This window comes from Dromaius novaehollandiae, chromosome 5, assembly GCF_036370855.1.
Source record: "Dromaius novaehollandiae isolate bDroNov1 chromosome 5, bDroNov1.hap1, whole genome shotgun sequence".
In the NCBI taxonomy this organism is placed as follows: Eukaryota; Metazoa; Chordata; class Aves; order Casuariiformes; family Dromaiidae; genus Dromaius; species Dromaius novaehollandiae.
Window position 1 is genome coordinate 13,774,343 of NC_088102.1, and position 72,089 is coordinate 13,846,431.

Sequence of the window (72,089 nt, forward strand, 5' to 3'; positions counted from 1 at the left end):
GTACTCTAGAGCACTGCTATAGTGGCCACAACTCCACTGTTATGCTTGAGATAACTATGCTCTCTCAGAAAATAATACAGAATATGGTTATTGCACCACTTTTGAATATGTTATGATCAGCATATTGTGTCCCGTGCAACCATATACATATGTCATAAGGTTTTGCTCTGGCAATACTATTGTATACTGATTCAGCTTTGGCTAGTTTAAAGACCTAGTGGGTTGAGATCCACTGTGGGAAGACGAGGTGATATTCCATCCTCCAATCCCCTTTTAATCCTGGTAAAAGATTGCCAGGCATTAATCTTCTTCAGTTTCTCTCCTCAGATATGGAAAAGACTGGGAGACATGCTAGTGAATGGAACAAAATTATATTTAAGAATAACTGCCTCAAAGAAGAAATGGGGGTTCAAATCACTGCAGAAGGTGAAGAAGAAAAATTAATTACAGTTGGCAGGTGAAAAGCACAAGATCTATACCTGGTGAGCAAGTGAAGAACAGAAAAAAGGACAGGGGCTTATATATCACCAAACAATATCGTTAGGCTGGGGGGGGAACCCTTAATCACTCGCTGGAGTCCAGCAGTCCAACAGTAACCTTACTTCCATCATAGACAAGGAAAAAATTACCTTAGGGGTAATTGCACCTCCTGAAGGGACACCCTGCTGCAGGGGGGGAAGGGACCAGCCCTCTCAGTATCACACTGATGATATCACCTCTGGAACATCTGTGCAGATGTGGCACTGTTGAACTCAGTGCCAAAGACAAGTACAACTGGTTATTCAGACAAGAGCTCTTAAAAAAGATTGAGGCAGTTTATGCAGGAGATGTCCCTGCATGTCAGAAAGGCATTCTGGAGATGTTACATTTTCTCACTATAGTGCATACATTGCCTTGCTGAATGTTGTTGTTCATTCAAAGCTACCTCTATAGATTTTATGAATTAACATCACTTTCCATTTGAAACATTCCTTTAGGAAAAATAAATGAGGATATGAAAGGAAATAATTAGAACAAGGACTAAAATCAAGAACCTACGGTTGTACTCTACAGTTACCTTAAGCAGATTATTAAAACCCTGTTCCTTAATTTACTGATATTCTACAATGAGGATAATCTTTATCCACAGGATTTTGTGAATGGAATTTGTAAAGTGCTTTGAGGGCTTCTCCATGGAAGCCCTATAATCTGGAGTTTCAAAGCTTCATCAAAAGGTATTAGCATAGTGTGCCTAAGAAGCAGGTAAAGCAAACATAAAAGTAACTGTGTTATGATCTAAAACATTTATGCTCATTTGTTAATATAGTGAAGCAGTGATTACAATAAGCTAAGGTGCACAGCTATAAGATTTCCAGAAAGTCATAACCAGCCCCAGCACTCAAAAACACAGAACTTTCTAATTTTTTAATACATACATTACAAAGTATGTTAAATAACAATGTACTCCACGGTATTCACTGAATACCTTTTCTGATGTTTACTATCTCATTTCTAGTATTCTTCTACTACAGTATCATCATACTGTCAAACATCACACTGTCAAAATTTAACTTGAAATTATCTTGAAAGATAGAAAAAAATGAGTATTCTGAAGGATTCCTGTTGTTTGAAGAATCCATGTTATTCATTTTATAAAATTTTAATTGCAAAATAAGATACTACTAGTTTTTATTATTTCGTGCTCCTACTTTACATTAGAGATAGGCCATTATCATCCAGGATCCTTTGTGTACAATATATATCAATTATGTGTTAGCTAGGTTGCTGAAAAGCAAAATTAATTTGTTCTTGTGCAGAGCTCCTCTTTTTGTGTCTTACTATAAACAAATACAAACAAATCAACAATTTATAGTCTCCCTTTAACCAGATATCTAACCTTTGTTTGAAGAATTAAAGGGAGAAACAATCCATTTCAACGCTAGGAGCATTGCTTTAAAGATTATTTGCTGTATTTACAAAAAAGAAAACAGATTCACATGTGTTCAGCTGGCTGCTTCTTACAACTTTTGAACTGAATTATGCCTTTTTCTGTCAGGTCTGCTACCAAACCCTCCATGAAGGTACTCACTGAGCATGATCGTGCCACTTAACCCTCTCTGAGATACCCCTGTCTTCCCAGAATTTCAAGTCACCATGTGCCTACTCTGCCACATGCATGTGAGCCAGTTTCTGAAGCTATATAACCATGGGAGTGCATGTAAGCCTGGACAAATAAGCCCTTTGGGGTAGGGGATATATTCACATGGATTCAGCATCTTACTAACTTAGTTACCTACCTGCAAGCGTGAACCAACTTCTACCTGTCATGTTGTGAAAGAAGATGAAAAGCTTCCTTTTCTGGGTACACATGCTCTACCTCACCTCTGGAGGAGGCCCAGGGAGTTCTTGTGAATTTTAGGGGAAAACAGAATTGATGCAGAAAAATGTTTGCTCCTTTTAACACAAATTTTCTGGCATAGACAAGAATTTGGCTGCAAGCTTTTACAGTGCTCTACAGATGGTGTGTGAGACTCTAAATGGTTATTGTTGTTGGATATAATCAATAGTGTAGTTAAGAACCCTTCCAAATCAATACACACTCAAACTAAGAACTGGCCTAAACTGCACTTGGGAGGAGGAAGGAAAGAAACTCAGCAAACAATCAATTCAGACATGTTAATGAGGGGAGCACAGGTTTATCAAAGCTGGGCTGAACTTTTTGATGACCTCCTTCAACAGCCTCTTCTACTTCTATTAAATCAGATTTTAAATGAACAAGGAATAGAAATCTACCACAATACTCATTCTAAAATTAGAAACAAGGCTTTAGAACATGCTTCCACATCCAGTACACAGCTAGAGTATTTCATTATAGCAATCACAATGCATTTGAAGAGAGACTCATTTAAGCCAGTATTGAGCTGATGGAGGGGGAGAACAGGACTTAAAAAATGCTTCCTATTCCTTCTATTAAAATTAGAAGAGACTGGCATACTTTCAGGCCACAGTCTGCTTGTGTCTTTGTTAGGTTTCTAAGCAGAGTGCACTGTTGTACTGATATAAAAACAGCAAGAGTGAGAGAAGAATCCAACCTTAAAGGGAGAGATGGACCAAAGACACAATATTGAAATCATTTTCAAACACAAACACAAACATTTCAAACATTCTCAGAGCAAGCCTCTTGTGCTTAGGTTTGGATGAGAGGTAGGCAACAATTTTCTGTCAAAGTAACCTGAAATTTCTTCTGGACAGATAATTCTGCAAGAATAGTTGATGCTGCCTGAAAATAATGATGATAAAATATTTTATTTACCCAAACTGAACTGTTTTCTCCTCCTCCCCCATCTCTCTTCAAACTAGCCTGTAATATTTAATTTCAAAAAAAAAAGTTAGATTTCGTTTCCCTCTTGGCCATTGACCCATAAACATTGTAGCCCTGTTTTCCCCTTCTGACATATGAATCAACTACTTTGCTACAGCATGATTCCCTCTTCCTAAAATGCAGCTGGGACCTACTGTCCTGGCTTCTATTTCTTCTGTGTTCTGCAAGTTCAAGAATTTTTTTCTTTGGCAATATACTGATTTACTTCTGAGCCTTGTGGCATGATATTGAAGTTACATGGCCGGTGCATGGCTGGTAATTGGTCCCAAGGAATCTGGACACTGGCTTCCAGACCTTCAAGCCAACAAAATCTCTCGCAAAACACAATTTGAATTTTAAGTGAATTTAAATGACCAAGAGTTTAAAGAAAATAAAAATGGTTATTTCCAATGTAAGCATTTTTTTAATTTCAGCTTTTCAAATAATGATTGGGACAATTTCCCATGGAGCTGGATTTCCTGCTTTTGCTCAGTTCCTATTTGACTATGTCTGTCCCCAGGAAAAAAAAAAAAAAGAATATCTTTTCCTGGGTATCTTTTCCCTGTGCTGGTTCTAGAGCATGCACAGCTAGCACAGGAGTGTGTCAGTAGGTGGGAACATGGCTAGATGGCTTCTTGGTCTGCTCAAGCTAGCTCATAAGGTGGCCTGTTTGCACTGAGTCCCAGGATGCCTCAGGTCTGTGGCAATGCTCAGCATTTTTCACCTTGCTGGTGCTCCATACAACTCAGGCTAAAGCTGAAAATGGTACCGCAAAATAGAAAGTCTGTTTAACAGAGTCGGGGCTCTGATCCCATCCCCCTACCTTTGCTGCAACTATTTCCTTGGAATGAAAGTTTTTTGAGGTAACAAGTAGTAATGCAAGGGAAAGTACCAGCAAGCTATACCCCAAGACAAAAAGGAAAAGTCTGTGTGCCAAGCCTGCGTTTCCTGTGGTTTCTCAACGGGAGGGGAAAATAATCTCCTACAGACCACCCCAAATCATCAAAACAGTATGAACTGTACTTGCTATGCCAAGAACCAGGCATCAAAGCTCTAGTGCTTACATATTCTATTAAGTGTTTTAATATTACAGTAGGGAGACCAAGAAAACTGCAACCTTTTGGCTCCCTGAGGTCTCCTAAAGAAGGCCACGGGGGACAAAACACTGTATTTTTTCTGTTCTTCTCTACAATATTAAACCACTTAATAGAATATGTAAGCTCTTGAGCTTTGATGCCTGGTTCTTGGCATGCCAGAGGCTTTGTTACATGTTTTTACAGTAATTGAAAGAAATATCCATCTGCAGCAATTTCATTTTTTAGCAAGTTGAACAGATTCTTGGGAGGTAGGAGCCGCAAACATATGAAACAGAATAAAATAGTTTCTATCAACTGAATTCTTTTAGTCCTGCTTTTGAGGAAACAATCACAGAAAGTTCGAAAGAGGCCAAGACCTCTGATAGATAGATGCCTGTTGTGGAGGAGTCCTGAGATCAGTGCTGGCACGTTCGCAGTGCTGGGTCAAACAGTGCTGCACGCAGCCAGCCCTGGGATGCTTACAAACCTATCATGCCTCGTTAGCGGATAAGGCTGGGGTTATGGCACCAGACTCCGGGTGTAAGATAGCAGCTCTTATTTTCCAGCACTGACATGTTTTCTGAGTGATGACTGTCTGTTAACCCAGTCTGATCTACCCTGTAAGAGATCTTCCCACTTTCTTACCTTTCACTGTCTCATGGGTTGTTTATATGCTTTTTGGGACAGTGATTTCTCTCTGCTCTGTTTCCACACAGGATGTGGCAACAGGACCCTGATGCTGGTTGAGTGATACACATAATATTATGTGACAACCAAGTGGCAATATTCAGGGAACAGCTACTTGGAAAGCAGGTAACAATGGAAAAATGGCAAATACTATGAGCAGGGGTGAGCTGGTATCTTAGAGGAAAACAGTAAAATGGAACCAAGAAAGAACCCAGAGAAATCTGTAAAGCAAGAACCTTGCAGACATTTGGCAAGGTGCAGAACAGGGAAAATTTCTCTGAATAGTGGAGAATCAAGTTTCCACAGTGAGGTTTGTTATGGCCTTTGAGAGCTCAGAATTTTTACAGCTTCAGCAGATGGACTTCGCCCAGGTAATATGTTATTTTTTTGGAACGTAAGATGTGTGGTTAGCAGCACCCCCACCAACATCTTTCATTTCTGAAGCTGGCACCGTTGTGGGGATTGGCAACCAATTGCCTACGATGCGTGCTCACAGCACTGTGACATCCTGATGCAGAAAATCTCTGGAGTGCTCCGTGAACACTAGTTCCAATCTTAAAGCACAAAACTCAAAAAGTAAGGTTTGTACAATGCCTTACCTTTTCTGCTGAGGAGAAGCAAGGATTTATTTGCTACTGTTAGTCCTACGCTATTCTTGTCTGAAATGTGTAGCTGCAGAGAAGAATTGCGGTGAGATCCCTCTTTTTCTGTTAGATATCAGACTAAGCTGAGTTTTGCATTGATTTGGGCCCTCCAAGTAGCTGAGTAGCTCATGGCAAAGACCTGTAAAGGCCATTCTCTATTTGTGAAATACATGAGATTTGAACTTGTGTTATGAACATCAGAAGCCTTTAACATTACAGCTGTCTCCAGGGAGCAGAACCAGGGCTTTTTTGATAGGCAGAGACAATCCCAGCAATGAAATGTCAGTTCAGAGCATGTTGTTGTGTGCAGCTCCTCATGCTTCATTTTTTTATTGCCATACAGAAATGCTGGCACGTTCCACAAAGCTGACATCCAGCCTGCAACCGTCAATGCCATCAGAGAAATCGCTTCTTTCCTTCTTATCCTTGTGCTGCAAAGCAGGACCATGCCCACAACTCCTGGAGCTGTAAGTTAGGTATATCTAGACTTTTTCCCATAGCATGAATCTCACAATGACCAAAAAAAAAAAAAAAAAAAAAAAAAAAAAAAAAAAAAGGCTTTTAACCCCCCAAACCCAGCTTTTTAATGCCCAACTTTTAGACATACAGTAATCTAGTTACTGCACAACACATTAGAGGGAAAAAAAGTCATTTATAAACCAACCTGCCCTTGCTCATTGTCTTCTTTTGGGAGCATCCTTGTTCCCAGGCTTGGCTTCAGCCAGCTCAGACTCTGGTCTCTAGCGAGTGTTTCTCTCCCTCATCGTGGATGTCTGGCCATGATCTGCTCACTGCTTTTGTGGCAGTCTCTATGTCTGTTTGCAGGGCAGGTTCCCAGCTACTTGCAGTGACCGTCCCTGCCTGCTGCCTGCCTTACCCTGTTGTCCCCAAGCCTCTCCCACTGTGCTGCCCTCCAGACAAGGCACCACTTCTCCTCATGCTTCGGGGGAAGATCCTGCCTGACCCAGCACCTCTCTTCTTTGCAGGACATAACATAAACAGAGAACAAGCAGATTAATCACTTCATGTCACAGGTGGCTTACAGCAAAGCGTCAGTGCTGACTAAAAAAGATTTGAGAATAGCTGTAAATGTTCTGGCAAAAATAAAAAAAGAGAATGTTATCTTTGATCAAAATGATGGAGGTCAATAAACTGTAGCTAAAAATGGAGATAGCTACAAGATAAACACCAGCTGTTTTCTAAATCCTTTCAAAGAAGCATATGAGGTGAATTTCAGGTATTTAAGAGGACATATGCAATGTTCTTGGAAGAGGCGCTGCCACAGAGGAATAATAGGAGGAGGAGGAATATATGATTGTTGCTGAGCAGGGTAAGTCGTAATTAATGTTTGCAATGGTTGCCCAGATAGCAGGCACCAGAACAGTGCAATGGTTTGGCCTTAAAAAGCCTCTAGACACCAACTTTTTTCACGTAGTGAGATGTAAAAGGTCCAGTTTCTGTGTTTTGCATTAGTAGGGGGGAAGTGAACAGAGAAAGCTGACAGCTGCCAGATGGCACAAATAGCTCCACATTACCAAGTACATTTCTAGTCTAAGTTTATGACAGAAGATTTGCAGTTTTGCAAGAGCTCAGCCTTCAGAAGTTACACCTAGAATTTCTTATTGTAAGAAACAGTGTGACTGAACAAGCTGAAGGATTCCTGGCTTTCTCTGGAATATTCCTCAGCCTTATCTTTGGGGCTTCTGGTCACCGGCTATAAATCGAACCCTTGCTTCAGTGAATCCAAATCAGAATTATTCAGTCCCTTCTCACAGCCCTCCTCTCTCTTCTCACAGCACCTCTTCAGAAAGTGTTAGTGTTGCCTAGTTTTTAACCTGGCTGCTGTTTCTCCGTCTATCCTTCGCTGGCTGGCCTGAGTTCCTGCAATCAGCTGGGCAATGCTGCAGAGAAGGGGGCAATACTGCAGAGAAGGGTGCTGTCTGCAGGTGCTGTGCAGGAGAACGGACAGGGCCACGGCAGAGAGCACACGCAAGAGTACAGAGTTCTTTGAAACAAAAACCAAACAACCCCCCCCCCCCCCCAACCCTTGCTATCAGTTTAGGGGCTTCAAACCCTCAAACAGATTCAGGAGACAAAGAGGAATTTTTAACCCGGGACCTTAATGAACTTTGTGTCCGCCTTCTTACAGTGAGCTAATCTTAAAGAAAAACGAGAGAGTTCAGACTGAAAACTTCAGGGACATCTGCATGCATCTTCCTTTCTGGGGGTCTCTGCGTGTAATTCTACTGAGCCGGGCCAGCTGTTTTGCTGTAAGCCAGGCTCTTTCCTGTGGAGCAAGACAGAAGTAAATAAACTCTATATTCTGTTCAGTACTGAGGGAGCACCAGAAAACTGTTCTTCATACAAAAATTGATATGCATGCTCTAATAAAATAAAGACTGCAATCTGGATACTTGCACAAGACCCCCTTTTTGCTCTAGCTGAGTTTGTTCTGCCCGTTCATAGGTATGTACCAATGGGAAAAGAGGCTCAGCTCTGAGTGGTTTCTGAAGTTTCAACAACAAAAACATGAAAATCTGTTCTGTGTCATCAGTATTAGGCACTGAGTTTGCATGTCTGCAATAACTGCCAAAAGAGTTCTCACCCCAGCTTTGTTGTGATTCTGATGTTCAGTAAATGTCAGTAAAATCAGATAACTGCCCCTTCCCTAAATAATGTCTGTCCTCTCCCTCTGTCCAGAGGAAGAACATATTGCCAGGGAGCTTTAAATAGAATGAGAGATGGAGAGTGCTGAAACAGCCATGTGTACTTCCAAATTCTCCTGATAAGAGTGGTTGCCATTAGCATAGATTATTTTTGTCCATTGCATATGTACAGTTTCTAAATACAATTCCCAGTGTGCTATTGCCCCCTTCTCCAAAAATGCCAGGCAGTCAAGCCCAGACTTTTAGCAAAAGTAATTCTTCAGCTCATCAGAAGGTGAAATAAGTCATTCAGTAGGAGCAGAGCCAATTTGAGAATTACTGCACATAAAAAAAAATACACAACAAATCTCTTTCTTTGGATCAGTGGCACCTGTTTTCAGGTAGACTCAGTATAACTGGTATGTGTGCATATATACACATACGCTTTTATTTATAGTAGGGTGCACAAGCAATTAGAAATCACCTTGTAAAAGAGCAGACTTTAAAGTCTCTGAAGGTGCTGCTTGGATACTCAGCCAAATCTCTGGTCTACAAGAGCAGGATGGAGATCTATAAAAAAACAGGTTGTGTTTTTAATTTTCTTCTACAACGTCTCTTGTGCTTTGCACCAAAACAAAATATAGTGACAAAAGAAAACCAAAAGTCAGTCTAAGTTCAAATGCAAGGTTCAGCTCAGTTCATGGATGTCCGAACTGGCACCCTCTCTCCACAGGTGGTGAATGCAACTGGTGTCCCTCATGACCTTCTCTGTAACACCAGCACAAAGGTTTGCAAAACCAGCTCCAAAAAGAACAAATATATCTCTTCTCATCTGAATGAATGGGATATCATTATCGATCTTCCTTTTTTTTAGTGTCTTTAAAAACTTGATCTATTAGTAAATTTAATCTATTTTTATGTGTCATTTTAAAATCCATTCTAGGAGAAATCAAACACTAACATAAGGCTTGATCCCATAGCCTTCATAAAGAGCTGAAATGAATGTTTGGACTAAAGAGCGATGCAGAACTTAGTTCTGACTGTGCAATGTTCATGTGAACATCCAGATATGCATTAGTATCTCCATTGATATGCATTAGTATCTCCATTGTACTTGCATCCATTTACTATTCACCCTCGTTACGTATTTTCATACAGACACTGTATCCCAGTGCACCTCCACTTTCCCCCCACCACAGACCTTCTGCCATTCTTCTGCATATCTGTTATGGAGTCCTTTTCTTCAACAGTGCTCTGTTTCACCAACATTTGCTGCTTCCACACACTGAGAGCTATGCTCTCCTCCCAGCTTGCTGAATTTAAGTCTTATCACGTAGGTAAAGGCAGTCTACTGGCAGCCAAAACACACATGTCTTACTTTGCATTTTTCATGATACCAGTACCTGTGAACAGATTTTTTCACAGATTTTCAGATTTAATTTCTACTGGCTTAGCTTGCTTTAAATGATAGTGTTGTGGAAGAAGAGACAAGGGCAACTAAACATGGACACGAGAAAGTACATAGGTATAATATGTTTTCTCCTTGCCCTTTGCTGATTCTCCCTTAGGTTCAACAGAGCAGCTTTTAGAATGGGATTTTCAGGAAAGACCAGTGCCTCGGGAATCCTGGGTCGGCCAAGACATGCTCCTCAGGCTGGGAAAATCCACAGTACGCGGTGGAGGGGGATGACTGCTCGTGCTGACCAAGCTGGCTCTGGAAGCCGGATGCGAGCAGCTCTATCGGCGTGGTACTGCCCTGCCTAAAAATCCCAGCGGAGGAAATGAGTTTATAAGCTCAAGGGCAGCGCTGGGCTAACACGGCTGCCCTACTCTCATGGTCCAGCCAAATGCCTGCTCCACGCTCTCCTGAGTGTGCAGGTTTACGATCAGCCTGGCATTACTTGGTGGATTTTTTGGTTTTTTACTGTACTCTGAGTCTATGGAGTCTCAGCTCTACGTAGGATTTAACACATACAGCAAGGCACTAGAACAAAGGGCCATGCCCAAAAAAGTAATGAACACTTGCTGTCATAACATGACAGTTAAAGTAACCTCCCTGCCCCTATGAAACCTTTTATTTCTGCAGCCTCCTCAGCACATATGTTTTACCAGCTCAAACTCTCTCCTGCACTGGTAACTATATATCATCAACTACCCTTTGACTATTTTATGCTAATGGAGTCTACATCCCTGCTGGAAAACAACGCCATTGCATTTGATTTAGTAAGCTTACTGAGGATTTACTCAGCTGCAAGCAATACCACTGGTTGTTGCGTGGTGTGTTTTACCATCTGACCACAGACACAAAACTAGTACACGATGGGAAAAAACAGGAATTACACTTCTGAAATTCCTTTTCAAATTTTTGCTCTGGGACAGGCATCTTTCAACAATCATGAAGCACAGAGAAAAGAAGCAATTTTAAGCTAGCAGACAGAGTGGTCAAAATTGGTTTTTTTCCATAGAGGACAGTATGTAGTTGCCTTACAACTGCTGTATCATCCATGGAGCAAACGAAGACCGTAGAAAACATGAGTCCCAAGGCTGAGGACCTAGAAGTAAAGTGGTCTGACTGCAGAAATTAGAGCAAGAACTCATACCCTGGCAAGGAATCAGTTCTTTGATTTTGAGGAAAATGATAATACTTACCTGTTGCAGGAGGGCCAAAAGGATTAGGTAATATTTTTGTAATAGAAGTGCTTATTCTAAACATATGTCAGTGTCACTGATTAAAAAGGAGCTCGGACCAGAACGTTGAATGAGAATCAAAACCATTACACACTAATATGGAGTTTATATAAATCAGTCTCATGCTTAGACTGGGCATGTTTCTATTTGGTACAAATCAAAACAAGATTTACATCTGTGTTTTTCATAGGAAAACAGACTTCAAAACCTACACCCATTCTAGCATCTAGCCTTTGCTGTAATTTTGGTGATATATCTTTCTGAAATACTTGCACACAAGAAAAAACTTCAGCCCTTCTCTACCACTGTCAAGCGACAGTGACTTTGCAGTCCTGGAGAGGATCCAGTATGATCCTGAGACACTGAGAACCTTTCGGAAATGCTATTTTAAATAAAGTTGGTACACACTTTCTTCTTCTTTTTTTTTAAGCAATTCACTGTTACACTTTCAGCATGAACAAGAGTGTAATTCACAGCTCCTCTTTTGTTCCCTTATGTCAATATGCCATCTTACACATAGAACCTGACTCCTCTGAGTGCATTTGTTGGGGAGGGAGGAGGTCTGACCATTCAGCAGAATGAGAGAATTGCAGGAGCCTTCCTCAGGCTGAACCTTTTGGGCTGCACTGCTAGATCCATGTCAAGGCAAAACAAGTTGGCTATATACACGATTCTTGCTGGTTTGCTGAAGTGCTAAACTTACATATCCCAGCAGTCATATGATATTCTCACTGAACTTTGAGGAGTATGCAGTCATGTCAAATGAGAATACAACCCTAAGGCCCTCTGTGCCTCAGGTTTCAGTTCTGGTTTCAGGCTAGGAACTTTATCCTGAAATCTTTATTCAGACAAAAAAAAAAAAAAAAATCTAATCTCAGTGGAAGTCTACTTTTTTCCCACTTCCCCTTTTCATGAGCATGGATTGCAGATAGGCTCTGAATAGACATTGTGAAGCTCTTCAGTCTAATATCATCAACACGCATGTCTCTGCCACTGGGAAGAATTCAGTGCAAGAAGCCTGGGTTCATCTCACACCAGGCACAGAGACCTAGGCAGCCCAGCAGGATAACATATCACTGTGGCCAGCTGCGTCTTGTAACTGTGTATACAACTCTCAGCTCACAGCAAACGCAAGGCATCATGAGTTCACTGAAACTCAAAGACAAAACGACTCAAATTGCTTTTTATTTGCTGCAGGATAGGCAGATTTGTGCAGCCTGTAATCAGAGACAGTTAAGGCACAATAACTTGTTATCTGTGAGAAAACGAATTTCATCCAGAAGCTCTGAGAGTTCAGAAGAATTGATCTCTGACCTGCAGGAGATGCATTTCTACTTTTAAAAGGCTCAGAATTTATCTGGATCGGTTGTTTCCAATGAACCTGGCATTTGCTCCCCTCACACTTGTTGTTTTAACTATTGCATTAATACAAAGAAATCCTTGGCACCTCAAAAAAACTCCTGTTAAAAGAACATGACGTTTGTATGGGCAGACCTCAGCACAGTAGTTATGTTTCAACATGACTGTCAAATTATTATTTTTCAATAGCCAGCAGAAGAGACTTAATCTATTCTCATCCTTGGAAACCAAGCTGTTTTTTCACTGAGACATAAAACAACAATAGCCTGAGCCAGACACTGAGCATGGGAAACCTGAGTGTAGATGATTCGCATCAGGCTATTGCAGCCCCAGCCCAGGCTCCGAGAAAGAGGATTGTCAGGCAAGTTTACGCACACGCAGACTTACCTTAGCTAAGCGTATTTACAGTAAAATTGCAACCCAGACAATACAAATAATAGTCCATAAGACTTGCTGGACAGATGGACAGAAATACTGCCCTGTTTTTCCACATTTATTGTGTGGAATATATATTCTTTAACTGTTTTACAGCAGTTTGAAAAAAACAGAGTCCCCACTTATCCCATGGCTGAAATCTTCCTTCCCCAAAGATGAAGCCAGAGATGCACACAGTCAACACTACCTGAGCCTTAACCACTACCTGTGTAAGGAACAGCTGTCACCACTATTTGGACTTTCTACATGCCATGTGCCAAGTGCACCATCTAGTCACAGCATTACTCACTACCGCAGCCACGGTGCACTAAAGCACATCAAGCACAAGCTGCTCATGTTTTTAGCTGCTCATTGACAGCTAGATAAAATTTAGAAATAGGCAAGAGGAGGCAAGTCTTATACATAATCAGCTGGATATACTGAAGCCTTATGGCAAATGTGGTTCTGTAGGAGAAACATGAATATCAGTTGGGTGGAGCTTTGTGGGCAACCTTAGCTGGAACAGTTTCAACGGGAACCAGCTCAGTTACAGACTCAGCACTGCCCACAAGGGACAGAACATATGTAAGTGTTTAGTACAACTCCATCTGAAGACCTATTTAAGCTGATAGTTTAATGCTCCAATATTTGTACCACAGGCTTAAATAACACTTTGTCCTCTTCTAAACCAAGTTCTCCCAAAGACTGGAGGGAAAGATGAACAGCAATGAATCCTCTCATGTTACCTCTCATGGTTTTTAAAAAAATTACATCATGGTTTTACTCAAAGGAACAGCACTTTTTTGCCCAACTACAGTTTTGCCAAACTACAGGCTGCAGAAAGCCCACCAACACCCCAAGCATTAGGTTCTTCCTTGCTGAACTAACACACTGGCTCCTATCAGCCTGGTTTCAGTCTTCTCTCTTCCGTCCCCTCTTTAAACTGTGAGGGTCACTGTAGGCACTCACCCATAACAGGATGGCCAATTACCAGTCATCTTGTAGTAGTCACATATACCCTGCAGCTTGTAAGCAATAGGGTATCACAAACCTGACCAGCACATACAAGGAGAGCAGAAGAAAAAAAAGCCCAAATTCCTTGCTTCTTCTAGCTATGCCACCTACTTAGATTTCCTCCCTTGCTTCCAGCTAGTCGTGCCTACTAGTCTGACAAGGCCTTTGCGTTTCATTGTTTCTAGGTTAACTGGGTGGCCTTCATTCCTCTTCTGTCTTGGGGCTCTGTGGAGGCTGTCCCACCACAGTATTTTACTTCACATCCTCAAAGGAAATGCTTAGACTCGCCATTCTTTTGTCTCTCTAAACTAGGCTATTTCTCCTTTTTCTTCTCCCTTTTTGCCTGCAAAAAAGTAAGCCACATGAAACTATTTTCTAAAGCTGCTACTGGATCATGGCTCAGTTAACTTGGACATGTTCTTCCATTCCTAAGTGCTCTACCACTTCATTTGATTGCTTTTATTTATGCTTGATATATCTTGGCATGTAGTTAGTCCCAAAAATAGATGGATTTGAGACACTAATCTATAGCATGAAACAAGTCACTTTACTCCCAATATGCCTGCAAAACAGTATCTGTAGACATGATGACCCTGGATCTTCCTACTTATAAATTGGAGGGAGCTACTGAATTGCCATTTGCTCTTTGCACTCCTAAATTTTATGTCTTGACCAACAAAGTTGTTAATCTTCTCTATATTTTTTTTGTTAGCTTCTCTGGAGAAGAAAGGTTGAGGCTGGGGACTATCCTGATTTTTTCCCACCCTTTTTCATTGATCAGTACTTTATTTTTTTGAAAACTGTCATTGCAGGGTAGAAAAAAGAAAACTGATATCTGCGATATCAGTGCAGAATCTGGGGAGTAATGAACAAAATATCAAACAACAAATGATCATTTCATTGATGCTCAAAAAGAATAATACACTCCTAGGTAATAGTGACAGTCTAATCAAAAGTGTTGGACAACCCCAGTTTTCTTGGGGGGGGGGGGGGGCGGAGAGAGAGCAGGACTTGTGAGTGCTGAACCCTCTTCAGATGAGTGCCTGTGGAGAGCAAATCTTGCCAAACTGCAACTTCTCCCTCCTAGTTCCTCTCTTCAGCTTCACATGTACCATATAAGAAAGTGCAAAATAAGATCTCCCCAATGAGCTTATTCATTAGCGGTATAACAGCCCTGCAATGTTTTAAAGAGAGACCTCGCTTATTAAAGAGAGACCTGGCTTACCCCAGCCAGGTCCCCTACATCAGACTTGGTCCCATTACAGGTCTCTCCTACCAAGTAAGCCCTTGTTCAATTCCTTACACTTTCATCTTAGGCTTCCAGGCAATCCTGGTTCTCCCCAGCAAAGAGCCATCACTAATGCTTTCTCAGGCTCAAAACTACAGGGATGGCTCCAACACTCCCCAAAAACAAGCTGCCTCTTATATCTCCCAGCAATCCAGGCTCCCAGCCATCTGCTCTCACTCATATATCCTTAGTCCTCCAAGGCCCATTATTTAGGAAGAAAACCAGGCACAGGTGAGAGCTGAGGCTTGAATCCCTGAAAAGCTTACACTTGCCCCATGATAAAATGCAGGACTCTTGAAATATTTCCAGTAATTTAAACTCTGGAAGGTAGAGCGGAATAACTCCAAAGAACTCCACATTTATTTGGCCTGTGGAAATGTTAACCATTCCTTGCTGGAAATGTTTTAGGTGTACAACTCTCACCAACTTATGTCTCACTGGGATGTCTCCCAGTGCTCTGGAAGACTGGGTGAAGTTCTGTCTTTGACTTCAGTAAAAAAAATAAATAAATAGAAGTTAAAATACTTGTTTTCCCCTTTCCAATTTGGACACATTTGTAAGCCAGTAAGACAGAGGCAGGCAAACCAAAATTTCACCATATGGCCCAGGGAGCATGATAATGAATATGGGGTTACTGATAAAGTGTCTATGCACATCCTTTTGGGCTACAAAACTTATTTAAGGTAAAGGGGGGAGGCTGGGAATGTAGTAGTATACTACAACTACTAAAAACTTTTTTATTCCAGGATTAGTATAAATTATTTTCTTTGTTTTCCTTTCATTGTTCTACATTTCAACTCAGTGACGGTACATTTAAGCTATCTTCATTCATGTAGTTTTGCTTATAAAGTGCACATAGCTTGTGTTCAGTCTATCAAAATCCAGCTACAAGTTAGATGAATGCGTAAATTTTGCATACCACAGGGTAGTACAGCAAAATCCAGCATTAGTTATGAATATGTAGACATGCATGTGTTCATGTAGGGTGGCAGAAGATCCACACTGGGTATTCGTGTTGTGGTAACCTTTCCAGAAGTATTATTAACTCCATGACTTTGTAGCGGTCAGGTCTCCACTCTCTGATTTAATTTGAAAGGAGCCTTGTAACCCTGTTGGGGTGTGACTGCAGCCTTCCCATGCAGATGTGGCTTGGATTTTGCTGCATCTCACAGGTAACTCCTGCTCATGACCTGGTAGGTGAAGAACCACAGGCAGGTTCTCATTCTCCTTTTTCGCCCTTTTTCCATTACTGATCACTGTGGATGGCTTGCAAACTTCCTAACGCAAACGTGGAAGAAGATGCACAGTTTAAAGGCTTGCAAACGATTCTCCGATCAAATACTGCCATCAAGTGGACATGCACAGTAGAAGCCTACAATTAATAGAAAGGATATTGTTTTGAAAGCAGAAGGTGGAGAGAGGAAGAATAAAGCAGTATTTTATTGTAAGTTACATGCACCAAAATATTATAAAAAAACATGGTTTGGTCTAGCCCAAACTTCTGATTAAGCCTGGTTTAGTCTCTCTGTTTTGTGTTATACCATCTTCATATTCTTGCATCTTTTAAGTTGCCTAGACTTGCATATGTGAGTCAATCGACTGTAAGAGCAGTGCTCTCTGCCTGCAAACTACCTCTGGCTTACTAAGGACTAGAAGATTGCATCGTGTTTCCATGGACATGTCCAGGACCCTGTCTTAGATATGATCTTCGGGAAAGATATTTCCTGTCCAGAGAACCTATACAGGAGTGAGATGGAACAAAAAAACCCATAACCAAAAAACCACACAAACCACACAAAACAACCCCCCCCAAACAACCCCCCCAAACAAAAAAACAAAAAACCCAATAATTCTGAGCTTTAGAGCTAATGATCAAAATTAACTTTATTGTTTTCTTCTACTCCCAGAGCAGCAGCTCCACCTGTAATAGACTGAAATAATCGTCTTTATATGAAGTCTTATTTCCCCTCCTGCGAAGTTTTAAAAGAACTATCTATCCCTCATATAATTTGGTAAAGATAAATTTAAGAAGAAAGGTCAAATGCATATACACATAATTCTGCCAGGAAAATCCTGGATAAAAAATGGGAGCCCCATATCTGCACCAAATTTTTAGGCCTTTAAGGTTATGATGGGAAATAAAGTTTCCAAGGCACGGGCAAATTGGAGGGCTTGGGGAGGGAAGGGCACAGTTATGCTGACTATCTTACCCAAGCAGTATGGTGTGCACCATTGTGTTCAGTGATGGTTTGCACATATTCCAGGGAGCCTGCAGCCAGGCTGTTAACACTACTTGACCCTCAAAAGCTAAAGGTTTGTTTTAGCTTTTAGGAATACCGTGGTCCAGCTGGACCTAAATTTCATTTTGCAAAGAGCCCATAGATTATCAGCCTAGAAGAATGGATCAGCCAGGCTGCTCAGCAGATGGTTTAGCACTTGCAGACAGCATCCTTATTAATCAAAAGCAATACACACAGTACTGAAATATGCACAGATACCAAGAACTACAGTAAAAAAAAAACAAAAAACAAAACTGTGCACAGATTTTTCTATTCAGACATGCTTATCTAAAGTTTGTTTTTTATAATAAAATTAATACAGTAGGATAAATGAAGAAAAGATTACTAAAGCCCTGTAAATAGCATGTTGATGGGGACAGTGTTATCAGCATTTAATATTTCCTTGGTGCCATGTTTGAAATGAGCCACTGGTATCTGACCAGAAATTCTCTATGACATTCTTTAGTCAGGCATAAGTCTTTAGTCACTACAAGAAAACCTGAATTGAACTCCAGGGCCTCTTCTAGAGCATTTAGGTTCCATGGTCTAATGGCCCATTTTATTCTTTAAATCTATTAATATAAATAAAACAACTTACAATTATTGCTTATGTTCATAATGATCATAAAATTTTTAAGGTTTTTCTCAATGAAATCAATAATGTATATGCATATATAGTGATGGCCATTTCACAGCAGCCAGGCATCTTCCCCACCACTGCCCTGAAAAAATTTGTCTCTAAAAATGCTATCTTTGTGGAATGTCTGTGGGTCTTTTCTATTAATATAGCAGACACAGGTTAAGGTGTCTCAAAGAGAGATGGATAAAATAAAGACCCTTTAGCATATTCTTCTACTGCTTGGGGGAAGAGGGAGTTCATTAGCTGACAAGTGCAAGCCATCCCAACCTGCACCTCAGCCTAGTTGTCTCCCCCCCCCCCCCCCCCCCCCCCCGGCAACATGGCAGAGGTGGGGGCTGAGGAAGGCTCAGAGAAGTTTGCTTGACTAAGGGAGAGCATTAAGAAAGCAAAAAGGTGAGACAGCAATATAGCTGATCAAGGCCCGCACCTCTGGCATTGGATACAGTAGATATCTTGTTTTCTGTTCTCTGTCTCATTAATAGCAAATATGTTATTTGCTGAAAAAAATTGAAATTGTATCAGTGCTCCTTGTGTCCTCTTTGCCACTATATCAGTGTTTCTGTACAAAGTAGATTTAAGAATTCTTGCTTTTGAGACCTGTTGTGGGAGACTGCTTCAAATACTGTAGCTTTCCTCAAGTTAAGTCTTTCTTATTATTCCAGTTCTCTATCATTTATGTGGTTTTGGAACTATTCACTACAGTAACACCACAAATATGACAAACTCCCATACATATGTTTAGCTCTGTTCCAGAGAAGAATTAAAGATAGATTTTTTTTTTTTCCTTTCATGCTTAAGATAAGACTTTTTCCCCTTCTGAGAGTATAGTGAGACTATATGAGCCTCCTAAGCTTCTTCACTGCACCGCAAAAGATAGGAAGGATGCCGGGAGCCAAAAATCATTGCTCTTTCAATGCTGAGTCACTGACCTTCTCTTCAAAGAGGATCTCCTGTCTATATATGAGGAAATACAGTATCTGTGATGGAGGAGCTGCCAACAGGGTTACCATAGCCAAAAATCATGTGTGGCAGTTCATAAATATGAATTTAAATCCTTGCATTTTGTATTTTAAACACAAGCTTGTAACTCAAAGCCTTTCTCTAGTCTGAAGCAGAGCTCTGAGCTGCAAGGGCTGATGGCACCTCTGTCAAAAGGAGAGGGAAGCAGTGCAGCTGCTAGGGTGACAGCCATGGGAATGCTGCTCAGAGCAAGGGAGGAGGTGAGAATCCCATTAACCGCCACGGTAAAGCTGAACCCAGGCTAGATGGACTTAATGAGGAAAAGTAAAGTATTCCCATAGTATTTTGAGTTACTGTCCCCATACCTCAGTGTGACTTCTTCATACAAACGTGCCAGTTTGCTCTGCTTAGAATCTGATCCCTTGGGTGTCTCTGCCTGTAAGCCCATTTTGGCCCGAGCTGGTTTCAAGCCACCTCCTTCCTCAGACTCTGGTGTACTCCTCCAGCACACAAGCTCAGCCCTGGCAGCTCTGTACTGAAATCGGCACCAGCCTCTCCTTACCTAAGACAGCCACAGCTCTGCAAGCTTTCTAGGTTCGCAGGTCACCTTTTCTGGGACATTCTGAAGTAAGCAGATGCACAAGGCAGGATTGGACTTGTGCTAGGGCTCCCACATTATAACTCTCACATTACAGGAAAAGGAGACATAGCTAACATAGTCTTGGCACTTAGAGAACTGCTTGTCTCATGCTACAGTAGACACCAGGCCTTTGGGTGCCATGCATAGCTGCCTAGAGACCCTTGTGTATTTAAGATGTCCAGACCAGACTGACAGATATGACAAGACCTAATGGGGAAACATCCAGCTGGAGGCAAGGTGGATTACCTGAAGGCATCTCAAATGGCACTAGAGACTTATACGTGGGCAAGCACGTGCAGTTAGGTAACTGCACATTGAATCACAGCCTACTCACTGGTCAGTGGAATAGTTCCCTAGGCTTCAAGGGTAGCCAATGACTAGTTCTCCAATAGATATAATTGGAGCCTAGATATTTAGCTGACACAAACACCAAAATTTAGATGTCTTAACCTTGATCTGAATCTCACCAATAGAATTACCGATTTGAAGGATATTTCTGAGGCACAATAATTCCCGCTATTTTTCAGTAGTGAAGTTTGCACTTCCCACCACTAACTTGAGCTCTTCCTCCCCCCAGTTGTAGTGAATTCTGGTCAGTTACATACATGATGGAATTTGCCACAGACACCAAATTGCTAGCAGAAAAAAAAGTTTGAAAGGTAAATATATCAGTGAACTGACATGAAAAGGAAGAATTTTTTCCATAATCAACTGCTTTAACAAGAACGTACCTCCAAAGCTAGTATCTGCCTACATCCCATTTGCAATTTTAAATATTTGCAATGCACTTCACTTTTGGTACAGTAGCACTGGTAATTATTTTGATTAAGTATGATGAGATCTTTTTTGTTTTAGTACTTTATTTCAGACAAAAGTACTTTTTTTTTTTTTTTCCATACTGCATTTTCAGTAAGAACATCATCAGCTCCCTCAAATGTACTTGGTATTTTATGGTAAACTATGTTAAGTAGCTAATATTTTTCACTAACTGATGACCTCAGAGGATTACTGAAAGCTGGTGTTGGAGGGTCATCATGCTACTCCGGAAGAAATGACTGGGCCAGTTTCCATAGACCAGCAAAGCTGGGTGAGTCACCGCAGATTTAACCATCCTTAAGGAGGTGCTGTTGTCCATATATTTTCTTTGCCTACATAGTCAGGCAGGACAATTTGCCCAAGAAAACGCTGCAATTGCTGCTGCTTTATTTTATCTTTCCCTGTTCTGCTTTCAAAATAAGTATCTCAAGATTTAAGAGGATATATAAAAACTAAGTCAAATTACAGCTGAGATAAGGACCAGATCTGTTCCACCTCAAAAAAATGATTCCAGTTAAGTCACCACAGTATTCACTAATGTTTAGTGTGGAAAAAGAAGAGAAACAAGTTTCCTGATATCTCAGATTCAGTTCTTCAGTTAATACCCCAAAGGGTCCTGAATAAAATATTTCATTCCGTTGAACAAAAAATTCCAGTGCAAATTGTGAAGTATTCTAAAAGCTCTTTGTTCACCTTCCCCTGCATAGCTTGTTGTTTTGAGTGGCAAGGAAAGAACTTTTAAATGATTAAAAAAAAAAAAAAAAAAATCCACAAACCAAAACTTGACTGCCTTAACAGAGGGCTCTGAAATCAGAAGTAGTGTGAGAGAAAGCTGAAGTGAAACTGTACGCACACAGCTCTCTGTACCTGCTAGAGGATAGCAAAGGACAGCTGTACTTCAACTACACATTTGTTACTGACTCATTAGACGAGGCCATTGGATTTAAAGGGGTGGCTGAAGCAGAAAGCTTTCCTATTTTGACCCGAGTCTGGAATGTGATGACTGAATCTTAGTTTATATCTAATGTTGTAACTGGTTTTGAATCAAAGCTGTGTGGTTTGATTAGAGTTGTGCAATGTTTTTGATTGTCTCCAAGTTTATCCTAACATACTTCTGCCACATAACAGTTCATTAGAACTCACAATACTGGATTATATGCCAAAAAAAAAAAAAAAAAAAAAAAAAAAAAAAGTGAGTTAACTCCCCTAGTTCATGTTTTAAAGGCTACTAAACACTGCTTACCTGGGTTTACTTTCATCTGGACTTCCAGGTTAGTTATCTTTGTTTGAAAGACCAGTTAAAAAGTTTCTGGTTTTGATGAACAGCAGTCTTCTCAACAAAAGTTCTGAGAGGAAGCATCTACTTGCCTTGAAATTTTCATCCTGTTATCTAGAAGTTAACACTTTCCACAGAAGTACCTCTACACGCACTTTTTTCTGTTAGTTATAGTCTTTGCACTACATTGTAATGCTATGACATGTATGAACATTATCAGCAATACAGCTAACTTGCTATGTACTCATAGCAATTCAGAGACATGTCAGCAGAAAAGATTCCAGGATAATGAACTGAATATGCTTTAAAGCTTTTTATTTTTGAGCAGCTGTTAATAGATTTGGGGGTAGCATAGTTATCAGACAGCACAGAAGAAACTGCTAAATATTTCTATCTGGGGTGGCTGGGGCAGTAAATTGTTAATTAACAGCATCTAAAGACACCTTTAGGAACCACAGTTCAGATCAAATTTTTTCAGGGAGCGGTGAGAGCAAGGTTACTCAATGAGGATGAAGAACTGGGAGCCTAGGTGATGCCAGTGCAGGCCGAGCCCTTGCCATGGGGATGCAGTCTTGCAGGGGCTGAGCGTGGCAGGCAGAGACAGCACTATTAACAGGGTCCATTGATGGTCCCAGATGTGGTAAATGATGACCAAGGTCCAGGGACCAGCCAGGGGCTCCAATCAGGAGCAGAAGGAGATGGGGCTAGATATAGGGCTGGAGACAACAGCCATGACTCCAAAGTCCACCCAGGAGGGAAAGCTGGAAACAGGACTGCAGACAAACTACAATATCTGGAGTCCATCCAGGAAACAAGCTACTTACAGCATGGTTCCAAGGTTCCTCCAGAAGGCAGGGCTGGAGACCAGCACTCCTATAGCAGAGCTCAGGAGGGACTGAAGGTCTCAGGCTGAGCTGAAATGGAGTCTGGGGCCCACTGGCAGGGATGCAGGTGGAGGCCCCAGGTGAGGCTGGTCAGGGCCATTAGGGCCTATTTGTGCCCTCAGGGCCCCAAAGATTTTGTGGTTTCTGTGAGCCTTTACCTGTATGCCAATGCTGCTTTTGATTCTTGCAAACTTTGCCCACTCCCTGAAATATGACAGAGAAGAAGCAGAAATTAAGATTTTGAAGCAGCTGTACACTTTGAGTATGTACTCTCATTTTTCACTGCGACACAGGTGAAGAACACTTCTCTTTGCAGAGCTCCTTAAAGAAAAGTCAGAATCAGATCCTCTACATTTTGATTTGGTCTCTGTATAGAAAGTTTGACCAAGGACACTGAACACCTTTTTGGTATTTTTGTTGATAGCCGAAACAATTTTGGAGGCAGCATCCAAAGCAAGAGAGATCTTTAACTTGAAATTAATATCACAAATACCTATTAGATCCTATAGAAGAAGTAATCTATCTAATAACCATGCAAAAATAGTAAAACTGACTGGACAGGTGAGACATCAGTCCAGATTTGCTCCTATTTGTCCCACTCTCTAAATTCTTTATCACAGATAGAATAAGCATCAGGCAGAGACACTTGTGAAAGGTTTGCTGTAGCATAACAATGTTTTCAAATGAATAAATAAACCAGTATAGCCCTTAACTTGCTATTTATTCAAAAATAAGCATCAGTGAGTAATTTACAAGTACCATGTTTGCCAAACAAACTATGCACAAGACAAGAAAGCTGAAAGACAGTTTCAGTAGTAAATTACCTTTTAAATAGCTGCCTTAAAAATAAATCAAATTACCATTCCCTGCTCTTCAATTCTTTTTTTTTAACTTTTATTATGGGGAATGAAAAAAATCACGTAGCAATACAGACATATTGTATTTCTTTTTTACAACTCAGCACAAGTTACAGCAATTGTACCCACGAATACTGAAGCCAGTCACAGGTAATAAATTCAATCTATTTTACATATTGCTATGAAAACTTGCAAATTGCTGCTAGGCTTTTGAGGTCCTAGATGGCAGTATAGTTCTTAGTGTAATTAGTCAATTTGATCTTCTCTGGGAAGATAATATTAACAGAGAGGTTTTCCCCATTGCTAGATTTCAGAAGAAAGTTCTTTTTCTTGCGTAGGAGATGACTATATTTGGCATTAGCAAGCCACATTTCGCATTTTGAAAAAAATACAATCCCAGTTGTACCCAAGACAACAAGACATGTAAGTAAGCCCAGGACAATGAAACATATCACCTGACTTTTACTGAGCAAGGCGTCTGCATTTTGGATTGTTTCTTTCATTGTTATTTTCAGGACTTGATGTTCTTGATGCACTGATTTGTGATGAGCTTTTGGGGGTGGGTTGTAATTCTGTGTATTTGTCTCTGTATTCACTCCAGAGAGACTTGTGTTTTTGCTGGGATGCTTGCAGGTTGCACCAACAAATTCTGGCTTACAGATGCATTCGTATCCTCCCTGGGGAAGTTCACTGCATGTTCCTCCATTCTCACATGGGCCACTTACGCAGAATATGACGCGGCTGCTACAGAGTTTTCCTGTATAGCCATGGGGGCAAAAACAGCTGAAACCCACACCAATATCTGTACACGTTCCTCCATTTTCACACGGGCTGGATTCACAGTCATCTATATCTATTTCGCAGAAATTGCCAGCAAAACCAGCAGGGCACAGACAGGAAGCGTGCGGTGCAAAACCATTGTCGTCGACGCATGTTCCTCCGTTCTGACAGGGAGAGCTAGAACAGAGAACAAATACATATACACAGAGTTGAATCAAAGTCCGCTGAAAGAAACCATTATGAAACACTTCGTATAATAAAAAGAGCTGGTTTTCTTCAGAAGAGCCAATTCCTAATGCAAATCCAGTGAAGTCAATGAAGTTCAATCAAGAATGAATTTGTTAACAGCTTTGTCAATACAGATTATAATATCTTCTGCTGACCCTTCAGGCAGGATTAATACACCAGTATATAAATCCTACCTGAAGAGTTGTGAAAGGAATTTAAATTATTTCAAACATTTATTCAAATTAAGCTTTCCATTCTTTTCATATGCTTAGAGCTATGTAGCTGAATGACTGTTTAGACAAGACTGAACAAAGACACTAGCAGCGTGGCTTCGTTTTCCACCTCATTATTCATAAAATAATCTATGTATTGTATTGGCAAAGCAAAACACTCTACCATGGCAGCCAGATGTGAAGGTGATTGTTTTTATTCTGCCTCTATAGCTCTCTGTGATACACTGAAAATTTCAAGGTGAACAGATGCTTTTGTGCAAACTGCTATTTGGCCAAAAAAAGTTTGATAATTATAATAAATAAATATAAATGGGATGGTGTCAGCCCTAGCAAAGGCAGCTGTAACATGAGTACAGGACCAAAGGAAATCAGGTATTTCTGAAAACCCTTGAAGAACTTAATTATTAGTAGCCTGGTATTCTAAGTGACATAAATTCACTGAAAGACCTTTTTTTTTCCAACTTGGCAGTACAACATTGCCTTATGCAGTATAAGGCCAAAAGACTGGCTCTGTTGGCCAAAAAGGGGCCTTGAGTCACAGGTCTACAGATAAAGCTCAAAGCCACTTTCATGGCAGTTTATAATGTAAGAACAAAGTTTTTACTGCTTACATTCTAAAAAATGAATTTCAGACATGAAAAAGGCAACATAAACCTTGGCGAGGCTCATAGTATACCTGTCAGCAATGGTTCTCCTAATACTTATAAATCCTTAAAGCCACACAGCTTAGTATCAGGACATAGTTGAAAAGATCAAGCTGTTAAGTGTTACATTTTCAGAGGAAAGCCCCACGGTACTGAACATCACAGCTTCATGAACGTTGGCATTTCACATATGCAATGGTCAGTGGCAACTAGCTGTTATGGATTTCCACGGTGGGACTTTGAGTGGATTTAAGAGAACTGTTGCTGCCCAAGTGAGGTGGCTGCAGAAGAGAAATAAGCTGCTGACTACAAATGGTCCCTGGCCACTGGTGGGATAATGGCTGAGCCTTTCAAATGCCCAGTCATTGTACTGGGAGTAGCTATGCTAGAGACTACCCTGAGCATCCTCTGGCTCTATTGGGGACTGAAATACTTGCTGGCCCCTCATCCGAAAAGCCTGAGTATTGTGTAGAGGAGTAGTCTGCCTGTTTGCTACTAACACATAAAACAATCTGCTCTGCCCTCTCATGTAGCCCTTCAGTGCAGCTGTTGGCTGGAAAAAGGCTACTGCAGGAACAAATTGGAAATCTGGAAGCAGTTATCAGAGGGAGCCTGGTGACGATTTGAGGTGATCATGCAACCAAGGAATTTTGCCGTGAGCACTGCTTTAAGAAAAATAAGGAAGCTGTAGTTGTCATATGGTCCTTGAGTAACTGAATGGTTACTGTCGGCCTGTGAGGGGTCTGGCACCTTCTCCTGACCTTAGGTGTCCCATGGAAAATCAGACAAGCTTGTTGGGTATGGCAATGTGCAGAAGATGGAGCCTCATGTCTGGATTGGATTACCTTATCAAATTTTTGGGGAAGTAGGAAGAAATTGTTAGAGAATTTAAGAGTAAAATGATTCTTTCTCAATGTTTTTTACATGTACAAATTTTTAGTAAAAACAGTTAAGAGAAAACGTAGAATTTTGGATATGTATTCTTTATTTTTTACTCTCACTAAGTTGCATTTGCTTAATTTTTGATATGTTTAAATAAATAACGTATTAGAGTTAATCTCCTTTAATGTACATGGATTAAATTATTTTAAACAATTGGCATTTAAGACATGTTCAGCAGGGTGTGGTACATAAAAGAATAGCTGCAGAAACATGGATATACTGCTCAGTTGCTTTCCAAATACTCCACTTCCATTTTAAGAAGTGTACCACTTGCTACTCTGCTTCAGAGCAAAACTTCAAAACATCACATGGATGTCACTAATGCAGATACATCTGCCTGATTTTGTAAACAGACTAGAACAATTACTTTCATTCCTGAGTTGTCTTCACTCCATCTATGAAAATTAACTAAGGAGCCAGGGGCAATACTTAGTAATATCAATTCTGTTAACTGTACCACTGTGGTAGCGAGGAAGAAGTGATATGGGAGTGACATGACCTCACAAGATGGTTTCTTTCCAGGGTGTGAGGTGCACTTTCTGGTAGACTGTAAAGTAGTATCAGATACTGAATGCTTATGCTGGGAACACTTGTCTTTTTCACCTAAAAGGAGATCTGCAGAGAATGCTGCTTATTTTCCTGAAAAAGACACAGCTTCCCAGGGAAAGGGAACTGTTGTTTTGAGAACCATTATAAAAATTTGTTCAAGATTTCCTGACTAGCTCATAAGCATTCAACTTGGACATAGAGTAGTGTCACAAAAATGTAGTTTCAGCAGCTAAAAACACGATGATTTAAATGAAAAACATGGAACTAATCTGTACTGTTTATCTCCCCTGTTCTTTGGGATAGTTAATATATGTCCATATTGAATTACTGAAATATTTGCTATACAGATGAAAAGCAGCAGAAGAAAGTTATTCACACTACCTATGTAAGGCAAATAGCCTGGATGTCATTCAAGGCACTTGTGAGGAACCTAAGTTGATGCTGATGAAGAGAAATAGGCAAGTCAGAGAAGTTATCTCAGATGCTGAAAGTAAGTCCAAATGGGCCTGTGTGACTATTCCCCATTAAAAGCAATGGCAAAAAATTTCCACTGGCATACAGATGCAAGAATGGCAATTCTTGCGAGAGACAGTGAAAGAAGTTAATGACAACATATTTTCTTTAAATAAGGATGTACAAATATCCAGAGACATTTATCCATAAGGAAGATCTAAAGATTTGTAATTATCTATTGCTGAGCTAAAGCAGAACTAGAGAGTACTAGTATGGAGCTGTAGAGCCACAAGGCAATCTTAGAAGAAAAAATGTGTCAGATTAAGATAATAATTTTACTAAGCTTGTACTCACCAGAAAGGCATTTCATATGGTTATGGGATCAGGTTATTGATGAACTAGAAGACAACAGGTACCTCCAGATTTCCAAAATTAGACTCAATTCCAATTAATATTAAAAAGACATCCTTTTTTTGAAAAGTTCTATCAGTGATACTGCTGAAAGTTAATATCCTTGAAGCTGTGAGCAAAATATGCAGTCAATATATCACAACAAAGCCATATGTGTGTCTACTAAAGGTGTTTTGCTAAAAGCCTATTTTCTCCACAGTAACTTCAGTTCATCCACTAATACAATACTAAAGGATGATCTGTATTGTCAGAATGTTTCCATCATTCCCAAACTGTATTCCTTCAAATTCCCTTATGGATCTTTCACCATCTGAATGCTTTCTTGATCAGTCTTTTGTTACATGCTTCATTAACACACGTATTTATATTTAAGTACTGATTTGGATTGGACATTATAGACATACTTTACATATCAGATCTGAACATTATTTAAAATCTAATACAAATATGTACAAAGACTTTTGTATGGGCATATGGCTACTCTTATGCAAATGCATGTGCGCCTAATCTGCACATTCAGATACTGTAATAGTGTACAGTTACAACAGATGAGCAGATGAAGGGCTAATCAAATACATAACTGTCCAGCTCTTACAGATCCTTAATACATATGTATGAGAAAAAAAAACTGCTGAAGCATTAGTCTAATGGGTATCTCACACAGAATGAGGTCCATATCAGTCAGGCATTGAAGTAATTTAATTTCACTGGGCTTTTGAGGAGGACCATCAAACAGGAAGCAGTTTTACAAATGTAGACAACTGAATAAATAAATGGTCATCTGGATTCCCCAAACCTGAACTGTCCCAGCTGGGAACAAGGAAGATGCTCAAGAGAAGGAAGCTTTGGCACAAAGGGAAAGAACTGCAGGAAGCTTGTTCTGAACAGAAAGCTTCAGCACTGGAGAATCCAATTCTCCAAACCAAACAGATCACGCTTTTTAAGGTTTAGAGCCTGCTGAAAGCTCACCTTGTTGGACTGGCTTTTTAGGAGGGTGGAGGGTACATGGATTTAGTTAAGCACAGAGTTAGGGGTTCAGGCAAGGAGTGAGAAAATCTGGAAGAAAAGGGATCATAGAATTGTTAAGGTTGGTAGAGAGCTCTGGAAATCATCTGGTCCAACCCCCCTGCTCAAGCAGGGCCAGCAAAAGTAGGTTGCCCAGGACTCTGTCCAGTCAGGTTTTGAATATCTCCACGGATATTCAAAAGGAGAGACTCCACAACCTCCCTGGGCAACCTGGTCCATTGTTCAATCACCCTCACAGTAAAAACATTTCTTCCTATGTTTAAATGGAATTTTCTGTATTTAAATTCTTTCCTATTTCACTGGTCAGGGAGAAGAGTCTGGCTCCATCTTCTTTACACCCTCCCATTTGGTATTTATGCACATCAATAAGATTCCCCCTGAGCCTTCTCTTCTCCAGGCTAAACCGTCCCAGAGGCTCTCTCAGCCTCTCCTCCTATCATAGACACTCTGATCCCTCAGTCACCTTCGTGGTCCTCTGCTGGACTCCGTCCTGTATGTTCATGTCTTTCTTGTACGGTGGAGCCCAAAACTGGGCAGAGCAGAGGGGATGGATCACCTCACTTGACCTACTGGCAATGCTGGTCCTAATAACCCATTTCTCTTTTAGACTGGAAAGCAATGCCCTCCCACCCTTGTTTCAGTTAAAATGAAATTATCTCCTTGAGTTAACCATAATGGACACACCATTATATGTCAGTTAAAAAATGACAAGCTGGTGGACTAGGTATCTTTGTGCAGAGAGTTTATGGGCTGGCTGCTGTTCTTATTACTTTACCTGGATTGTATATATCTGTCACTAGAGACGAGAAAAAAGGAGAGGAGGTACCTTGAAGTCTGTTTACTAAAATCATGGGAAGGCATAAATTTACTGCAACAAAATGTGCCATTTATCACTTATAGTACTCAAATTATGCCCACAAACTCATGTTGATAATCTGTAAATCTTTACAATATGAACAGATCAGATTTGTAAAGTTTGATAAAAATATCAACAAAAAATCACCATCATAGCAGAAGTATTATATATTCTAGCATAGAGATATTTCCACTTTACAAAGAAATCTGAGGAACAGTCAGTTGAAGTGAGGATTTTAAATTCACATCAGAAATCAATATTTACCCATTAATAATGCAGGGTCCTTTCCTGAGATGGCAGTTTTTTCCTGTAAATCCCTGGGTACACAAACAAATATATCCTCCATCACCAGTCTCTATGCAGGTTGAGTTATTGGTGCAGGGCTTTGCAGAACATGGGTGAATATCTGTTTAAAAACATATGTATTTTTTCTATTAACATTGCAGTGCAATGCTAAACAGGCAGCAGATGAGTAAAACCAGGACTCAATTAATCAAATGAGAAAGAGTCATTAAACAGTAAACAATACATTAAATAAAATATGGCTTCAGTGGTCCTTCATCATGCATTTATATATTGTGATTTACTTCTCCTTCTGTTAAAATGGAATACAGATTATTATTATTATTGCAAGCACTTCCAGCTTGGTTCTTTCCTCCTAGCTCCCTGTTGTAAAATAGGCTTGTTCTAGTCTATAAATAAGTAATATTATCAATAAAATATTAGTAGAAGAGAAAGAGCTTCTCAGTAATATAGCCATCCTTTCATATCCTCAGCGTCTCCATGCACAGAATTCTGATAAAGCAATAGACAACCGGGAATTCACCCCCCTCCATGCCTGAGAGCCTAACATTATGTGCTCATGTACAGATATTTCATAATAACAGACATCAGCAAGTTACAAAGTCTCTTAAAATTTCGTCTTTTGGCTGGGTTGCATCTAACTCTTACGTAACTGTAGCAGAAGAGAGAGCTGTATGACATATTTTGACCCAAAAGTCACCCATCATATTTCCTTTACAATTTCCCTGCTGCTCCCCTCCATCCCGAACAATTACTGAACTTTTACAATAATTCTAAATAAATAAATAAAAAGAGCATATTTGAACCAACTAATGGAGCAGCTGCAGTGACGTATTGACTGCAAGTTATCTGACACACCTTACGTGCTCACATGCACACCTACACTTTCTAAAAAGATGAAAGAGGATTTAAGGGCATTTATATTCTACTTCCCACAATACAATATGAAACTTAGATGATATCATTAGGTACTGCAAAATTTTAACCATAGCAAAACATTTCAACAGCTTTAGTTTTCAAATATAATCTTCCCTTCTAATATATTAGGCTGTTCTCATTGCAACACAACCACTTTGCATGCACTTTGAGTGCAAGCTCCAATAATCAAAAGAACCAGAACAACCTCGAAAGCTTTTTTGGAGCATTGCTGTTCACCACCTAATTTGGTAGTTATAGCCTGTTCTCACTGAAACACAACCACTTTACATGTACTTGGAGTGCTAGCTCCAATGTTCAAAAGAACCAAAACAACCTTGAATACTTCTTTGAAGCACAGTTGTTCACCACCTAACCTGGCAGGCTTTAAAGGCAGCTAAGCAAACATGAATGCTGATGCATGAGCAAGGAAGCTCACTGGAAAAAAAAAAAATATATATATATATACACACACACACACATACACATGTATACATATAAAGGCACTGTCAATAATATGAAAAATAATGTCAAAGATGTATAAAAGTTCCTCAGGAAGGAATTTAAATTTAAAACAACTTAAACATTTATAGGAACAGATCTTTATTAAAACATAAATAAATAAGTAGCCAAGTAGCCCACTTTACTCTGTTTTCTCTACTTTTCTTCTCAAAAGCCAAAAATCAAGTAATTTACTCCCTGCAAGTAATAAAAGTCTGAGAGATGAGAGTTCAAAAAATGAATCTACATATACACATGACATAAATAATATTTATATACTATAAAAAAGAATAGCCACAACCACATTACCATCAAATTAATTAATATTTACATGAAAATGAATTCTCTGCTTCAGTGCATGACACAGTCACTGAGTGGTTTTGTGAGGAAGGTTTATGTCCATTGCAGAATTTCTAGACTCTTTCTCTTGCATGCCTAGCATGGGCACATAGTAAGAGGCTACACCTGTATTTGCTTTGGTGGCAGTCTCTGAGCTTACCAAGTGCCCTTGCCAAAGGAGTCAAGTGACATATATCACAGTATACCCTGAGGTCACACTACATGTTGACTTTTTGGCCAGCTTGAGGCTAGGGCTCAAGTGGGAGGTCAGGAGCACACAAACATGACTGTACAGGCACAGCCAGAGGTGACAAGGTGACAGAGATGACTGATCTGATTTAGTGTGGTGGCTCTTTTACTCCAAATGGACTGTCATTTTTTCATGGAAATAAACTGATGAAACTGGTTTTCCCTTTGTTATGTCCACTGTTTGACACAGTACTGGTTCCTGTACTGTGATAACGTATCTGTCTGAAGAGCGTTGCAGATAGGGAAACCCTGCTCTGTGCAGCCATGTTCTAGATGTTTGTATACCTGATTTCAAGGATGTGGTTTTTTGGAGGGTTAAAAGATGGCATGGCATTCAGTTACGCAGGCTGGCACACTCCATCACAAAGAAGTTGATCAGCAGTGTAATTACTAATGCAACCTTACAGATTTCTCTTAAGTGCCAAGTCCATTTATGTGACTGCAATAAGAGCCATAAATGATACCACTGATCCTGGCCTACTTGTTTACAACCGATCAAGCCCAGCCTATAATCTGCATGCCTCTAAATTACAAAGATCACCATTCTGGACATGAGCTGAGGACCAGGCTGCGCATTGTAAAAATAACAGCTACACAACCAGAGGCATTAGCAAACCACTTCATGATCTAAAACTACTCAAAGCAGGAACTTCCATGGTTCATGCTAAGGAGCTCACTATACTAACTTTCCTAAGAAATGGAAAATGATAGAACGCCACTGTTCCAAATCACTTCTTTTTCCTTCTATGCTTAATGAGCAATTAGGTGCCGAGACTCTATCCATATTTTACAAGTATTTCAAAAATTTACAGTAGTGGTCAAGTGAACTTCAGATCCTGTCATATTTTTCCACTCCACATTTTGCCAGCCTTGTGAGTTGGCATTCACTCAGTTGGCAACACCAAAATAGCGGCTGTGCCAGAAATTCCCTGACAAATATACACATTTTCTATAGCAGCAAAAAAGGATTAATTTCGAAACAATGCCAAAACTGCATTACTCATGATCCTTCTTGCATCTCTACAGAAACAATAGAAATATAGCTTTCTAACATGGCTTGTCTCATCATAAGCTTGAAGCTAAAAATTAACTCCAGAAGCTGAAAAATGCCACTTAATGTCATTTGCATGTGAAAATAAAACAATTGTGGCTTCTTCTTTTCAGACATAAAACTTCAATATTAGAAGAGAGAGGCAAGACTCTGGTATTTTATAGTAAGAAACTGACAGGTTTGTAATTCCACATTGAAAAGTCAGTTATACATATATGTATGTCAATGATCCCAAATAGAGCAGAAGCCTTCAAACTGTCCTTTTTCCTAATCTGATAAAGTTTTATTTAGTGGTTTCTGTTAATGAGTGAGTTACAGCAGTCGGTAACAACTTTACAGACCCAAGAGACTGACACCAACATTTCAGCAGAGGGTGATCAGATCAGTGGCTGAGCAGTTAACCCCATTTAAGGTTACAGTGCTTTATCGGGTCAGGATAACAATTTTTAACAACCATCCCATCGCAGGAAAGGAGGACCCTTCCCTTAATCCCTTGTGGCAAAACAACACATTTAGAGTAGGTAAATCCACGGAGGCTAAAGACTTTCAACAAAACATGCCTGTGCAGATGAAAACATGGTTAGTTCTTTGTGACTGAGTATTCTTGGCACCTCTGCCTGGGGATCTAGACTCAAACTGGCAAAGAAAACTCTGAGCTGACTCTGAGGGTTGAGAGAAATAATACTTTCTAGATTTAAACAAAGGATACCTGTTTTGTAATTACAGAACTGTTTTAATGAATACCTTTTAAAATAATATTTTTCCGTAAAGATATGGGTATAATTTGCAAAACAGAGTTTTGCAGATTAAGCAGCAGTTGCAAGAGTGGAAAGCTGCAAGGTTCAGAATTGCAAAGGTATTTAAGCATCTAGAAACTCAGCTAGGCACTTAATATGGCTTTTAAAAGTATGCCCAGCTTGAAAACATAGTACACTTAGATATCTTTAGATGCTTACATTGCACCTTTAAAAATCTGGGCCTTTGGAGTCATTGACAGGTAACAGAAATGAGCCTCCTGAAGTGGTGGTGTGGAAGGAGGAGGTCATTCTATTTAATTTTAGGAATCTATGCTTGTACACCTTGACATCTTGAACTATTTGTCTCACATTTTCTGAGCTGGCTCTAATTAAGCGCAGTGACCTATTTCTAGGCTAGGATGAGATGCATCGGACCACAGAGGGACCCATTTCTCCTCAATAATTGTGATGAGAATCTAGATGGCTGTCTCAGGAATAAACATATCTGTCAGAGGTGTCTAGAACTACATAATGAATGCAATCATCTCTGAGAGCCTATAGTCATATCTACACTGGTGCTACTGCAGCTCTTATAAACGTACCTGAACTAGCCTTAAACTAAGTAGCTTGGACATGCCTATGTGTGCAAAACCTGATGAGAAGCTGAGTGAGTACTTCAGTACCTTGCGCCAAGCTCCATGACACTGTGAAGACATGAGCTAGCTGAAATCTTAAGTCTTTTGGTTGTCTTGAAAATTTTATCCCATTCAAACCGTGTTGCCATTAATTACTGGTTTGGGTGTTAAGTGGCAGAACATGCTCTATAAATTTAAAGTCCTACAACGACCGAAGTCCTAACGACAATAAAACAAACTGAGGCCCCAGAAACCTGTCCTCTTCCAGCTGCAGCTATGCTGGCTGAAAAGACGATCGTGTCTAAGATGCTCGTGCGGTTTCTGTCCCCTTGTATCTGTTGACTGATCACTCGTTTGCCCTTGTCAGCCAAAATAAACCAGCTCAGCAGAGGCTGATTCTTCAAATTGCTTACGCTAAGCTGGCTCATTTTGACTGGGGAGAGGTCAGTGAGTGCACACAAGAGCTGTGCTTACCCCCCAGATGCGAGAGGGAGGTGGTAGCCGGTTCAGACAGACCTTCTTCTCAGTTATGCTAATGCTACTCCACTGAATCATCACAGGGTTAAGTAAACAAAGAGATGAGCGCGGTATTTTCCTTTGCAAGAAGAAATTTGCTTGAGTATTACACTCATATTTGTCTGTACAGAAATTAGTATACATAATGTGTCAGACAAATAATCCAATTGATTTAATATGTAAGAGAAGACGTAGTTTTGGAAAAGAAGACTTATATATGACGAGAAGTTAGCAAGTAATTTGCTACCTTTCTCTACAATGATTGGTGTTTAAAATAGAATGATGAGTTTACGCCTTGCTTGCACACATGCCCAGTGCCAAAAGATACTACATGCTTTTGCCTAAATTATAAAAGCTCCAGGCTGCTGTGCCGCTGCCCTGAAACATCTTACTACGTTTTGGCTCTAACGTTCATTTTTTAAAAAAACCCAAGTAGGTAGAAGGACTTTTGCATGCTTCCAGCACCAGAGGGAGCTGTTTCACCTCACTTGCTCAAGGACAGGAAAGTCTGTGCAAACCTATGTCACAGAGGCTGCCGATCCAGCCCTCCTCGCAGAGGCACTGCCAGGGCTTGGCACAGCCGCCGTGCACGCAGCCAGGGAAGGGCACGCACTGATTGCACAGAGCGCCCTGCCAGCCAGGTTGACACCTGAAACAGATAAAAGACAAGATAGAGGCACAGTTTACTTTCAATAAACGCAATTACAAGGAAGTTCCCCTTTTCGAGGCACAATAAATAAACTTTCAGATACAAAATTGGACAATGCAGCGCATTTGAGCACAAAGATGCTGCCAATGCTTCCAGGATACTGGAGATTAGTACTAGAAACAGATTAAAGAAAACTGTTTCATTCAGTGAGAATAAATAAATAAATCCTAGTCAATGTAAAGACTTTTCTTACTGGAATATGTAGACTATTTGAAAATTAAGACTTAATTCCTCTGTGCTGTATGACTCAAGTTACTGTATGTTAATAGAGTGCTGTTTTGTTACAGTACCATATTTGCAGAGTGCAAATTGTTTCAGCTTCTGTCTATTTTACAAGGACAATGGGTTATTAAAGCAGGCTGTTCCTGGGTTAATAGCCTTATCTGATAGATCTTTTTACCTGCATTCACTGGGAAACTCACAAAATCCATTCACTGGGTGGCAGCCAGTTTTACAATTCATGCCTGGAAGAAGAAATTTGTAATATCATTGTAGAAAAATCAGCACTCAGAAAAATCATATCATGCCTTATGCACATTAATGACATTTTAAAAGCTACTAGACTGCATTATATTCTGATTTTTTTCCAAGTACATGTTTTTGTAACATACGATTTCAAATGAACTTAATTTGTAGCATGATACCTAGTGTTGCTATAGGACGAGTGAAATGACATAAAGAATTAACTGCAGAATAGTACAAGGTGCGTCACTTTAACTGCAAAATTGTACAAAGTTAATCACTTTAGCATATGCAAAGTGCATATAATATCACTATGCATTAGTTTTAAAAGGAAATTTTAGAACATATCCATACATGTCATTTCACAACATGCTACTCCAATGGCATTCTTTTTAGAACTACCTGAAATACAAAAATACCTGTAGTCAGAAACAATTTCCATTTAGAATAACTTGTTATGAGGGTTGAATTCACTTCAACCCTATGCAGGATGAAAAAAAAAATCGTTTGGCTTTTGCATGAATAACTGAAGCTAAAGAGAAGATGTGTCAGTCACTTTTTGTGCGTGTGCATGTCAAGTATTTACATTAAACACTCTAAGCAATACTAACCTGAAACACCGTCATCCACCACTTACATCCTGTGCAAACCACACGGCAAACACGGGAGGCGGGAGGAAAGCGACGTCTCCCCAGACCCCACCGAAACCTCCAGCCGGGCCGAGGAGTCGGGAGGGGTCTGCCCGCAGGAGGCCCCCGCCGCGGCGTCGCACCCAGCCGCAGCGACTCCGCAAACTTTCCCAAGTGCTCTCCCGGCGCGGCGCGGTGCGGCCGCCCCTCGCCGCGCTCCGGCTGCGGCTCTGCCGGCGGGCACGCTCGGACACACGCACGCGGACGGACGGACACACGGACGGGGCTCTTACCTGGGGCGGCGGGGAGGACGAGGGGCAGCAGGCAGCAGCAGCCGACGAGCGCGGCGGCGCGCAGCCCCATGGCCGGGGGCCCGGCGGAGCGCCCGGCGTCCTGCCCTGGCGGCGGAGGGGAAGGCGGGACGCCCCTTCCCCCGCCGCGGGGGCGCCGCGCAACGCGGAGGCGGCGGCAGGGGGGAGGGAGAGGACCGCCCGCCCCCGCGGCCGCGCTCCGCGGGGTGCGTGCGCCGCCCCCGCCAGCCCCTGGCCCCGCGGCCGCGCTCGGCCCTGCGGCGGCCGCTGCGCGGAGGGGAGCTGCGGTCCTTGCGCACCCGCGCCAGTGCCGTCGCGGGGAGTCTGGAGCGCCCGGGAGCAGCGGAGCCCTAGCGGAGGTGTTCTAAACACGCCCGCTGCCTTCTCGCATGTGACCTTCTTAAAACTTACTCCGGCTGTCCCCAAAGAGCGGATCCCGTGCTCGCCTGCAGAAAGCTGAAAACCTCCCCCTGCTCGTTCACATCAGAGCAGAGAGCTCCAGCTTTCTCCGGAAAGACCCCAGAAAAAAGCAAGGAAGGTAAACACCGTGTGTTTCTAAGCGTGAAGAGTTAAGAAAAAAACCCCAAACATTATCTTTAGCCAGATTTTATATACTGAACAGATCAAGAGGAAGAAACATTATTTCCACTACAAGTCACCTTAAATTCTGCACTTTATTCTATCACCGTTCCTTTCACCTTTCTGTCTTTTATTCTTCCTCTGAGCTGTCCCATATAGAGATAGACTGGCTATTTCTTACTTTTTGCATTCTTGTTCTTTGTTTTCTTCTTTTAAAGAAGTTATGCCTCGTTTTTAGGATTCCTCGGGGACCTATTTTCTTCTGCTTGCTGATGTAGTGGTTTCTTCCACCAGACCTCATTTACCAATTTGTCTACCTTTATGTGAAGCAACTAGGAGATCCCTATAAAATGGTAAGAAAACTATACAGCCATCTGCCTTTTCTCTAGAATTACAATGGGCTAATTCAAGATTCCCTACTGAAAAATATACAAACTGAAAAGCATACATTAGCTTCAGATAGCCCATTTAGTGGTACTTGAAGATAATGATGTCACTTAGGTGGAGAAAGTTTGCTTCTATTCATGCTGACTTTTGCTTTTAACGAAGAATAGAGGAAGTGAAGGGCAGAAAAAGGAAGGGCATAAAAATGAGCGGTGTCTTAAAACACAATACCCAAGAGTAAGGAATAAGAGGTAGAGGCTGCTTTTTCAAGCAGAAGTTTTGATATTTGATATATGTCGACCTAAGTCTACAGGCATAGATTGCCGCAATGCTTTGTCTACTTGTCATGCTTTCCTTTTAGGGCTGAAACATTACTTACTATTTTTGAAGGGTTACTTCGCCATCATACCTTTCACTGTAGCTCACAAGACCAACCCTAGCTGTGAATGACAGAGGGACACTCGAGAAGTGAAAATGCGGAGCAATAATGATGATTACTTAATCCTTTACGCTGCTGTTCTTCTGTGAACCTGTGCTTTTCGAGGATGAATATCAGCAGCTCTTTGTTAGTCCTGATCAAACTTTCCTTTTATCCTAGCTTTCTTAATCATTTGTTTACAATCTGGCTGTCACAGGTTCATGGTTGCTTATCCGTCCTTTAGGTCATAAGTTCTCTGCTTAGTAATGCAGAAGTCTTTTCATGTTAGACCTTTGTTTGTGTTTTTTGACCAAGAGATAATTTGGATAGTTAAAATGCCTACAGATGTTCTGTGATTTCAGATGCTCTGATAGTGTCTTGGCCAACTGGCCAAAGAAGATTTGAGTCTCTACCTTCTATCCTAAATAGCTGGCAAGAAATTTCTCCTTGTATTCGTTATTTTTCAGACCTTAAGAGTAGAACATTTGTAGAAATCATAGGTTTTATCATACAGCCATCACTGCCAAATTATCTGATCTTATTTGAATTGTAAATACAAACTCTGACACATAATGAAACTTCTATTTTCTGAGTTAACTATTGAACATCAGCTGTATTGCGCAAAACTGATTTCTTATGAAAAAAAATCCTTAGGAAAGTCTTGTCATCGTGATACTATATATATATTATACTTGTCATTACAACACGAAAATTCTGAAGAGTCTGTTTTTCTTGCTTTTTCTCCAAACTTTTAAAATTTTTTTGCAAAGATACTTGTTAGACAAAAGTAAACTGTTTTTAAGAACAACTCTACTTTTTACTATGCTGTGTCTCAGAAGTGCCTCTCAAATGTCTGAAATTGGGACAAATCTCCTTCTCTCTGTCTTTTCTGCTTATTTTGATGGTCTTCTAAACAAAACCTGCCAATTTTATTTCTGAGAGGTCAGAACACATTTTATTAGAGCAGAGATATCCAGTATATCCAGAATAGGTTGGAAAGAGTCTGCCCAGATACTAATCCAAAAATAATTTCAAAACAGAAGCCCCAGTGTTCTATAAATTCAGAATAATTCTCTTCTCTCCCCTCCTTCCACCTAAGCAAACCAAGCTGCAAATCATTTTTACTTAGCTCATTTACTGCCAAAACTGCTCTTATCCAAGTCTTCATAGTCTTAACAATTTTCCCTGAAAAATATAGTCACTGGGTTCTGGTAGGTCTTAGTGATTTCCACTGAGAATAAGCTAATAACCTTTTTTTTTTTTTTGAGACCTTTATATTGGAAATTAAAAACAAAAGAACCTCTTATAATCATTGTGAGTGCAAGGAGATCATTCAAGGTGCTAAGGATTGTACTCAGTGCTTCAAACCTCACCTAAAAATTCGTGAACGGTGAGTACAAGGTAAGGAGTGCGGGTCTAGTGAGCTCCCTACAGTCTGTCATTCTTGGAAAATAGTTTTATGGGAACCCTGGAACCTTCACACATTTTCTTTGGAATAACTTGTTACAGGAGCCTGGGCATGGGAAGTTTCAAAGACAAGTGGCTGCAACAGCTGAGTCCAGAAAAGAGGATCCTTTTCCACAGTCTGACATACTGTTTTTTCATATTTTCCAAGGTGGCACAAAATAATCCTGCCTTCTTAGAGACCTACAGGAATAATGGACATGTTCTAGGACTGAGCTACTGAAAACAGCAGACTGAGATCAGGAATTGAAGCTTGGTAAGATCTCCTTTTATACACTGAATGTAGAAACAGAATGCAACTTTGGTTGAATTCTTCTTCTCAATGCTTCAGGCTTCTGTGCAGCAGCATATAAGCAACTGTGCAAAGACTGAAAATCCAGAAGCTGCAAGGAATCTGTGAAGTTCTGTCCTGGCTACAAGTGCTCATACTCCCCAGTGCCCTGCTTACCTACTACTGTAACATCTTTTGACTGAAGAGATATTCAGTCAGGTTTTTATTTTGATACTGAAAGAACTTGGAGATGGAAGATCTGCATCAGTGATAAGGAAAAACAGAGAGAGTCATCAATGTAACAGCTCCTAAAGGTCCCTGCATCTTTTTGGTAGCTAAAACCTGAGAGTAACAAGAGAGGCACCTAGAAACTGTATCTGAGACTCCACATGGGAGGCAGAAATAATCATTAATTGGACTATTCTTATGAATATCTCAGAGAGAAAGAAAAAAATACTGATTATAGGCCAGTACCATCGCCCTGGCAAATCAATAATACCCTGCGAGTAAGAGTATCAGAAATGCTAACATCATCAGCGCAGAGGTGTAACCTTCATATCTTGAAGGGATCACATCAGCCATGGACATATGTAGGCACAAAGTTTTAAGGTATGTTAACTGTTTTTAAGAGTTTATACTCCATACTGTACTCTGTATTACTGTACTGTACTCTGTGATTGGTATTGTCCATTAAAAAAAACCTCTTCAGACCTCATTAAAGCAGTTAGAGCCCATGAGGACTATTTTACACTCTTTTTATCAGCCTATCCCATCCTAGTGTGCGGCTGGACAAGATGAGCTAAGAGCTCGTTGTGGCTGAGCGGGGCAGTCCCTGCTTTCTTCTTTTCTCCCTGCTCTCTCCTTTTCTGCTCACCTCTTCTCCTTGTGCCAGCAATGTGGTTGCACCTCCTCTTGCGCCAGCTTTAGCCCTGTCACCTCTGGCTCTTCAGTGAGCTGATGCAGTACGCTAAGATGGCGGAAGACTAACAGGAACAAACATGGAATGGTTTCTGCCATTATCACACCCACTTCAAGAACCTGTTTCTGCTCCCATGGAAGTCAACATAGTCTGTAGACTTCAGTGAGGAGATTCATGCCTCGGCCCAGCACCTTCTGTATCTGCATTCATAAACAGAAAGTTTTTTTCTGCAGGACAGACTTCAGGACACACAGAAATAGCAGTTATCAACGGTTAGCTGGAGACTGACAAAAATTTTTTTTTATTATGGTAATTTTTTTCTCCTTGGAACAGTAGCATGAGTGAATAGCGCTAAAATATACAGCAGCAATCTACAGGAGTTAAAGCAAAGCCCATTCCCTTGCCAAAGGGCTCAAAATCCTCATACCCTCACCCTCTAATTTTTGACAAAACACTAGCTCAATGCTGTCTATCAGTCAATAACATAGAGAATTTTGTCAGCTATGTTAGAAAATACTTTACGTGAAATCTTGGCCACTCTGGAGCCTGAGGCAAAACTCTCATCACTAGGACAGCCTTCCTCTGGCTGGAACAGTCTTGATCAAGAAATGAATGCAATTTCACCCCTTCACAATGTTAGGAAAGTTCAAAGTGGGAGATCTGGCCTCCTCTGAGCTCATAGTCTAGCACGTCTTTGGTATTGTAAAGAAAAAAAAACAAATGTGGAAGTTTTTAAATATTCAACAAAATTTTATGTTTGAAGTTATTCCACTGGTAGATGCACAGAGCTAGCAAGTAAAAGACAGGTTCAAGGAACTTCTACATGAAAAGCAAAACAATACAACAAAAACAACAAAGTAAATCCTCTAGTTGATTGTTTCTGTCCCCCTATCAAGAGGAAAAAAGATGAGAAACTGGAGGGGAAATCTACATAGCATAGGCATAAATTAAAATAAATAAAAATAATAAATGATAAAATAATAAATTATATAATAAATGATAATAAATAATAAAAGAATATATACTCAGGAAATATGATTCCATGACTAATGCAAATAAAAATTCAGCTCTTTTTTGATGATGTTACAAAATAACATCTATATTTCAAAGAAATCCATGCAAAGACATTTTTCAAAGAACTGGGAAGGTACCACTATCATTTTATATGGTACTGGGCCACCTAGGCTTGAAGTGTAGAATAATGTAGAAAATATCATTGAAAGGCAATGTGAGAATGATAGATGGACTTTTTCAGCTTAAAGAGAGAGAAAAACTGAAACATATCCATAAGAATATGTGAGGACAGCAGAGACAGAAATGTGAAAGGAACTATTTTTAGCAGGCAGAAGTAATGGCCAATCCTTTGGTTGGAAGAAAGATCAACTCAGGTGTACAGAGACTGTCTTTAACAGTGAGGTTGATCAGTCTTTATGGCACTTTGCCAAACAGAATAGAGACAAAATAATTAGATGTCTTTAAGGAAAGGTTAAGTACCTTTATGGGAAGGTCAACATAAAACCATCACTGCTTGAAGCAGGTGTTTGGATTAGATCATCCATCCACGTTCTCCCTTTCAAAGCCATCATTTATGGTTCTGTAATACATTTTGGGCTAGAAAATGTTTCCTTTAAAATGCCATTAAAAAAGCCTGAATCCTAGCATTTTTAAAAGGTGCTTAACAGTCTGACAGATGCCAATCATAGTCAGGAAATTTTTGTCATAATATGTCAAACATATCCAACACATTTGAGATGAAGATGACATTTGTAATTTACACAACCTTATTATGTTTTCTTGTCCTGCAGTGTGAAAAATTGGATGCAGTGAATATACACATAGATTCTTAATAGTCAGCCAGTAAATAGACCATTTTTGTTACCCTGTTAGTGATATTACATTCTAAGTGCTTTCCTGAGGCCAGGAAAGTAATTTTACTTTCTGTAAAAAGCCTAACTAGATTTTAGACTTCATTTCAACGAAGTGGGCTGCCTGTGTGTATTCAAGAGAGAAAGTGAGAGAGGGAGAGACTGTCTCTGTATTAAGGCACTAGTTCTTTTGGCTTTTGGAACTGACAGAATAAATTGTTCTGTCTTCTGGCTGAAAAGCATATTTATAAAGAAAAATGGACACGCAGACAGTTTGCTGTGAGACAGACATACATCAAAATGAAAAGCTCAGTTTCAACCACACTGAATTTGAAATGATATTGACCCATTAAAGATTAAATGTCTGAGAGGGGATGTTCAAAACTGAACCACAGTTCAAGTTTATTTGAGAACTGTCCACATATGGATGACCGAGAAAGCATTTCCATATGTTTCTGAGTGCATGTAGAATCTATCTATATGTGATCTCTATAACAGATATCAATATAACTCTTTCTGTATCTCGCTATATAATATCTATATATGAATAGAGAACAGGAGAACAGAGACAGATACAAGGGAAGTATATGCACTGAAAAAATATATTCACAAGGAAATAAAATAAAAAATCATTCACCAGTATAAAAAAGTGGTACTTTGACAACTTACAAAACTTTAAAATCTCTAGTCCCTTCTAATACTGACAGTTTTGGCCTGAGCGCTGATCCTTAGAGATGCCTGCTGTTTTTAAAGCTTTGAACTGGCTGTGATGCAGGCTCAAGGTGCTTGCAATAACCAGGGAGAAGTTGGTGGCTGGCAAAAAATAAGTGAAAACCAATCCACATTCTTCTCTGGACTCATTACTGCTGTCAAAACTCTAGCTGCTATTTGATCTTCGATTTTGTCTTAATCTCAGCTGGATTTTTTTGCTAAACACAGAAGCAAGATGGTATTTTCACCCTTAATGCTTTCTGTGGTTTTGTGCTGTTTTAATGGAAAGATGCTGTGTTTACTTCTGTTGTATTCAACTCATAAGTAACAGTTCTGTTGTTGCTATATATACGCACGCACATATGGGTATTTATTGTCTGCTGTCTGTTTCCAGTCACATGCAAAAAGTTTCCTGGGTTTTTAATTTGCTCGTCTTCTGACAAAGGATCCAGAACATTCCTCTAGTTACTTTTTTTGCTTGTATATGTTCACTTGAACAGAATTGCTCTGCCTTTTTTTAATATGCCTCTACTCATACAAGAAATCAAGTTAGCTTAACTGTGTCATAGTCCCAATTCACAGTTACTTTTTTGGTTTCCCATTTGCATTATAAATGTTGCTATTCTATACAATTCTTTCCTTCCCCATGCTGTTTCTAATTGGTTTCTCTGCTGCTAAATTTCTGTGTGTCTGGCTTATAAGTATGCTTTTCACTGCTCTTTTTAATGGTAATGTTAAACTATAAAATGAAAAATAAACTAAGTTCTATCTGTCTTAATATGTTTACCTTGCATTTTTGTCTAAGTCTATATAATTTTTATTTTGTTTCATGATATTTTTTAACCATCAGTCAAAAATGATTGGTTTTGATGAAATTTCAGCTGCATTATTTGAGAAATAAAAAGAACTCAAACCAGAAGGAACATCTAATGGGACTAATAAAGCAGAGCATGCCAGAAGCAATCCTGTTTTCCATAGCCAGAAGCTCTCTTCCTCAATCCAGCACTGAGGACAAGAAAAATAGAGACTGGCAAAGTATCAACCCTTTATACACATGTAATATCCAAAAAGTCCATTTCACAAAAATACACAGCCTCTTTCCTATGGTTTAGTTTAAGACTCCACTATACGTTTCCCAGGATGTTCTTGTTTCAAGCCTCATCTTGAAATGAAAATATTTATTTATAAGTGAAGGACGAATGTTCAATAATGCTACCACAATAATATATTCACAATTGTAATGCTGGAAAAAACTTGCAGTCAGGAAGCCTGGTTTCTCACACAACAAAAGACAAAACTTTTTACTTTGTAGTTCCTGTATCAGCCCTGAGATAAACTATAACTTTAGAAAGACAATTTTCAGTGAAAGATTTCCAATGACACAAATTAACTGCTTCAGTAAGCTGATTCAGTACTTGCTTTATACATATTAATGTAGAATGCTTGGTGATAGGAAGGTTTTTATAAAACATGGGTTGAGATTAAAATTCAAAAGAGATGAAATGGGAATTTCATTGTTGTTGTCTCTGAAATACCTCCTTTTCTTAGAGGTGAAAATTAAGAAGGCGGCTGAGGCCAGACTGAGTTAGCACTGATTTGTTTTTCCTCAAAAAAGATCTAACTGACCAGGTTTTGCAAATCCAGTAAAAACAAATAACTCGACATGTAAGAATGAGGGGTTTTTTATTCCCTGCAGAGTTTGCTGAGATCCTGCTTGTGCAGAAGCGTTTGTGGTTGACTCCCATTTCACAGAAAGAAAGCAGAGGCTCAGAGACATGTGTGACTAGTTCAAACTCACGCAGTACACTTGTGGCAAAGTTACACATACACAGTCAGGTCTCCTGCATCCCTATTTCTTCTTCTGGCTATGTTGCCTCTTTTGGCATGAACCAGAGACGGAGAAAGGAAGAAGGAAATTAGAGAAAAGGAAAGAAATGTACTGTATTCAGTACTGGTCAGGTTAAAAAATGGAACTGAGTACAGCGTTCTGCATTCTGTATTTCTGGTTCTGACTGCTACCAGCAATGGAGGTTCTGGTTGTTTGTGTCAGAAGTGGACACATTTTCAGCTTCCCAAAATAATAGGAGGTATGGATCTTCTGCTTGAAGGTCCATGTCCTTACATTCTTGAAGTAATCATTTTCTGGGTTTGTCTTTTATCATCCATTTTTCACTGCTACCATGAATTATGCTAGCTATAAATTGTTCTCACTTGCAGGACTTTGAGAGTACTTGCAGCTCTTTTACATACTAATTAAATGTTTCATCTATGTATTGTTTGTGAATGTTGAACACATGCTCAAATGTGATATTTTTCTTCCAAGTGCAATAATCCTTAGGCATTTTGATCAAAACTGCGATTTTCCCACTATTCCCTTCCCATCTTCAAACAGATGTGTCATAAATCTTCTGAGCCCTGTTGTCTTGCATAATGCAGTAACACTGAATAACTCAGGTTTCTGATTTAGTGATGTCCACCATTACGATCATATAGATTTTGATCTATTGTCCCTTTTCTGATACCTTTCCTTAAGAAATTAATTTTCTAGATGGTGATATACGGTGGTCACAGCAGGGCTTTGGGAACTGGCTATAGAACAAAGAATCCATCATATTAATTTATTGGCTTGCATTTTGCTTACTATAGGTATCAACGAAAAGCCTCTAGGGACAAAAAAGAGAATAAAAAGATATCCCTTTAACTGCAGTTCTGGAGAGTAGTGGCAAGCAGATCCAATATGAAAGATACCACATTGCTCTCAATTATGTCTGCATAAATGCAGAGAGCTAGTGATTTACACTAATATGACAACTAGATCTTATTATTATTTTGTCTTCTTGTGTCTTATTTATGTGGCTGTGCCTCATTTTAAATCTATAAATTCCTTAGGTCAAGGACTGCCTTTTTATTTTGTGTTTCTAAGATACCAGTCTCCGTGATGGGCTCCTAGTGACTATGACAATGTCAAGATATACAGGTGATTTAATATTTATGTTGCATTAAACATCTGGCAACTGCTGTCAGGGCTGGAATCTGACTGTGCAGAGTGCTGTATGAATATATAGAAAGAACACATACACTCTTACTCAGAAAGACTGTTGGAGAACACAAACACCAAGGCAGGACAACAGAATAGCATATAACCACATCCTAATAAAATGATGACACTGATTCTGAACAGAGCACACTATCCTCGTGCTTCTGGAGTTGGGATTTTCTTATTGTTTGAATATTTTTTTTTGTTTTTGCTGTGGAAATTATGAGCACATACAGAATCTGTGCAATGTTACCCTGATGTATTATTCTCAGCGCTGAAAAGTCAAGCCCTCAATAGTTGGGAAATGCAAAAATTAAGAGCTGTATGAAAACTTAATTTGGCTTTCTGTGATTATGCTTTTTAATTCCACCTGCAATCTCATCATTACATACTGTGTTTTTTCAAGGCATATCTGCCTGACTGAGTTCTCACCTTTTAAATAGCTTTTCAGCATTTTGTTTACTCATGTGGCTCCTGTGTCTTATCTTATGCACTTTTTAAAACCTGTTCTAAAGACAGAATTATCAAACTTTCTTTCAGACTTTTCATGCCGTTCATGTTAACACCCCACAGCTACACCAACAGAAATGAACATATTTTCAGAACACCTCTTTAACAAAAGGCAGTGCTTGTATATGCATTTTATATCTAGAGGACTGAGGAACAAAAGAATTTAAAATAAATAGTTCCTGCCTGTTTTGAGTTACCAATGGAAGATGTCTTTTTCAGTGTATTTAGCACATTAGACATTCAAAGCACAGCTCCCAAAGACATGAAAGGCAATGGTGAAAGCCTAACACTTTTTCAATTCAGGCTCAGGTGAGAGACCCAGATAATGAGTAAAGCATAATTAATCACCGCACATGAATAGCTTGGCTCAAGTGACTTGCCTAGCATCGTCGACAACATCACAGCACAGAGGCAGGGATGGAAGATAATTCTGCAGAAGTCTTATTACAGAGATCAGACTTTCTCTTCTAGCTTCCCTCTGTCCCCACCTTCCAAACTGTTGGCCTGCAGACCATATAATTTTTCACAGCACAGCTATAGCTCATTTTCACAACAGGTCTGTTCCATAAAACTGAGCCCAGATTCCTGTGGAAATAACAGTGTGTGACCTTTAATTAAACCTTCCATCATAACAGATCATGGAAAAATTTCATGGAGAAGTGCATTTCTGGTTGTCCTGTCCCATTCTCTCGGTCAGTCTCCGTTACCCTTTCTTGGATTTCTCACACCAGTCTCCCTTTGCAATCAGTTCCACTTTCTCCTTTCCTAATTCACATACAATGTGTCTTTCTCCTTCCTTTCCTCCAGCTGCACCACCGCTCTCACCTCTGTGACTACTATCTCTCTTCTGGTGCTCTGTGGCTACCTGCTGGACCTCTCTGCCTCTTTTCCATCTAAGTGGTTCTTCATCCACCAATCTGCTTCAGTACATTTTCATATGTTTTCAGTCATTACATCTCCCTCTTCCTCAAATCTGCTTGTCCACCTAGTCCCAGTTTGTCTGCAGTATCTGGCCTTCTCATAAAATCCAGAACCAGTCCCCTCTCTTCTGAGCCCTGAACTCCATCTGTTTCTAGGTCTCATTTCCTCATACATTAGGTCTAGTCTCCCAACACAGCTAATCACTGGCTTTCAAGTCTACTTCTGCTCATCAGGCTAAACCTGATCTCCTTGTCTAGCAGTCCTGGTCTTCCACTTGTTCCAGCTCCCATCTGAGTTTGATTACCTTTTTCAGACTCCAGTCTCATCCTCCCCTCATAGATGTTGTGCTCCAGTCCCTAGCCTGTAGCACACAGTGTAAACAAAACCTGTTGGAGTCTTATCTGGTAAACTAAGAGTTCTCTAGTAAGCATGTCCAAATGACAATTTTTCAGAAGCTTACATGTTAGCCAGAAAAGAGCACGTACTCATAAGGAAAGCAGAAAACGTCCCCTTAGGGAAACTTCAGCATATCCTGCCAAACTGCAAATCCCTGCTCTGTAGCACTGGGGTAGGGTGAAGTGTTTCAAAACATTGAAAAATGTTTTTTTTAAGATTACGCTAATTTTGGCCCAGCCATGTGTCATCCATCTCCTCAATCTTTGAAACTGGCTATGAATTTTGGCTGAAATGGTTACATAAACTTAAAGAAAATAGCTTTCGGAGGCAGATATCTGGTGCATAGAATTCCAGCCTGAATAGTTACAAGTTCGGTTAAGTTCTAGCCCAGCTGAAAACAAGGTCTCATGATAGAAAGTATCTTGCAGCACTGAGGATGGGTGATGCTGGAACAGCCTTGTCTGAAGTTATGGTGAATGGCAGGGTGTATGTGAGCTAATAAGAGCATAGGAGTAGAAGATGAAGTGTCAGAGAAAGTGTTACAGAATACAGAAGAGAATGGGAAGGAGAAAAGGAGGAAAAAATGGGAATGACAGAAACTGTGAGAAAGGAGAAGAGGGTTAGAACAACAAGGAAAGTATAGGACAGAAAAAGACAGAAAAAAGAATTGCTCAGCTGACACCGAGTGTCACACTCCTGAGGTCATTTGCCACCCGCATTAGGCTCAGCCATTCCTGCCCTGATGCCCTTAGCTGGGTGTTTCCCACTACTCTGTGCTTCTCTGGAGAAGACAAGACTGTCTCTGGCTCCTAGCAGTTGCTTTCACTTCAAGGCAGGTCTTCGCCCCCCAAGCCCATAGAGCTGAGCCTCTGCATGTCTCCAGGCAGGCACGTGGGCCCAGTGCCTCCCCAAGAGTAAAGCACCAAACAGGAGGTTAGGAAGGGAACTCAGCTTGGTCTCCTGCAGAAGCCCGAACACACATCCACACTTGTGCTGAGGTTTCTCTTACACACTGTGCAACAATGAGACCGAGCAGGAGTGGGATGACCCATTTGTTTGGTTGCCATGACAATGTGCTACTGAGCACAGAACGCTGCTCTGAGCAGCCTCACTGCTGACAATACCCTAAATAAATATAATCTAAAAGAATCTTCCACTGTCATTGCACTGCACTGCATTGACCTCCGCGAGGTGAGAGGTGCAGCTCATGTACAGTGATACGGGTCCCTTGCTGAGAATATAGCATTTCTTTGAAGACAGATTGTTTTATTCAAGAGATATTTGATGAACTTGATGGGGATTAATTTACTTTTTTGAAATTAGAAGGGTCATTTCATTTTTAGTGCTAGCATAATACTACAAAGTACATGAGGAAAGCCAATAGTGAGTTATAGACACAGGGCAGAACTGTACTCACATTGCAGCAGAAAGAAAAATGTTTTCTCTGGAGTGGAAACTGCTGACATCTGTAAGTGGGTAAGCATTAAAAACTTGTAAAGATACGCCTGATGTCTGATTTAGAACAGTGGATAAAGACATTTCTGTATCTGACACAGACGAGGACAGGCAGTGCTTGCTCTGAGGAACTACCTCTGCCCATGCAGAAAGGAATAATACTTCTCCACTAGCTCATTATCCCCCAAAGATAACTTGGCTTTATTTCTTTAAAGAAATATTGGCTTCTCAAATTCAGATCACCCAAGATATATGCCTTGAAGGGCTTTACTGATTCTTTGAGGCATTTTCTGTGCTCAACATTTAATGTTGCAGCTTGTTACGAGACAAAGGAGACTTTTATCTTAAAAGTCTTGCTTTGCTACAGAACTGTTTATGATACTATTATTATTACTATTATTAATGATGAGAATAATAATTTATATTGCTGTAGTACTTAGGAATTCAAATCAAGAATCTTGCTCTAACATACCAGGCTCTGTACCTACTTGCCTGTTTTTATTTAAACTGCTATACTCACTTTTTTCAGTCTGCATGTCAGTGAGAAGTGAGTATATAATGTGTCCCCTTGGACCAGACATAATTTCTTTCTATTCAAGAGATGTGGAGATGTATATCTGTTCCTGTCATAGGGACAGATGTGCTTTATAGCTCTCTGTAGCCTTGACAAGAGCAGATCTTAGCAACAGGTGACTTTCCTGTCTAATACTCTTGGAATGCGTCGCTCCCTTCCCTGTATGTTTGCTGCTAACCGAACAAGTTCAGCTCTGTTCAGAATCTGTGGGCCAATTTCTGCTCAAAGTGACTCAAAGACAATGTCAAAGCAAAGTGTTGCTTACACCTTCTACTCAGAACAAGTCATTCATATAAGAGATGAAACAACAAAGACTTGCATATGGGTTTCTCCCTTGTCTATTTTATCCCATTTTTGCTCACAGATTCTTCAAGAATGCAGAGCATCTGAGCATGTTTTTGAGGGAATTGAATTTTGAGGGAATTTTCTATTTTTAATATGGGGGCAAATGCAGAAAAGAAAATTTAATGGGTTACCAAAAATAGATGATATCAGAAAAATTTGCTGTCTTTTTAAAATTTTCTAGACAGCTGAAAAGGGGGACAAAGCCATCTGTCTGGATATCAGCAAAGCAGTGGCACAGAAGTTAAGTTTGGAATTAAAGTGCAAGAGCTGTAATCTGCATAAGAAATTGGTTAAAGAGGAGTTGGCAATTGGAAAAGCAGAAAGAAAAAGTATCTGGCTGGAGGGAGGGAGGTTATTAGTGGACTTTCTCCTGGGTGTTTTCAGAGGTCAACCTTGTTTAATATTTTCAGTAATGATCTTTGTTCTACAAATACAAATCACTGCTGAGGAAATCACTGGTGATGTAAATGGTCAAGGTCTCATCGGTGCGAAGGAAGATGAGAGAGAAGGAAGTGAATAAATTACTAGAAGTAAGATGAAATAAGATGGAATTCAATCAAATGGCATGCAAATTTGTGCACTTGAGGACTCAAGTGAAGAAATCCTTTTAAAACAAAGGAGCCCGTCTTGTTTGTCATTTATAGGAAGTGACTGAGGAGAAGGACCTGTCCACAGCATAATAGTGGATCACAAAATAATAACTGATTACTGTTGCGAGTGTTACACGGTTGCTTAGAAAAATAGGCAAGCATGGATCTGGCAAGATCTTGTTAACGTGCAGGATCCCCTTCCCACCACCCCAACCACTCAGTTGTGTACTCTGTACAGGGCTAGTCACCCAGAAAGAGGAAATCAAACTGAAAGAGGTGCAGAGAAAAGGGAATGGAGAGATCTGGAGATTAGCAAATATGACCAGAAGCTGGAAGTGGCTGTCTAGCTCAGCCTAGTTGACAGCAGCTGCTGTCAAGTATATCACTGAGGAAAGAGAGGAATTATCTGTGCAGAGGGCAACACTGGCACAAAAACAAATTGGTTTAAACTGGACAGCAATTAAATTTGGCTGGAAATTAGAAGAATGTTTATAACAAATCAGTGAACAGCCTTTTAGAGGGAGTATCAAGGACAAATAAAACACTTTGCAATTGATGTTGATATCTTCATGAAGGCATCTTGTGGTGCAATTGGTGGAGGTGGTAGTATTCAGTGACCCAGAATCTATCTTCCAGGCCTATCATTCTACATTTCTTTTTTCTGGTACTGTCACCTATATGTAGCCTTTACAAGTTATCCAAACTTCCCTAATTGGTACCAATACAGACTGTGCCTTTGACTTGTCTAGAAATGTATCCAGACATCCACTGAAATCTTCTCCTGTTGTCTAGTAGAAAAGATACCATTTTGAAATTGTATTTGGCCTTTGTCCCTAGCATTTGTCTTGTAGCCATAAACCTTTCTCCTCATGGCCTTGTTGTGTGAAGAACGATAAAAATTCTATTGCAGATCCCAAGATGGAATTCAAGCAAGTATAGCATCTATGCCCATTTTAAGACTGGCTTCTTTCTTATCATTCTGGTAATTATCAAGTCCCTATAGCAGCAGTTTCCAAGTATTTAAAAATAGAAAATCTCTCTCACTTTCCTTTTTAAGACTGTTGGAGAAAACAATTAATTAATTTGTTTATGTCTGCATGTATAGGATTAGTGAGAGTGCCTTGTGTGTGTACAAATAAATGACTGAACGAAAACTAAATCATTTAAATAAGTGTTACTTTTAGACATGAGAATTATAAAACCGATGGTTAATTTTGTTGCCAAGAACTCCCTCAAAAACTTAATCTCTTTGATCTCATACATTCACAAGCCTCCACATTTTGTCTTAACAGTTTCAGGATAGATAGGACAGCCATCATGACAGGTCACTGTGGACTAAAGATTATCTATCAGATTCTTAGCCTTTTTTTCACAGAGGGTTTCCCCCTTTGGAAAATTAGAGTTACTGTCTCTGAAGTGGATGCAGTCTGGAACATTTGCTGTTCCCCATTAATAGCATATTCTCATTTAGCTCTTCATTGTTTGCCTCTCTCATGCAGTAAGCTTTCAGCTCCCAAACACAATGTCGTTTTGGTGTATTCTTTTGCAGAGGTGAGACCTTAAAACTTATTAAATGATGCATGGACAGTAAGTACAAATTAGAAAGCAGCATCTAGCTTTTGGGGTAACACTGTGCTGTGAAAGTCCAGGGCTCGCCTACAGAGAACCTAGTAACAGATGTTCTGTCTTGAGATTTAAGTTGGTGGGTGGAAGAATCAGTGAGAAGAAGCATACAGTATCTGAAAAAGAACAAGTACCTGAAAGCATCAAATAAATATTTACTTGCAAATTTGAAAACAAAAGCTAATGGCTAAATAACCATAAATTGTTTTGCCAAAGTCGTACTGGAAGCATTCTCTAGTCCACAGGAACTATTGTAGTTAAATTCATTCCTGAAGCGTCTTTGAAACATAATTTTTCCTTCTGAACTGTGCTTGGGAAACATGAGAAATCAGATTAGACCCTTTGATAGGGTGTAGCAGAAGAACAGTGTTTTGAAGGGACCCTAAATTTGCTAGAGCTTTGAGATGGCTTTGCCTGGATCTTCTCCTATAGCGCATCCCAAAAAAGACTGAAAGAATTTTAAACTCAAATAAACCAGGTTGTATAGGAATATATAGAGAATATAATAAAATAATAAAATAGAGAAAAATGCAAGTGACTGCATAGGAAAGAATCAAAATAGAAAAATTCACCCTTTACATGTCTAGAAACAGAATAAGGAAAAGCAAAGAGTACTTTGAAGAACAAATAGCAAAATTAATCAAAACTACAAATAAGTATTCATGCACATCAGAAACAAAAAGCCTGTCAGAAAATTTGTAGGATCCATTGATGATCAGGATATGGAAGACACGCTCAGAGAAGATGAACCAGTTCCAAATGTGTTAGACACTTCTTTTACATCAGTGTTCACTGTAGAAGAAATCAGAGATATTCCTATTCCCAAACCATTCTTTACGGAGGACTCATTAGAAATTGAAGTGATGCTGAATGGATTCTCGAACAGCCTGACAAAAGGAATAGCAACAAATCATCAGGACCAAAGGGTATTCACTCATGAGATCCAAAGGAAGTCAAGGATGAAATAGCTGAATTACTAATAGTGGTGTATAACCTCTCACTTAAATTGTATTGGTATGGGAGGACTCAGGGTGACATTAAGATACCAATTAAAAAAAAAACATCCAGGGCACATATGGGGATCCACAGGCTGTAGAGACTAATGGCTGGACAGAGCAAATTAGTAGGAACTATAATAAAGAATAGAATTAGTAGACATCTGGTACATACAATTTAATTGACAAGGGTCAGAATATTTTTTTGTGAAGGAATCAATATGTTGACTTTTTGTAAAGGGAAGCCCTGCATTGCAAATCTTTTAGAGTTCTCTTCCCAGAGGTCAATAAAAATATGGATAAAGATGACCTAACTGATAATGTTTTCTTGGATTTTCAGGATGCTTTTGATACAGTCTCTCACAAAAGTTTTTTACTGGAAGTTTGCAGCCATGATGTAGGAGGAAAGATCCTCACATGGGGAAATGTTTAAAAGATGAGACAACAGAGGGCAAGGGTCAGTTCCTGCAATAGATCAAGTCACCAGCACAGTTCTTGAATCTGTTCAACATATTCGCAAATGGCCTGGAAAAGGAGGTTAGCACCAAGGTAACAAACTTTTCTGATGAAAAGTTTGGCCCCAAGGATTTTCTTTCCATCACCTCAGAGTCCCAGATTTCTGCTTCCTGTTCCTCTAAAGAGTTTCTCAGTCTGTGCATGGGCTGCAGGCTCTGTGGTATGTGCTGAAACTCTCTCAGTTGTGCCACATTCTGCACTACAGAAGCTCCACTTCCATAAGCTAACTTATCCCCTGAGAAGGAGGAAACTTCTCCCACCTTCTAGAGGAGTCCACCTTGCCCAGCGGTGGACAGAACATGACATAAAAAAAGAATAAGCAGCTGAAACAGAGCACATCCCTCATAGCTGTGGACAAAAGTGAACATCCCTCCTGACAAGCAAACTGATTAGCAGAAAAGCTCTGGAATCACCTGCTCCCATCTCACAAGTGGAAGCATCCTTAGTTGGCTCAGACACAAAGGCTCTTTAGACATCAACTGCATCACAACATGCTGGCATAACAGATGTCTTAGGAAAACAGGGAAAGAGAAAATGTGATTTGCTCAGAGACACAAGAGAGGAACACTGTGCTATGCTGATGAACAACTGAAGAATGCCCCTTAATAACCATAACCAATTAAAAAGTTGTTAGACTTTTCTAACTTTCTTTCAAGGGCAGGGTAGCTTAAGAATTTGGGAGCTGCAGCCAGGCTCCCTCTATTGAGCAGATCTTGTGGTGTCAAGGAATCCAGCCTTTTATTTCCTCAAAGGGAGCCTATCAGAGCTTTCACTATACTGCTACCTTTACATCCCATTTAGATGGCTTTCTGGTAACAAAAAGGTGTGTCTGAGTTTATATGACAGTCTCTGTTAGATGTTAGGCAGTACATATCAATACAGCCTTTTTTCCCCTGAATTTTTAGTCATCTCCCTATCTCAGATGTTTGCAGTTATTTTCTTACCATCCACAGAGTTTTGTTCCGCCATTAAAGCACGTGAATTTTCATCATTCATCTCTGCAGTTCACACTAGTCTTATCAGAGCCTTCAGTGTATCAGGCACTCTGGGGCTCCAACTTGTTTGTTCTCTTGCTTCTCTGTGAGAAACAGTACAAGTGTCTTTTCATTTTTTTGCAACTTTCATTTTACATTCTTAGTTTTGTCTATAAATTGTTGGCGATCTCATTTAGATGTCCCCATATATTTTTATCCTCCAAATAATTAAAATACCAATCCACCACCAGGCTTAAAATAAAAATAGCTATACTGGATCAGTCTGGAGAGCCACAGTATCTGATAGTATAAGAAACAGGGTAGGCATTGGTGTGTCACCATATGGGTGAAAGGGCAGGTCCTAAGATCATGTACATCAGCTCCTTCAAATGTAATAGAAATTAGCCAATTTGTACAACATAAGAATTTGTCCCATGTTGTTTGGAATTAGGTTTTGGAATATATTGACTAGAAACATAGGAGGATCTTAGTCTTCACTGTAGAAGAATGAAGAGTTTGAGATACCTATAGGAAATACGGGAGGAAATGGAGTTTGGTGAGCATAAACATCTAATTCATTGAAGATTTGGATTAAGTTCAGGCAAAATAAATAATCATTCTTGATTATGGCATAAGAATACACCAGCAAATGTTATTGTGATATTTCTGTCCTAATACAAGACACCCTAAGAAAGTAGATTGGACTACATTTCAATAAGCACAATTAAAAGGGTAAGTATAGAAGATTTATAAGCAGAAATACAATTACTCGCTCTACTTGGAATTGGTGTTTTCGGAGAAAAACTCATATTTATCCTATAAAAGGTCTGCAGAATCACTGAGCAGCCTCATAGCCCTACATTCCTAGAACACTAGAGAGGCAACTCTCTGATCTGAGGAAATAAAACTCTACAGATGAATGCTGCAGAACATGGAACTGTTTATTTGTCTGGATTCTTACACTAGGTTCATCATTGTAGCACCCAAGCACCTTTCACAACTAAATTGCAGACTAAGCAATATGGCCTTTATCTGTCATATGTTTTTTTTGTCTTCTCTAAGGAGGACAATCCATGTCTTACAATGGAGTTTTGAAAGTCATTTATCAGTTATACCGTTATTTTAGAGAAGGCAAGGATAAAGACATGTACCTGGTACTTACACTAGAAAACAATGAGATTTGTGAGGGAGTTTTTGGATGCATCCAATCCACAAGCAGATGTTGCCCCATGGAAAAGATGTCTTCACCTGTTGTCAGGATCATTTTCCTGTCTAAATTAGTACTTCTTGAACTGATATTCTTCAAGGAATGGGATATAGAGTTCTTGAAGTACAAACAACTCAGCATCCAAATTCATTCCAACAACGAAAACAACTTTTTCTAAAAGACAGTCTATTTGGTGGCAATGTCAGTGAGCTTATGATGTGTTACTGACCATATTTCTTTATGAGCCACCAGGGAGAGATTTTTGTACGAAACAAAATTTCAATTCAAATATAAAATTGAATTGCAAGTTGAAAAATAGCTCTGTTTTATTACTGGAAGGCTTCATGAGTACTGGAGCCAAAAACTGGCTATTTTCATTGGTTGGTTTTAAGAGGAAAAAACTCTTTTGCATTTTTATGCACACAAAATGGTCATTTAAAAGCAAAAGGCAAATAAAAAGTATTTTACTTAATTTATCCATCCCTGTGTGCTCAGTTAGCTGCTGGGAAACATCATTTGCTTTTAGTAGGAAGCCACAGGTATCAAACTGATTGGTACAGTAGCTTTGTGAGAAATTGCTGTACATTGGGGAACACTCTCTGTTTCACAGCAGGCCTGGCCTTTAATTTGAGCAACTGACACATCGTGGCCAGAGGAAGAAATAGTGCACTTTCGATTTCAGCCAGCTTTCCTGAGGCACGTGCACATGAGCGCATGGCTAAAGGGGACAAGGGAAGGGAAGGGCAGCAGTTGCAAGGCACCATGGGCTTGTTTCTGACCATGGCAAGTCCCACCTTGGCTCTGCTGAGGCAGGAGGCAGATCAAGGGCAATGTCGGGCCAGATGTCTGCCTCCTCTGCTGGTGAGGAGAGCAAGGGGCCAGCTCAGCTCCAACATCACCACTGCCAAAACTCTGTTAGGCATCATTTCAGCACCTCAGGATCAGTAAGACTGTGGTATCCCTTTCAAAGCGGACGTTCACCCCCCTCATCACCCATAAGCAGGTTTTCAAAGGCTCAAGAGAACAACTGGACCTCTGCTGTGAGAAGTGTGAAGCCAGCCCAGAAGAATGAGGAAAAGGAAGATTTGTGCTGCTTTGGGGAGGCCTCTCTGAAGGTGCTGGATGAGTAGGGGTGGATTTTCTTTGTGTGAAGATGGACTTTCGTAAGAGGAGGGAGGGCTCTCCTTCATGACCTCAGCTCCTTGGAAGGCACTGACAGAGCTAGTGTGTGTTTTCTATTTAGTGGCCTCAGTTGCTCTGTTCCTTTTGTTCCCATGTGTGATTAAGACTGCCTCAAAGTTGGCTTACCAAAATGATTGTGGCAGTCATTTGTTTGGACTGGAAACGAGAGCAACCAGCAAACCTCTACATCCCGGAGGGAGTGGGGGAAGGGAGAGATTCAAAGAGCAATGCTGTTTTTGTGCTTGCCAACAATTCTTTTACATCTATGGAGACTCTCAAAAGACTGATTTAGGGCAACTGTAGGCTCCTTTCCAGGCACCTGACCTCTAGCAATGCATCCCTATATTCTGTGCTAATCTAGAGCTGAGCACAGCAAAATTATCCTCAGTGAAGTAAATGGCACTGCTGGGGATGTAAAAACCTGAATTGGCCTCTGCAAAGCGACTCCAAAAATGAATTGGAGAGTAGAAACACAAATGAACTTACTCTCCTCACAAAAAAAAAAAAAAAAAAAAAAAAAAAAAAAAAAAAAGGAGAGAAAGAGAAAGAAAAAAAGAAAAAAGAAAAGATAAAAAGAGGAACCTTCTACAATACCAAAAGCTTGGATGATGCAGAAGCTCAATTCTTAGTTTAGTCTTTTAATAAATACACACAACTACTGAGGATATTGGCTCTGTTTCCTGAGGAAATCCAGGGTTCTCTTAACAATTCCTGTGCATTGCCAGGCTGACATCAAAACTGAATGGCCAAATAATGCAATATCCTTCTCTCTATACATGCAAATGGGACAAATAAGTAACCCTTTGAGACTGGATCTTTTAGGGATGGCTGAAATTTCCAACTAAAGCATTTTCAGTGGAAAAAAATGGTTTTCTACTAAGCAAAAATGTCTGCTTTCTCAAAAACTTTCCATTTCATTATAAACCTGAAAATGCCCCAAAATTAGGGAATATTTTGGCCAAGATTTGAAATTATTTTTAGTTTTCATGTTTATTTTTACAGAAAATTTCAGCTAACTCTACTATATTTTAACCAAGTCACTTGTAAAATGATAAAGCAATTCCAGTCATTCTAAAGAAATTAATGACTTTGATTCATTATGGCAACAAATAGTTTGTGACATCCAAGTCTGAGATGATATCCAAAACATTATTTCACATGTGCAACAAACAAGAATTACAGAGGAGTATGAGATAAATAAAAACCCTTACCAGTATAGCTGTTGTCAATGCTTATCCTTCTTGCTGCATGCACGTATTCCATATGGAATTTATTGGTTTCAAAATGCAACATGCCTGGCCTACTTGCTGTGATAATAGATTTATTTAAATTTCCTATTGTGATTTATTCAGCCCTGTTCTCTAAAACAATTATACAAATTATACAGTTAAAAAAAAAAAAAAAAACAAGGCAGTATAAAGTAATGTTATGGGTTCCATTAAATTTCACTGAAATGGATGGACTGTTATAATCACAAGCCTTTAACCTAAGTTCAAAAACGTGTGAAGATCCTTTTAAAAAATTGAGAGAGACTCATCCACCATAAAGTCAGGCCTTTTACTGCATAAAGTGTATGTGCAGTAGCATGTAAAGATACCTGAGCTAGGTTTAACAAGCTAGCTAGCACACTAAGGAAGAGTCGCTCCCTGCCAACGCATCACTGCGCCAAGGCTGTTGTGCTGGCTGCTCTGTTACAAAGCGTCTGACAGGCGCCAAGCGTGGGACTCCGGACGGTGCAGCCCATAGAAGAGGGGTTTGCTCTGGAGCGCTCCCCAGCGCTTAACAACCCCTGGCTGCAGCATGGCTGGAGCCACCCACCACGCTGTGGGGTTGCTGTAGCCTGGGGCCACACCCCCTAATGACCCCATGATTGGAAGTCCAGACAAAGGAGAAGTGACACGGCAGACTCACACCATAGACACCTCAGCGTGGTGGAGCCATTCCCCAGAGAACAACCTGTTAGTGGGCGCGTTGTTACCCATGGAGCAGGGCTACGGGCTGAGCAGGAGGTCACCTGCTGATGTGCATGCTGGTATTGACTAGAGCCATGGAGCTTTGGTATAGCTGTGGGCTGCCATTGTCCTACTGGGTATAAAGGAGAGTAAGCCACATAGGTTGGTATGGGCTTGGACCCACCATCAGCTGGCCTGTGGACCTGAGGACCCACACGTCAGCGGGGACACCCCTGATGTCAACAGCATGGTGAGGAGAAACCAGGGAAGATTAGACTAGAAGGGTGGCCCATAAGGGGTGAAAGCGGTTGCTGTGCCCTGCACCCATTGCTTGAGAATCTGGGGGAAACTATATTGGAGGGGTGGCCCATAAAGGGTGAGAGCAGTTGCTGAACCATGCACCTGTGATTGAACTGTAGAGCTCTGATATGTATATATATTTTCAGTTCTGTTATATTTCTAGCTTTTCTATACCGTTAGCTTTGTTATAACCTCTTATATCTAATAAATTCTCACCCTTGACAAAGATGATCTCTCGAGTTCAGTACAGCTAACCCTGGAATCTGAAAGAATCCTAGATGCCCCTCTAGGGGTGCATCACAGAGTCAGAAGGATTTTTGCTGGCAGTTGGCTTGAGCAGGTCTGTGTGAGAGAAGCAGAGAAGGGCTGAGCGACCAACCCAGAGGGAAGGCTTCTGGAGGACCTAGATATCAGTCTAAACTAGCGTTAGGAATTTGGCCAAGAGCAGAATTCAAAAAATGCTGCTTTTTGGGCTGAAGGAGGTGTGGAAGAGCTGGCAAGGGCAAATGCTCTCCTTAGGTCCTCCTGGGTTTAGAAACAGTACTTTGTACATGCCTACTAAAAGAATGGGGGACCTTCAAAGAAACAACTGACTCTATCACCGTTCCTTTTTCTCACTGAAATCTCCATCAGAATTCATGAACTTTTGGCTAGTTATTTGGGATAAAGGAATAAAGGTAAATATTAAGATAAGAATTATAGGACAGCCTCATTATATTTTTCAATATAAAAGGTAATACATGGGTCCTTCAATACTGATTAGTGTCTTGTAGAAGAGTTTTGAATAGCCAGAAGAAATTAATACTACATCATGATACAGAAGTCACACAACTTTGTACTGCATTCTTTTAATGTTCCTAAACTAGAAAACTTTCCAAATACATTTGATAATTACAAACTGAAATATTATTTTCATTCATGTTTACTGGGAGATACTGAGGATGGAAAAAATGAATTACTTTCTTATGCTTAACAATTTATTTGCTCTGCAGAGAAGTAGATGTGTGGAAATTGGGTCCACACTGAAAGTTAGCAGGCTTCCTATTATATTCCTCTATATAAAGTCTTGTGCTTAACACAGGCATAGGTTTTTTGCATGTATGTAACATTTCAGGATTTCCTGTTGCCCTCCCCTATGACCTGGAGCTACTTTGAGCTATGCAGGGACTAAGGGAGGAAAACAGTCCTAGTGGGGATAGCTAATGGCAGGAAGAGAGGGAACAGAATTACCTGATGAGACACATTTCATTCCTTCTTTAGCCTATGACCTAACATACAGTTAAGTGAACCAAGAACATCCATAATTGTTCCACTCGGTTATGAAAAAAGAGAAACCTGTGTCATAGTTTAGACAAGGCCTGGCTGACCTTGAACATCATCACTGTTCACACTCAGCTCCTCCAGAGTCAACTCCTACAAATTGGGTTAGATAAATACCAGGCAGCTTTGTAAGACAGATGAGGCTACATAATGTTTTAGTTGTAGTTCAGGACAATGTTACAGTCTCTGCAGAAATCCACTGCTACGAGTATCCCTCTCCCATTGGCCTGGATTGGAGACTGGATTTCAGAGTCCAGCATGACCTAAGAGTTACCAAACTTGGGCTTTGGTGGACCAAAGGAGGCAGTGAGATGAGATGTAGAAGAATACAAGAGGAGCACTAGGAGTTTATTGAGTTGGATGCTCGCTTGCTTAACTGTTTTTAACAACAGGTTTGTCATGGTAATAATCATCCTATTACGATACATAATGAGAAGAGAGGTCGTATTCACATCACTTCGGATCTCTTCTTTGGTCTCAAATTCCTGACATATTTTTGAAATCTTTGGCAGTTACAACCTTTGCCACTGCTCCTGGGTCAGATTTCTCAGTAGACACACTGTAGTTCTGGCAGATATTGCAGCCTATATGCCTATTGTCCTTCCTCACAAATTCCCTATCAGCTTCATTAACACTGTCTCTATAGCCTGTACTGGCAAATCCTGTTTCTTTGGAACTATCGTGTACTACTCTATGTCAGAGCTCCATGCTACTGTGAGCACCTTACATCAATCTTGTTCAATGCCTTTGGGCCAAGTACTAACTGGCTGGATTAAATCTTCTTTCCCATTTGCTTTTTCCCTCCTCCATTATCAATCTCCTTTGCTTTCCTATTGTCTCCATTCCCCCCATCTTTTTTAGGTCTCTTTCCCAGATCCAAATAATGGTTTCTCCATTTGTCAAGTATTGCCTTTACCAAATTTTCATCTTCTGCTTGGCTTCTGGAAGCCACTTGAGTACTTACATACCAGAGCGTCCCACTGATGGTGGGTTGTGTCAGAGGAAATTTCAGGTCCCTGCTTGTAGCTGCCAAGTTGGCAGTAGGAACCTTCTGCGCAACATACGGAAGTGCTTGAACTGACAGCCATGGCCTGGAAGGCCTAGCACCAACTAGCCTTCTTCAGGCTTTAATCTGCCAGCTCCTGCTCAAACTTAACTCAGCCAAGGGGATGGAAAGAAAGAAACACATCAACATACCTGAAACTATGTGCTGGAAATGCAGATTCCTTTTAAAATAGGATGCTCACTGGAGGAGAATCAGAGAGTGGATTATTTCATGGCTCTTTCTGATTCATCTTTTTCTTCTAATGGATATTTCTTTCTTTAGGCTTACAGGGTGACAGATTCATTTGCATGCTGGAATAAGTGATAATAAATTAGCTGCCTAAATCCCTGCTTCCTAGTCTAGTGAGAAAATAAGAGACGTGTTCATTTACATTTTATGCAGCCTCTGGATAGGAACAAAATATTCAGAGTCAACAAACAGCTCTTAGACTTCGATATGGAACGCTTTAGCTTCGTTAAAATAACCTAGTGTCCAAAAGGCTTGCTAGAGAAAAATCTTACTACAGCCAAGGACTCCCTTGCACTCAGATCACTGTAAAAGAGCCATTCTTATGCCTATAAGCAATTCTCTTTGTGCACTTGCAAATGGCCAGTGTCTTGGCCGCAATGGGATAAACATTGCTGCTCTCTGAATCTTCTACTAACACACTTAGGATTCAGGAATCTACAGCCTGGCTATGGATAAATCCTAGAACAGATATTTAGGACTTTTTCTCCTCTTTTCTTTGTACCATTCATGCTCATAAATATTATACTGTTTTTAGCATGTTTAATAATATCACTTCTCATTCCAGGCTGACTGTCCTCAGAAGTTTCCTGGAATCAGTGTTCTGCTATTATTGTCTTACAGATAAGAGTGGCAGTCCTTAAATGGACAAAGTTGCAACCTCTTCTGATCACTACAACCTCCTTTTCAGGCTAGGTGCTCCAGCTCCTACGTTGCTTCTCTGCAACCAGTTCAACATTCCTCTGCAACAAACAACATCCATTCCTGCTATGAGCTTCTCATGCTTATTTACTGGAGATGGCTTCTAGAAACACTCTAAGTATGCAGAAAGAACTACCTTCTCAAGCCTTCGCTCTTGCAGCTATTTATGCTTGTATTTTCATCACCACCATCATCACTTTGGATCACATGACTCCCTTATTTGATTATTTTCTGTGACTTGTACTCACCCTTGGAATCAGATTTGAGCATCTGGTCTTCTTTCAGAAAGTTCTTTGGAGCTGCATTTTGCTTACATTTCTACTTTAATCTGTCCACTCCCCTTCCTTCTACTTTCTTCTGCCAACCATTCACTCCTCTCTGCCTGCTCACTTGCCTTTGCCTTTCCTTTGATGTTTTATTTACCCTGGAGGATTCTCCCTCTTGTGTTCCAGATGAGCTTTCTCTCTTATACATATCCCCTGCTGAAACAGCTCCACAAAGCTTTTAAACAATCTTCCCACAAATAAATGATTTAGACAGATGCACACGTGCATACCCAGTATAATAATTGCTTCCAAAATTGATTCCAAATTGCAACTGATTCTATTTCTGGCTTCATTTTGGTTTTGCAAAACTGTAAGGCCCTACTGGCAGAAAATGCATTGTTCTCTGAAGAAGGTAACATTTTTTCTGTAAAAATGCCTTTTTTTTTCCATGCAACCAATACATAATTTTACCAGTGAAATGTGAAAAGCTTTATTTGTGAGTGGGAGCAGGTGCAACAGATCCCCCATAGAGCTGTAAATATAAACAGGAAAAATTATCTTAATATCTACCCAAGAGCCAATCTGCTTTACCAACTCACAGAATACACTGACAGTTAAAATAATCTACTGGGGATTTTGTATGGAAGCTACCGACTGACCTGAATATCTCTGAATATGAATGATTATACCACACTCAAAACTTCCGTCCAAACACTTGGATACATCTCTGTAAAAGGCATTGTGTACTCTTTCACCAGCAGTGAGCTGATATATGCTTTCAGCGTTCCCACCTTTTATTTTAGATTATTAGTGCAATGCCCCGAAAAGGATGAAAGTCATGTATTCAAGAAAGAACGGTGTGCACGTTTATTTTCTGACTATCTGCCCTAAGCAGAACACAAAATAGTTCTCATTGTCTACAGCCAGAAGAGAACTCATAACTCTGCATTTCATAGCAACAAACCTTGCAAACGTACTTCAAAATGTGCATAGACACCGCAGTTCTTTTCTAGAGAGAAAATTAAAAAAGCTAGTGGTTCTGACTAATGGTTCTAGTACATATTTCAGAATTGCTATATCTGCCTCACCTGATCACCATTCTGTAAAAAGGTTTGTGATATGTAAATACATTTAAATAACCCAGCGTATATCCTGCATGTAATTCTTAAAAAAAGCACAACAATCAGCAAAACCTATAGTCTCATTCAGACTTCACAGGCCAATGGTTGGTAAAGACATAGACAGGATCTCCGGAAGTCTTCCGGAAGTCCGTTGCCCCATGACAAGATAGAAACAAGTAAACTTAATCCACTCCTCATAGGTGCTTTTTCAATCTGTCCTTAAAAACATGCAACCATGGGGAACCCATGCTCTCTCAAGGTAAGCTCTGTCAGTGGTTAATTATTATCACTGTCAGAAAGTTTTCCCTGATGTCTACCCTAAATCTCCTTTGATATAATTTAACCTCATTACTTCTTGTCCTGTTCACTGTAGATGCAAGGAACAGGTTATTCTCCTTCTCTTTGCAGCAACCTATTCCATGTATAAGTTTTTCCATTATAAAGTCATATTTTCTAAGCGTCTGTATCTTCTGGTTACAGGCAGTAATTTGCCTGAGCATTTATACACTTAAAACAGGTTAGGATAAGAACTTTTCTTGCAAATTTGGAAGCCAAGAGATGAAAATCTTTCATGCAAGGATTAATCCAAGTTGACTGCATAGCAAATATCAGAAGTGCCTCATGATTCTTCACATAACTCTTGTCCAGAACAGGAATAAAAACTTCTAAATATCATGCATGTAAACAGATTTCTTCCTAGAGGAATAGTAAGTAGTTTCCATAATTATAAAGAATAATACATCTTTGGTAGTCTGATCTCAGTCTCTGCCAGCCTCCTAGTAATTAAAATGGTAATAACCTGACAATTAAAGCTTTCGTTACTGAACAATTAGCACTGGGGTGTGGCTGAAGGTGGTTCAGGAGGGAGCGTGGAGCCCTCAGGCCAAGAAGGGAGAAGCAGTAGGCAGGGAGTGGCTGAAGCTGCAGATTCACCCTGTGGCAGGGACCCAGGTTCAAGGAACAAAACAGCCTGCTGCCTTACAGATAGCCACTGCTGGCCACTGCCCATCTCCACCCACTCTGTCCTCGTTCCTGAGTAGATAAAACTAGTAATTTGTAGGCTTGCCAAGGTGCGATGGAGCAAGGTTCTTCTCCAACAGACCTTGGTAAAAGGAAGATAGTGGATTATTGTCAGAGCGAGGAAGGGGCTTGCTGAAGACAGGTTCAGACCTCAGCATGAAGTGGCGATGCATGTGGAAGCTCACAAGTCCTATATCGTGCTGTGCATAGGATTGCCTGGTAGTGAGGGCTGACAAAAAGATCAGTACTAGAGAATGGAGGGGGATTGCCTTCCCAGCAAAGGCTATCCATATCCTTTCTTAGATGTTGTCCCCAGATCCCATTCTGGTCAAACACAAAACCCTCTTGCTCAAATGCAGTGACATTTTCTAAGACAGGATACCCCATTACTCTGGTTAGTAGTCCATTCATACTACAGTGAGAAGGAATCACCTGGAAAAGATTAATTTCAATTTCCTCCAGTGCTCAGAAAGACATGATTTTTCACAATTTGTCAGCAAATAATGTTACAGAATTTATGGCAGGTCAAAGAACCATTGAGCATGCCCAAAGAAATTCTGGTGACACATCAAAGTAGAGACACCCTGGAAGCAAACAACGGGATAACCTAGGGTGGTCTTGTGATGTGGATGATCAGACCTGGACTAAATTGTTCTCAAACCCTATGTCAGCCTTTTGGCTGCACTTTGCAAGTAGGGGCATACCCCAACAAGCTGGACACCCCAGCAGGCTAAATGGCTATTAGTCCAGGATAAAAACTTGTATACCGCTTAGTAAAGATTTAGCTGAGCTTCCACTGGAGAGAATGTAGGACTTCACACAAAGCAGTGGGAGGTGGGACTGCACTAAATACTACAGAAAAGGCAGTTCCAAAGGCAAGGAGCATGAAACCATCACATTTGTCAGTAAGGGAGTGTTCATGAAGGAAACAATTCTGCTCTGTAACACCCACAATAATTACAAAGATGAAAAGGTTAGGCTGTTGGTGTGCTGAGGTATATCGATGAATACTTTCTTTGTCTTTGAAAGAGGAGCTGTTTTGTGTTCCCTGTTTGTTCACAGACTACCCCAGTGAGTGCTTGCCCATGATGTTGGCTACATGTTCCTAGGACAACACAAAAAGTGACCAAAACACTGGTAATATAGAAATAACATAATTTGTCCATCACACACTTGTAACTAGAGTACAAATACAAATTGTATGTGTAAACATAGAAGCCATATGGCCAAATCATTTTCAAAAACACTCAGACTAAGGTTACTGTTAACAATGATCATAGAAGTTTATAAGCACATCTAAAAAGCAAGCTGTCCCTATTGTGGAAAACAGCTCCAGGTCTTTGGCACCTGATTGAGCAAACATGATTAAAAACTAAGGTATGCCATGAATATACATTAAAAAGAACTGCTAACTTAGATTATAACAAAATACAACCATTAAATTAAAAGCAGGAATTGTTTCACTGAATGATCCATTTTGATACTGCTGAGCAAATAATACGCATCACTTACTTATCCATATCTAGAAAATGATAAAAAGGCATACAAGGCTTTTGTCCAAAACTTATTAAAGTCAAGGGGATGATTGTCATTGCCTCAGTGGAGTTGAGGCTGCACCTTAAATTAGTATACTAAATTTGGTGGCATAGTTTAAATGCAGAATATGCAAACTCTATTTGCCGGCTGATATCTTGTTTTTCAGCTTTATCTTTAGCTTGCGATTTCCAGAAGCTTTGTATGTGCGTGGATTTTAGAGACGGGTTCAATGATAATTTATTTCAGTTGAAATTTAACAATCTGTAACTGTGGCATAAAAATCGGGAGAAGTTTCTATTCTTCTGTGGTAAAACCAAGGAAAATAGAAGCCAATCATTAACAGAAAGAATCCTGACATCCACCAAATGCGTTTCAGTGTTCAGGTGAGGTTAGTACATGCTAGGACTACACGTATTGTAATCAAATTAATCATAGTCATAAGCATAACCTAATTACACCTTCATCCTTGGACTTTCAGCTGCTGCATTTTTGCTGACATTAGGGCTACTGTCCTTTCATCTCAGAAAAGTTTCTAATTCCTCTCATCTGTAAAAGATTGTCTTTTAAAACTCCTTTATTGCTTAGCTGTTCAGTAGGGGAATTTAACCTATTTTTTATCATATGGTGGCTACATGTAACCTCACGACATTTGTCATGGCAAGTGGAGAAATCAGCAGCTTCAACGCCAGAACAGTATCTTTCAGTCAGAGATTTTTCTTTTTGATGTTTTATTAGTAAAGTTGAAGCTACTTTTTGGTTACAAAAAGAGGAACGAAAATGATCCAGGAACAGATTCTGAAGAACAGAGTTTAGCTACAAACCCTAGTAGATCAGAGACAGAACTTTGCCTTGCTTGAAAGTCTACCAGCATGGTTTTTGGAGAGGAGCTTTGTGCTTACGGATATTTTTCTCTATTCTCTCCACCAAGATGCTTGATTGAATCTTCAGTTGGAAGCCCTTCAGTTTTACATCTGTGAAGTTTAAAAAGAGACTCACACTGTGTTCATGGTAAATAGATCTGAGTTGCCCTTTCACAAATCAGATGCGGTGGGCTTTATAGCATATACAAGTGTGTCCACTTGGAGTATAGCCCAGTTAAATAATAGTAGTTTTTAAGCTTGCATGCTTAAGACATTATATGCACGGTAACCACTGATGAATATAGTTAAATTGGCTCATATCCCAGCATTTGTATTTGGATGAAGTAAACAATTAAGTGATGATACAGTAATTATTGTATATTCTTTAGGCAGCTACTTATATTCTTCCTGAAGTTGAGATCCCTTGTTAGAAAAAAGTTCACTTTGTGGAAGAACGGAAGGAAGGATGGAAGGACAGAAGGAGAGACAGAAACAAAGAAGCAAAGCTAAACAGCCAGGGTTCCTGCCACTTGCTGAGTTCACTGAGAGGAAGGAGATGCACAAGGTATCTCCTTTCTTGCATGCTTTATCACAGGAGTTGGTCAGATAGACCCATACATGAAGGCAAAGGCCTAAGCATGTTGTGAAACCAAATCACTTTTTGAAAGAGCAGTGAAGTAAGCCTTACTGCCCTGGCCATATATCTGGGTAATTAAATTCTGAACATCCTGCAGTTTCAGCTGCATTTGAGGTAGAAGATGCTTTCATGAGTCATGTTGTTGATTACAAGTAATGTTTTTTTAAGTGACAGAGCAAGGAGATTTTCCCCAGGTGAAAATCAAACCGTAACACTAGAATAACGAGTTAAAATTAAATATAACTAGGTTGTCAGTGTGACCTTCTCTGAGCTAATGATAGTCAGACTAGCTCCCTCAGCTTCAATGTTTGATAGTTTTTGAAAAATTCTATTTTCTCCCATTTGCCTTTGCTTGTATGGAGATGAAAATAAAGATACCTGGATGCTTCAGCAACACAGGCAGCTATCTCCTGCAGAATTTTCTTCTAAGTTCCTGTGTAAAAGTACTTACTTCTTTGTTAAGTCCTATCATCTTGGAACATCTACCCTACTAAATGCTCTGACTTACAGAAATACCCTACAGAAATAAGAGTTTATAATTTTCATTTCCACTACTTTTCCCCACATATTAGACTGTCATCTCTCTGGGACAAAGCTCATCACCTTAGTGCATGTATCAAGTACAATGGTGATCTGAATCTTTACTGGACTGTTCTGCCTGATCCCTTTCAGACAATACTCTGGAGGCACAGAAAGCATGGCCTGCAACTAGAATCAATCATAATTCTACAAAGTTGATCAAGGACAAAGATCCACACCCAGTTGCCTGGGTGCAGTTGAGCTTTTGTTATCCCCCTCACTGCAGAATTCAATAGAAGAATGGTATTTAAAAATAGATTCTTATTTTTAAGAGTACATATTGTTTTGCTGCTGGAGGAGGTTTATTTATGGAGAGTAAATTATTAACTAGTAAATTTTCATGTTTGATACACTAGCTCAGTTTCTCCCAGTTACAGTTTCTTGCAACAACATCTGAGTCTGCAAGGGGCTAATCTGAATTGTCATGTCCCTACCTGCCCAATTTGCATATACAATCAGAGGATTAACAGCGCATTTGGCCTGCTGTCCTAGTTGACTTTCATCTGCAAAATGATCAGGTAAACTTTGAATGCAGAAATTGTTTGCAATACAGAAACCTGTCTTTTGCAAGTGTTGGTCTTTACTGTGTAAGTTTTGAAAAGAACTCAATGAAATAGATCATTTTTCTATATGCAAACAAGCAGTCCAGAAACAACAAGTATGTTGTCTTTCAAATGAATGGTAATGCAGGTGACCCACATTTTCTAAATATAGTATTTCAGCCACAGAGCTCTTCCTGAGCACAGAAATGTGAGGCACTGAAGTAGTTATAAACTTGCCTAAGGCAATAAATATTTTGCAAAGAGATGGTTGTTATATACAGCTCTTCCAGGCTTACTTCATTATATGTGCTCTGTGTGGGATTTCATACACAGAAATAAGAAAACAATCAATTTCATCAGTTTCATCCAGAAGTGAATAAGAATCTACTCTCTGACTTGAGCTGTTTTGCCATACAGGAGAAGATTTCTTTTCTCTGCCAATATATAAATTATTTCCACTAACCTCCAGCAAAGAAAGAACAGATAAAAATACTTATGCGCAAGAAAAAAAAAAAATCCTATTTCACATGTCATTCTGCAAGATATCCACTCTCTTTGTCAGAGTAAGAATTGAAAATTTACAAAAATCCACTAGCCAAATTCCCCAGTTATGGCATCACCCCTGCTCACATAAGGATATGGTGAGTATTCCACCAACTAGTCTCTGACTCCATCTTTTTATGGGTTTTGTGGCCAATCTGCAGTTAGTAGATACTGTTATCTTCATAGTAGGTGGTAGTACAGGATAACACTCTGCTAAAGTCAGAAAGAAACGGGTGATATTTAGAAACCTGGGTAAGAATGTTCCATTTTATTGTAGCCCTGCTGACATTGCTTTCCTCCCCCACGTTCAGATGGGATCCACAAATCCTACACAGAAAACAACCTAAAATAATAAAGAAGAAGGTTTTTGCCACTTGAGTACAAGTTAATGATACAGAAATCCAGTGTTCCTGTGACTGTAAAACTCCTTCAGTGCTTAGATTCAGCTGACATCTCTGCTTTGATCCTGACAGTGCCTTAGACCTCGTTCTTAGCAGTTCAGCATTAGCAGAAGGCTCAGCTAATAAGCCAGTTCTCTGTAAGGCTGGTTGTGATCCAGAGACAAATCAGGGAACAACCAAGCTCTGTTCCTGTCTGGGCCTGGTAAGAACAGCACTGAAGCAGGAAGTAGGTCTGGTTGCTGATCTCTGATGCTAGGACAAGACATATATTTTATATTAGACAGCCATTGGAGTAAAAAGAGAAATAATGAAGTCTCAGATCTCCCCTTCCCCATCTGAGTTGCGTAGTCACTGGGTTTAAACAAACTCCACCACATGTACCATTTTTCTGGTCCCTGGAGTCCACCTCTCTGAGCAACACAGCAGTACAGATGTGAGGAGGGGTGGTAAGTGCTGCCACATATCAGCTGGTGCTCAAGGCACTCTCATAGCAAGTAAAAGATAGAAGTTTGCTTTCTTTGGTGAGGAGGAGGACCTAGAGGACGTGTCAACCCTTTTTTAGGGGAGTGTCCTAAACAGAAGGTAGTTAAGAAATGTGGCCATCTAAGAAGTGCGGATATTGCTAAAATTTGTGACTAACCTCAGGAATGGATCATGCACACGTTGCGGAGACATCTGTCACAAAACTGTGTTTCTTCCCAAGAAAGAATCTCCTCTGCTTTGCATTTTTTGTATCTACTCAGCACAATACATGAGCTTTTTGGACTATGCTTTGGGGGCATCATCTGAGACCTCTTAGAAGTTATAGAAAAGAACCATATTAAATCCACAAACAACAGAAATCTCAGGATTCCCAGTCAAGACAGACTCCACTGAAAATATCAAGACTGGCAGAGGGACATTGTCCCTTTCAAGAGAAATGAGCAATCAGTGAGACTGCTGTGGTCTCTGAATAAACTCAGCTCTAGAGATGTTCTGAAAAACATTAAATAGCAAACTGAATGCTTTTCCTGTTGAAAGAGGAATTTTGTTCATGTCTTACATGTCTCAGTGATATCTGTCAATTTCAAAAATATAATGTTTTAAAAAAAGAAGGA

The 72,089-nt window shown here is 40.0% G+C and overlaps 1 protein-coding gene and 1 long non-coding RNA gene across 8 annotated transcripts; one reads left to right on the forward strand and one right to left on the reverse strand.

Moving 5' to 3' along the window:
• Nucleotides 1–23,352: 23,352 nt before the first annotated feature.
• Nucleotides 23,353–37,229, reverse strand: DLK1 (delta like non-canonical Notch ligand 1). 2 transcript variants are annotated; one of them, XM_026111393.2, is made up of 5 exons: nucleotides 36,969–37,229; nucleotides 35,985–36,048; nucleotides 35,394–35,524; nucleotides 29,894–30,035; nucleotides 23,353–24,464 (listed from the first exon to the last, which is right to left on the reverse strand). In XM_026111393.2, exons 1-5 carry the CDS (start codon nucleotides 37,036–37,038, stop codon nucleotides 23,726–23,728), a joined length of 1,146 nt encoding a protein of 381 aa, XP_025967178.1. In that variant the 5' UTR covers nucleotides 37,039–37,229; the 3' UTR covers nucleotides 23,353–23,725. The 2 variants fall into 2 exon arrangements, with proteins under 2 accessions (XP_025967178.1, XP_064368139.1); XM_064512069.1 differs by lacking the exon at nucleotides 36,969–37,229 and adding an exon at nucleotides 36,658–36,682.
• A 14-nt stretch (nucleotides 37,230–37,243) lies between these two features.
• On the forward strand, nucleotides 37,244–44,375 carry LOC112989960 (uncharacterized). Of its 6 annotated transcripts, none has more exons than XR_003260956.2 (4): nucleotides 37,244–37,524; nucleotides 37,804–37,918; nucleotides 39,636–39,768; nucleotides 39,877–44,375. It is a non-coding gene; the product is annotated as an uncharacterized LOC112989960 (long non-coding RNA). The 6 variants fall into 6 exon arrangements; XR_003260960.2 differs by having other exon boundaries at nucleotides 39,983–44,375; XR_003260957.2 differs by having other exon boundaries at nucleotides 39,636–39,757.
• The last annotated feature ends 27,714 nt before the right edge of the window (nucleotides 44,376–72,089 follow it).

Excerpts from the sequence above, each read along its gene's own strand:
- DLK1 (XM_026111393.2), bottom strand. The coding sequence starts at position 37,038 with ATGGGGCTGCGCGCCGCCGCGCTCGTCGGCTGCTGCTGCCTGCTGCCC. Across the intron at positions 36,049-36,968 it reads CGTCCTCCCCGCCGCCCCAG|GCATGAATTGTAAAACTGGC; the intron begins GTAAGAGCCCCG and ends TTCTTCTTCCAG. Across the intron at positions 35,525-35,984 it reads GAGTTTCCCAGTGAATGCAG|GTGTCAACCTGGCTGGCAGG; the intron begins GTAAAAAGATCT and ends TATCTGTTTCAG.